Below are 72,089 nucleotides of genomic sequence, written 5' to 3'. Positions count from 1 at the left end.
ATCCAGGCGGCATCTTCTCTGTTCATCCATCCGGAGCGGAGCGGCAGCATCCTGAAGACATCCCACGCAGAGCATCCTCTTCTTTCTTGATCCGACGACTAGGTGACTGTACTTTAAGTGACGTCATCCAAGATGGCGTCCCTTGAATTCCGATTGGCTGATAGGATTCTATCAGCCAATCGGAATTAAGGTAGGAAAAATCTGATTGGCTGATTCAATCAGCCAATCAGATTCAAGTTCAATCCGATTGGCTGATGGAATCAGCCAATCAGATTGACCTCGCATTCTATTGGCTGTTCCGATCAGCCAATAGAATGCGAGCTCAATCTGATTGGCTGATTGGATCAGCCAATCGGATTGAACTTGAATCTGATTGGCTGATTGAATCAGCCAATCAGATTTTTCCTACCTTAATTCCGATTGGCTGATAGAATCCTATCAGCCAATCGGAATTCAAGGGACGCCATCTTGGATGACGTCACTTAAAGGTACAGTCACCTAGTCGTCGGATTGTGTTTTTTTTTTACAGGCAAAAGAGCTGTTTTCTTTGGGGCATGCCCCGCAAAAGGCCCTGTTCAGGGCTGGTAAGGTAATAGAGCTGATTACTTTTGTAATTTAGTATAGGGTAGGGCATTTTTTTTATTTTGGGGGGCTTTGTTATTTTATTAGGGGGCTTAGATTAGGTGTAATTAGTTTAAAATTCTTGTAATTTTTTTATTTTTTGTAATTTAGTGTTTGTTTTTTTTGTACTTTAGTTTAGTTTATTTCATTGTATTTAATTGTAGGTACTTGTAGTTAATTTATTTAATCATAGTGTAGTGTTAGGTTTAATAGTAACTTAGGTTAGGATTTATTTTACAGGTAATTTTGTAATTATTTTAACTAGGTAGCTATTAAACAGTAAATATCTATTTAATAGCTATTGTACCTAGTTAAAATAAATACAAAGTTGCCTGTAAAATAAATATAAATGCTAAAATAGCTACAATGTAACTATTAGTTATATTGTAGCTATATTAGGGTTTATTTTACAGGTAAGTATTTAGTTTTATATAGGATTAATTTATTTAGTTAATTTAATGACAGTGTAGTGTTAGGTGTAATTGTAACTTAGGTTAGGGTTTATTTTACAGGTATATTTGTATTTATTTTAGCTAGGTAGTTATTAAATAGTTATTAACTATTTAATAGCTATTGTACCTAGTTAAAATAAATACAAAGTTGCCTGTAAAATAAATATAAATCCTAAAATAGCTACAATGTAACTATTAGTTATATTGTAGCTATATTAATAGCTAGTAGGGGGCTTAGATTAGGTGTAATTAGTTTAAAATTATTGTAATATTTTATTATTCTTGCTAATTTAGTGTTTGTTTGTTTTTTTGTACTTTTCTGATGGATGGAAGACCTCTTCTTGCCCCGCTTGGATGAAGACTTCTGCCGGTCTGGATGTCCTCTTCTGCCCCATCGGATGAAGACTTCGGCCCGGCTGGGTGAACACGACTCAAGGTAGGGAGATCTTCAGGGGGGTAGTGTTAGGTTTATTTAAGGGGGGTTTGGGTTAGAGTAGGGGTATGTGGGTGGTGGGTTGTAATGTGGGGGGGGGTATTGTGTTTTTTTTTTACAGGCAAAAGAGCTGTTTTCTTTGGGGCATGCCCCGCAAAAGGCCCTGTTCAGGGCTGGTAAGGTAATAGAGCTGTTAACTTTTGTAATTTAGTATAGGGTAGGGCATTTTTTTTTATTTTGGGGGGCTTTGTTATTTTATTAGGGGGCTTAGATTAGGTGTAATTAGTTTAAAATTCTTGTAATATTTTTTTATTTTTTGTAATTTAGTGGGGGGGGTTTGTACTTTAGTTTAGTTTTTTAATTGTATTTAATTGTAGGTACTTGTAGTTAATTTATTTAATGATAGTGTAGTGTTAGGTTTAATTGTAACTTAGGTTAGGATTTATTTTACAGGTAATTTTGTAATTATTTTAACTAGGTAGCTATTAAATAGTCAATATCTATTTAATAGCTATTGAACCTAGTTAAAATAAATACAAAGTTGCCTGTACAATAAATATAAATGCTAAAATAGCTACAATGTAACTATTAGTTATATTGCAGCTATATTAGGGTTTATTTTACAGGTAAGTCTTTAGTTTTATATAGGATTCATTTATTTAGTTAATTTAATGATAGTGTAGTGTTAGGTGTAATTGTAACTTAGGTTATGATTTATTTTACAGGTAAATTTGTATTTATTTTAGCTAGGTAGTTATTAAATAGTTATTAACTATTTAATAGCTATTGTACCTAGTTAAAATAAATACAAAGTTGCCTGTAAAATAAATATAAATCCTAAAATAGCTACAATGTAACTATTAGTTATATTGAAGCTATATTAATAGCTAGTCGGGGGCTTAGATTAGGTGTAATTAGTTTAAAATTATTGTAATATTTTATTATTTTTGGTAATTTAGTGTTTGTTTGTATTTTGGTACTTGTATGATGGATGGAAGACCTCTTCTTGCCCCGCTTGGATGAAGACTTCTGCCGGTCTGGATGTCCTCTTCTGCCCCATCGGATGAAGACTTCGGCCCGGCTGGGTGAACACGACTCAAGGTAGAGAGATCTTCAGGGGGGTAGTGTTAGGTTTATTTAAGGGGGTTTGGGTTAGAATAGGGGTATGTGGGTGGTGGGTTGTAATGTGGGGGGGGGGATTGTGTTTTTTTTTTACAGGCAAAAGAGCGGTTTTCTTTGGGGCATGCCCCGCAAAGGGCCCTGTTCAGGGCTGGTAAGGTAATAGAGCTGTTAACTTTTGTAATTTAGTATAGGGTAGGGCATTTTTTTTATTTTGGGGGGCTTTGTTATTTTATTAGGGGGCTTAGATTAGGTGTAATTAGTTTAAAATTCTTGTAATATTTTTTTATTTTTTGTGATTTAGTGTTTGTTTTTTTTTGTAATTTAGTGGGGGGGTTTTGTACTTTAGTTTATTTAATTGTAGATAATTGTAGGTACTTGTAGTTAATTTATTTAATGACAGTGTAGTGTTAGGTTTAATTGTAACTTAGGTTAGGATTTATTTTACAGGTAATTTTGTAATTATTTTAACTAGGTAGCTATTAATTAGTCAATAACTATTTAATAGCTTTTGTACCTAGTTAAAATAAATACAAAGTTGCCTGTAAAATAAATATAAATGCTAAAATAGCTACAATGTAACTATTAGTTATATTGCAGCTATCTTAGGGTTTATTTTACAGGTAAGTATTTTGTTTTAAATATGATTCATTTATTTAGTTAATTTAATGATAGTGTAGTGTTAGGTGTAATTGTAACTTAGGTTAGGATTTATTTTACAGGTAAATTTGTATTTATTTTAGCTAGGTAGTTATTAAATAGTTATTAACTATTTAATAACTATTGTACCTAGTTAAAATAAATACAAAGTTGCCTGTAAAATAAATATAAATGCTAAAATAGCTACAATGTAACTATTAGTTATATTGTAGCTATATTAGGGTTTATTTTACAGGTAAGTCTTTAGTTTTAAATAGGATTCCTTTATTTAACTATAGTAAACTTATTTCGTTTTATTTAAATTATATTTAAGTTACGGGGTGTTAGTGTTAGGGTTAGACTTAGGTTTAGGGGTTAATAACCTTATTATAGTAGCGGCGACGTTGGGGGCGGGAGATTAGGGGTTAATAATTGTAGGTAGGTGGCGGCGATGTTAGGGAGGGCAGATTAGGGGTTAATATAATTTATTATAGTGTTTGCGAGGCGGGAGTGCGGCGGTTTAGGGGTTAATACATTTATTATAATGGCGGCGATTTGCGGTCGGCAGATTAGGGGTTAATACTTGTAGTTAGATTGTGGCGACGTTGGGGGGAGGCAGATTAGGGGTTAATAACTATAATGTAGGGGTTGGCGGTGTTAGGGACAGCAGATTAGGGGTTAATAGCTATAATGTAGGCGGCGGCGATATCGGGTCGGCAGAGTAGGGGTTAATACTTGTAGTTAGATTGCGGCGACGTTGGGGGGGGCAGATTAGGGGTTAATAACTATAATGTAGGGGTCGGCGGTGTTAGGGACAGCAGATTAGGGGTTAATAGCTATAATGTAGGCGGCGGCGATATCGGGTCGGCAGATTAGGGGTTAATACTTGTAGTTAGATTGCGGCGACGTTGGGGGGGGCAGATTAGGAGTTAATAACTATAATGTAGGGGTCGGCGGTGTTAGGGACAGCAGATTAGGGGTTAATAGCTATAATGTAGGCGGCGGCGATATCGGGTCGGCAGATTAGGGGTTAATACTTGTAGTTAGATTGCGGCGACGTTGGGGGGGCAGATTAGGGGTTAATAACTATAATGTAGGCGTCGGCAGTGTTATGGACAGCAGATTAGGGGTTAATAGCTATAATGTAGGCGGCGGCGATATCGGGTCGGCAGATTAGGGGTTAATACTTGTATTTAGATTGCGGCGATGTTGGGGGAGGCAGATTAGGGGTTAATAACTATAATGTAGGGGTCGGCGGTGTTAGGGACAGCAGATTAGGGGTTAATAGTTATAATGTAGGTGGCGGCGATATCGGGTCGGCAGATTAGGGGTTAATACTTGTAGTTAGATTGCGGCGACGTTGGGGGGGGCAGATTAGGGGTTAATAACTATAATGTAGGGGTCGGCGGTGTTAGGGACAGCAGATTAGGGGTTAATAGCTATAATGTAGGTTGCGGCGATATCCGATCGGCAGATTAGGGGTTAAATAATGTTATTATAGTTTTTGCGATGTGGGGGGGCCTCGGTTTAGTGGTTCATAGGTAGTTTATGGGTGTTAGTGACTTAGTGTACTAAATGGGTGTTAGTGTACTAAAAAAATACCGAATTTCGGAACGGAATAGAACCGAATTCAGCCGAATCCGAATAAATCCGAAACAAATTTATTCGGATCCGAATAAATCCAAAACAAATTTATTCAAATTTTGCCGAATTCGATTCGATCCGAAACGAAATTCGAAAAGTCCGAATCGATCCGAACCGAAAACGAACCGAATTTTTTAGCCGTGCACATGTCTAGATTTTATTCAGCACACAATAACAATGTAGCACAATACAACAACACAATGAGGATTTCAGAACTACATAGGCAGGTTAATAATATGATGACGTCATTAGAAGATTCAACCATACACATTACAGATTCACGACTGTACCGCCCCTTTCTGAACTTTAACACTCAATACTACAATACAACATATACGTAAATAACAGTTTGGAACAGCATTATTAGGGAGATTTCAATGGGACAATTAATAAATATTGTCAGATCGCAAATCACTTATATATACAATACTACAGATGACAGCCGGAAGTTATTCAGTATTAGTGCCATTTTAATGGGACGCATACAATATTGACAGCTCGGCAATCACTTATATATACAATACTACAGATGACAGCCGGAAGTTATTCAGTATTAGTGCCATTTGAAAGGGACGCATACAATATTGACATCTCGGCAATCACTTATATATACAATACTACAGATGGCAGACGGGAAGTTTGGAATTATTATTGCGATTTTAAAGGGAAGCATACAATATTGACAGCTCGGCAATCACTTATATATACAATACTACAGATGGCAGACGGGAAGTTCGGAATTATTATTGCGATTTGAAAGGGACGCATACAATATTGACAGCTCGGCAATCACTTATATATACAATACTACAGATGGCAGACGGGAAGTTCAGAATTATTATTGCGATTTTAAAGGGACGCGTACAATATTGACAGCTCGGCAATCACTTATATATACAATACTACAGATGGCAGATGTTACTTTATCGTTTTCAAACAATGTTGCAGCAACATTGATCGATCACATTCGATGCACATTATACACAACTATGCACTTTCATTCATGTTAGCCTGGACGTGTGCTTGTTACTATAAGATCGCGTTTAAGAAATATTGATTACGCATATGATCAAACATTACAAACATGCACTGTATGTGTGATATTTGACACTTTCACATTGAGATTCATTGAGGGAAAACAACATTTCAGCCCAAAAAAAAAAAACGCCCACTGTGAAAGCATTCGCGCCGCTCACATACAAACAAGTGAATACAATCAGCAATCATTACAAACTCACTACCATTGGACAAATTGTACTATAAATCCCCCAAACAACATGGCCAAAGCATCACTTGTGATCCACATCAGATCAAGTGCATACCTTGTTACGCTGTTTTGAAAGATGGATGACGATGACATGGTAGACGCTGCTGGTGCTGCTATTGGCGAACTAGCTGTTGATCGAATCAGGCAGCCTCGGCGGCTCAGACTGAGACGAAGGGGTCGTCTGGTTCGAGGTCCTCGTGTCTACAGGGTGAGACCCACCTTGGAAAACATGAGCGACTTTAAGTATCAGCTCAATCGCGAACAGCTCATTGGCCTTTACGATCTTCTTAAACCTCATTTGGAGCCACGTGTACGAATAAGGACTGCTGTTCCCGCCATGAGTAAGATGCTAAGTTGTCTATACGTCCTGGCCTCCGGGAGTTTTCAATCCGGAGAAATGTACATGCATGGCCTGGCTCAAGGTACATTCTCTGTGGTGTTTGATAACTTTCTGGACGCCATGGTACGTATCAGTAAGCATTACATAGGATTCCCACAGAATGATGGTGATTGGAGGCGCCTGAAGCGGGAATTCTTTGATATTGCTCAATTGCCCAATGTCTTGGAAGCCATAGATTGTACCCACATTGCGCTGCGTGCTCCAATTGATGACTTGCCCTTCAGAAATCGCAAACATTTTCATAGCCTCAACGTGCAGTATGTTTGTGACGCACAGATGAGGATTATGCATGTGTGTGCGAATTTTGGAGGGGCTTGTCATGATGCCGCATCCTCGCTCAGTCGTCCCTGTGGAGACTATTTGAGGAAAGACAAATGCCCCCTGGTTATCTCGTTGGTGAGTATTTGTGCACAACATGGTTAATTAGTTTGACAATTGCCACTGTAGTTTTAAAATGTTAGCGTAATGTTCAGCTATAGGATGCAATTTAACCATTTATTTATTTTTCCGCAAATGTCTAGTTTTAGTTCAAGGCAGATATGTAGCATGTCTTACCTTAAATGCTCAGATAGAGAATGCAATGTAACCATTTAGTTTGCATTTTACACAAGGTTTGGTTTAGGAGAAATACGCATATGTAGCATGTCTTAGCTGAAATGGGAAGATATTAGCTCATGCAATTTAACCATGTCATTGTCTCTTTCCACAAATGTTTAGTTTTAGTTCAATGCAGATATGTAGCATGTCTTACCTTAAATGCTCAGATAGAGAATGCAATGTAACCATTTAGTTTGCATTTTACACAAGGTTTGGTTTAGGAGAAATACGCATATGTAGCATGTCTTAGCTGAAATGGGACGATATTAGCTCATGCAATTTAACCATGTCATTGTCTCTTTCCGCAAAGGTTTAGTTTTAGTTCAATGCAGATATGTAGCATGTCTTACCTTAAATGCTCAGATAGAGAATGCAATGTAACCATTTAGTTTGCATTTTACACAAGGTTTGGTTTAGGAGAAATACGCATATGTAGCATGTCTTAGCTGAAATGGGAAGATATTAGCTCATGCAATTTAACCATGTCATTGTCTCTTTCCGCAAATGTCTAGTTTTAGTTCAATGCAGATATGTAGCATGTCTTACCTTAAATGCTCAGATAGAGAATGCAAGGTAACCATTTAGTTTGCATTTTACACAAGGTTTGGTTTAGGAGAAATACGCATATGTAGCATGTCTTAGCTAAAATGGGAAGATATTAGCTCATGCAATTTAACCATGTCATTGTCTCTTTCCGCAAATGTCTAGTTTTAGTTAAATGCAGATATGTAGCATGTCTTACCTTAAATTCTCAGATAGAGAATGCAATGTAACCATTTAGTTTGCATTTTACACAAGGTTTAGTTTAGGAGAAATACGCATATGTAGCATGTCTTAGCTGAAATGGGAAGATATTAGCTCATGCAATTTAACCATGTCATTGTCTCTTTCCGCAAATGTCTAGTTTTAGTTCAATGCAGATATGTAGCATGTCTTACCTTAAATGCTCAGATAGAGAATGCAATGTAACCATTTAGTTTGCATTTTACTCAAGGTTTGGTTTAGGAGAAATACGCATATGTAGCATGTCTTAGCTGAAATGGGAAGATATTAGCTCATGCAATTTAACCATGTCATTGTCTCTTTCCACAAATGTTTAGTTTTAGTTCAATGCAGATATGTAGCATGTCTTACCTTAAATGCTCAGATAGAGAATGCAATGTAACCATTTAGTTTGCATTTTACACAAGGTTTGGTTTAGGAGAAATACGCATATGTAGCATGTCTTAGCTGAAATGGGAAGATATTAGCTCATGCAATTTAACCATATCATTGTCTCTTTCCGCAAATGTCTAGTTTTAGTTCAATGCAGATATGTAGCATGTCTTACCTTAAATGCTCAGATAGAGAATGCAATGTAACCATTTAGTGTGCATTTTACACAAGGTTTGGTTTAGGAGAAATACGCATATGTAGCATGTCTTAGCTGAAATGGGAAGATATTAGCTCATGCAATTTAACCATGTCATTGTCTCTTTCCACAAATATTTAGTTTTAGTTCAATGCAGATATGTAGCATGTCTTACCTTAAATGCTCAGATAGAGAATGCAATGTAACCATTTAGTTTGCATTTTACACAAGGTTTGGTTTAGGAGAAATACGCATATGTAGCATGTCTTAGCTGAAATGGGAAGATATTAGCTCATGCAATTTAACCATGTCATTGTCTCTTTCCGCAAATGTTTAGTTTTAGTTCAATGCAGATATGTAGCATGTCTTACCTTAAATGCTCAGATAGAGAATGCAATGTAACCATTTAGTTTGCATTTTACTCAAGGTTTGGTTTAGGAGAAATACGCATATGTAGCATGTCTTAGCTGAAATGGGAAGATATTAGCTCATGCAATTTAACCATGTCATTGTCTCTTTCCGCAAATGTCTAGTTTTAGTTCAATGCAGATATGTAGCATGTCTTACCTTAAATGCTCAGATAGAGAATGCAATGTAACCATTTAGTGTGCATTTTACACAAGGTTTGGTTTAGGAGAAATACGCATATGTAGCATGTCTTAGCTGAAATGGGAAGATATTAGCTCATGCAATTTAACCATGTCATTGTCTCTTTCCACAAATGTTTAGTTTTAGTTCAATGCAGATATGTAGCATGTCTTACCTTAAATGCTCAGATAGAGAATGCAATGTAACCATTTAGTTTGCATTTTACACAAGGTTTGGTTTAGGAGAAATACGCATATGTAGCATGTCTTAGCTGAAATGGGACGATATTAGCTCATGCAATTTAACCATGTCATTGTCTCTTTCCGCAAAGGTTTAGTTTTAGTTCAATGCAGATATGTAGCATGTCTTACCTTAAATGCTCAGATAGAGAATGCAATGTAACCATTTAGTTTGCATTTTACACAAGGTTTGGTTTAGGAGAAATACGCATATGTAGCATGTCTTAGCTGAAATGGGACGATATTAGCTCATGCAATTTAACCATGTCATTGTCTCTTTCCGCAAATGTCTAGTTTTAGTTAAATGCAGATATGTAGCATGTCTTACCTTAAATTCTCAGATAGAGAATGCAATGTAACCATTTAGTTTGCATTTTACACAAGGTTTGGTTTAGGAGAAATACGCATATGTAGCATGTCTTAGCTGAAATGGGAAGATATTAGCTTGTGCAATTTAACCATGTCATTGTCTCTTTCCGCAAATGTCTAGTTTTAGTTCAATGCAGATATGTAGCATGTCTTACCTTAAATGCTCAGATAGAGAATGCAATGTAACCATTTAGTTTGCATTTTACACAAGGTTTGGTTTAGGAGAAATACGCATATGTAGCATGTCTTAGCTGAAATGGGACGATATTAGCTCATGCAATTTAACCATGTCATTGTCTCTTTCCGCAAATGTCTAGTTTTAGTTCAATGCAGATATGTAGCATGTCTTACCTTAAATTCTCAGATAGAGAATGCAATGTAACCATTTAGTTTGCATTTTACACAAGGTTTGGTTTAGGAGAAATACGCATATGTAGCATGTCTTAGATGAAATGGGAAGATATTAGCTCATGCAATTTAACCATGTCATTGTCTCTTTCCGCAAATGTCTAGTTTTAGTTCAATGCAGATATGTAGCATGTCTTACCTTAAATGCTCAGATAGAGAATGCAATGTAACCATTTAGTTTGCATTTTACACAAGGTTTGGTTTAGGAGAAATATGCATATGTAGCATGTCTTAGCTGAAATGGGACGATATTAGCTCATGCAATTTAACCATGTCATTGTCTCTTTCCGCAAATGTCTAGTTTTAGTTCAATGCAGATATGTAGCATGTCTTACCTTAAATGCTCAGATAGAGAATGCAATGTAACCATTTAGTTTGCATTTTACACAAGGTTTGGTTTAGGAGAAATACGCATATGTAGCATGTCTTAGCTGAAATGGGAAGATATTAGCTCATGCAATTTAACCATGTCATTGTCTTTTTCCGCAAATGTCTAGTTTTAGTTAAATGCAGATATGTAGCATGTCTTACCTTAAATGCTCAGATAGAGAATGCAATGTAACCATTTAGTTTGCATTTTACACAAGGTTTGGTTTAGGAGAAATACGCATATGTAGAATGTCTTAGCTGAAATGGGAAGATAGAGAATAAGATTGAACTAGATTATTCTTTTAAAATACAAAAATTTGATAGTGGATTATCGTGTACAAAAACTTTTATTGGAATCAAAATACTATTTTGAGGATTCATTTTGAATTATGTTCTGTTCATAATTTATAAGTGATTCTGGGTACATGAGCCGGCCTTGGCTTATTACCCCCTTGCGTAGCCCGACTGATGTGTCTGAGGAGCGCTACAATAGGGCTCATAAGAAAACCAGGGCAGTGGTTGAACGGATGTTCGGGCTCCTGAAGATGAGGTTCAGGTGCCTGGACCGGTCGGGAGGAGCCCTCCAGTACAACCCAAAGAAGGTGGCTAAGATCGTTGTAGCCTGTAGTTTCCTGCATAATATTGCACAGCGGGCTGGGATGCTGCAGGGCGTCCAGGCGCACAGAAACCTCCTCAGAGATGAGGAGGATAATCCTGTTTTAGAGGGGCCATTCCAGGACGAGGGGCTCAATGTCAGAGCAGACATCATCAACCGCCACTTTAGACGGTAAATAATAGAAGTTAGACTGGAGTATTGTCAATAGATGTGAACTCTGGGGAAATGACAAGTAGAGAATTGTGCAAACATGTTAGGATTGTTCATCAAATGCTAAAAATGTGTTTGATTTCTTAATATAGGTGATGCTCTGGTCATTGGGTCCTGTAGCGAGTCTTTGCCACCTGGTTTTTAAAGAGGACATCAGATGGTAAGTATAAATGTATGGACTGTTGCTGGCATGAATTGTACACAAATACATCATATGGCATACATTTTCAAAACTAGTATTTAGTTTACACATTACTTAAAATGTACATACTCAGAAAGGAATCCTCTAGCATAACTATCCTCTAGCATGACTATTGTTCAATATCACACATTAGAGGTTCGTTCTGCTCAATATGACTCATCTTCACACTTGATAGAACATAACACAAGATGCTACACACGCTTAGTAAGCTAGTGACAGAAATGTATTCTGAAATGTGGGGTGGTAGAGGGGTACAGAACTGATTCACACACTTGTAGTAATTTTTATTAAACTTTTTCTGCCATTAGGGAGCTGACTTAATCTAAAGACTGAAAGGGAAGAATTAGAAGCCTGACAGTGAAGATTGCCCAGACTGACAGTGGAAAAAGCCAAGACTGAAATTGAAGTATACCAATGGGATCATGTCTGGCATTATCTTTCCAATCTGCTGACCTTGAAAACCATACAAAGACATGTTCACATGGTAAGTGCCAACTATTTGATAGAATAAGGCTGTGGAGGCATCCTATTGGAGACACTTAGATTATTTTCTAATTTTTAGATGGTATTTCGCAGTCCTCTATTTTTGAAATGATGATGAATAAGGCACCTATTGAAGATCAACTGTTTACCCCTGAATTGACTTTCAAAGACCATGCATTATCCAGGTTGGTGTACCAATGCATGCTAGTGAAGAATGTTGAATATTAGTAGCTTACATACATTAGTCATATTTAGTTCATAATTAGATATTTAGGGATCACAATCAGACACTTAGATGATTTTACTTTTTTAGATGGTATTTCAGTCCTCTATTTTATGAACTGATGAATAAGACACCTATTGAAGATCAACTGTTTACCCCTGAATTGAATTTCAAAGACCATGCATTATCCAGGTTGGTGTACCAATGCATGCTAGTGAAGAATGTTGAATATTAGTAGCTTACATACATTAGTCATATTTAGTTCATAATTAGATATTTAGGGATCACAATCAGACACTTAGATGATTTTACTTTTTTAGATGGTATTGCAGTCCTCTATTTTATGAACTGATGAATAAGACACCTATTGAAGATCAACTGTTTACCCCTGAATTGACTTTCAAAGACCATGCATTATCCAGGTTGGTGTACCAATGCATGCTAGTGAAGAATGTTGAATATTAGTAGCTTACATACATTAGTCATATTTAGTTCATAATTAGATATTTAGGGATCACAATCAGACACTTAGATGATTTTACTTTTTTAGATGGTATTTCAGTCCTCTATTTTATGAACTGATGAATAAGACACCTATTGAAGATCAACTGTTTACCCCTGAATTGACTTTCAAAGACCATGCATTATCCAGGTTGGTGTACCAATGCATGCTAGTGAAGAATGTTGAATATTAGTAGCTTACATACATTAGTCATATTTAGTTCATAATTAGATATACTTCGAAAAATAAACATCAATGCACATATCTTAGTCAATTACATAAGGCATCTATGTGCAACCAACAATCAGCATCAAAATAGCCTATCTAGATATGTATTTAATCCAAGAATATATATAATTACAATCTAATGATTGAATACCAAAACATATTAAGTTGTTCAAATATTATAATCTTATCCAAAATGCATACATAACATATAGCTTAATGTCCCTCTAAGCTGAAGACTGCGAAATACATCCATTACAATATATATTTCAGTCAGTGTGTAAAACAATCCAGAAGTTAATCTAAATATGCTTTACTCATATGTTATACTAATTTAGCAAAAGGAAGGTGGCTAGGTTTATGATTTTTCAACCATTATTGTGAAATGTCTCTTTAAAGGGACATGAACTCAAAATATACTTAAAGGGAGACAGTTAAAAAATTAATGATTTATACATTATGAATGAGTATTCTATTTTAAGCAACTTTAAAAATTGTCTCATATTATCAATGTTCCTCATGATGTTGCTATCATTACTTTAAAAATAAGGCATTAAATAGATAATTTATTTGCTTCAGTACTCTGGACAGACCTTTTTTTTTTTTTTGGTTGGATTAATTGATCCAACAATCATCAAGGACAACCCAGGTTTTTTTGCAAAAATTGTCCGTAATCTAAAATATCATTATTGATTTGCAAAGAAAGATAACAAGATAATTCTTAACATTTGAGAATTGGATTAAATTATAAAGTTGCTTAACATTTCATGCTCAATCTGAATCACAAACGCTAAATGTGTTTGGACAGTGTCCCTTTAAGAGATTTAAAGAGTGTATTTACTTCTCTTCTTATCTTGACATACTTTGCTTGAAAAGCATATCGAGATAGGCTCAGTAGATGAAGATTGGTGGATGCACAGAGATGCCTTATGTGATTGGCTCAACCATGTGCATTTAAATTTCTTCTGTTGAGGATATCTAAATACTAAGATAAATTGAGTTACATTTTAAAGTCTAAACAATTTTCTATCTCTACAGATCTTTTGATACAATTGTTTGTTTTATGTCTATTTAAAAATAAAGACGCCATTGCACAATAACATATATGAGCACTTCAGACAAATACAAGCTCGAGGTTTATTTACTAATAACAAACAAACCTGTAGTTTAACATTTATAAACAGATTATACAAGTTACGGACATTATAACCTGAATTTGAACATTCAGAAAGATTGCGTGAGAAACGGATCTTGAAACACCAGATTTGCATCTTTAAACATTAGAGTCTAATGTCACGCAATAGCACATAATCAATGTGCATTATGAAATACATTTAATAGAGCAATGTCAATACTTCACAATAAGTCAACAAATTGATTTAATGAACAATAAAGACATACAATATTAAATGTGTATTTGTATTAAAGAAACAGACCGTTATTAAACCAAAAAATGTATACAACATTTAATAATGTGATAGTATTGGATTTTAAAGAGAATTTAAACATTAATATTTAACGGATCACGGATATTAAATCTGCGTCACACATATCCGCATGACAGGCCCATGAGTTACAAATAAGTCTACATGAAAAATGAAGTAACAGCACCACCAGGAGGTATGTGTAAGGAAGTTACTAAGATATGAAACATTAAGGAACGGCCAATCAGAGTTCATCACACAAACACAACTTGAGTCAGGATGGTCTCACAGACATTCTAACAATATTTCAAACTTTTATCCAATCAGATGTACAGATAACTTGTCCCATGGTGCATCTCATGTTTACTTCACCATATAAAAGTCCATTACACGTTGCCATCTTTGTCAGTTCTCTAATGCCTGCAGGCGTACTGTATATATAATTTATATATATCATATCAGAAAACCCAGCAGGCATGACGTCTCCCAGGTTCACCAAGCCAGAGAGTGCTGCACTGGTCCACGCCGTCAAGGACTTTTATCCCCAGCTGTTTGGGAACAAGAGGAGGTCGACAGATGCGCATGTTAAGAAGGCCCTCTGGGAGTCTATCACCAATGCGGTTTAATTGGTGTGTGATGTCCAGAGGAGCCAGGATCAAATCATGAGGAGATTCGGAGATATGAGGTTGTGCTTGACAAAAAAAGTCAACCTCATAAGGGACTGGGTACAAGCCCGTAAAAGAGGGGGCGGAAACTATACCTACTCCCTTATGAGGTGACTTTATGCAAGCTCCTCAATCTCCTGGTCCCCAAAAGATTTAGATCCTCGCCATCCTCGGCCTCCTCTTCTTCCCTCCCAGCTGCGGGATCTGAAAGTCCTGAAGCGGGGGCCAGGGCAGCTGCTTCTCCGTCCGGTGGCCTGGGAGGAGCTGATAGAGAATCTGAACCAGGTAACTATCCAACTTCATATAATATCTTAATATTTGATTATTTTTTTAAAAATGTGTATATAGTCAGATACTAAACCTATACAGATCTCACAACATACACTACATATGATGTTTAGATATCTGATTTTAGATTAGTGACACATGAAATAGGAATGATGTTTCTTGCGCTCTATAGAATATGCGTCACAGAGCGAAAATTGAATTGCGCATACACGTTAACATGGGTTTGCTGTAAGTGGCATTGCTTTATACATGTTGGTCAAATGACGGATGCGTAATTCAGCTTGGAATCATTGCGCAATGATCACGAAAATTAAAATTGCGCATACACGTTAACATGGGTTTGCTGAAAGTGGCATTGCTTTATACATGTTGGTCAAATGACGGATGCGTTATTCAGCTTGGAATCATTGCGCAATGATCGCAAAAATTAGAATTGCGCATACACGTTAACATGGGTTTGCTGTAAGTGGCATTGCTTTACACATGTTGGTCAAATGACGGATGCGTAATTCCGCTTGGAATCATTGCACAATGATCGCGAAAATGGAATTGCGCATACACGTTAACATGGGTTTGCTGTAAGTGGCATTGCTTTATACATGTCAAAATGAAATGTGAATTATTATATATGTGAAGAATACAGTATTCTTATTTTCAATATTATACATAATAAAAAAAAAGCAGAATCAAAAACAAAAATAACATATGCCCATCAATTGATGAGAATGAAATAACACCAAAAAATAATTAAAGCTACAGTAAACAACACAACTGATTGAAAATAAGAGTACAGGATATATTTATCATGAATTTAATTGAGGAAACAATTAACTCATGGGACTACCACAAGATTAATAGTTTTTAATTGATTTGCTAATAATGTAAAGATTTTAAACATGGCATGATTTGTATTAATGATATCCAATCCTCATTTAATATATTACAGATCTGGATGTTGGTGCTGGATCCTCAAGCCAGGGCTTGTCACAGTATTGTATGTCTCATTTGAATTGACATTTGTCTTAGAATTATGGACAGAACATTACATACTAAATCCACATTGTTCAATATTTATATGTATCTGCAAAATGGATTAGTAAAATATTTACAAATAAGAATTTAAAAAAAATAAACAGAGGATTACATTGTAAGACTACTCTGAATTTTTATCAAATTTAAAATATCCCATCTATTCTGGATATCTTAATTTTAATGTAAGATTCTTTGAATGTCCAATTTATATTCTTCCCTTGTGTATTGCTTAATCTTATTTGTATAAATTTTTAAAAAACTCCCACACTTTTGCATATGATTTTTAAAAAATAAAATATATATTCCATTTTTGAAATTGATCACGTCATTTAAGGGACATGCCAACGAAATTTTACATTGAATGATTTGTAAACGTGATTTTATTGTTTTGTTTAAACATTTTATGAGCTACATTGGTTCAGTCTATTGTTTTAGTTCTTCTAAAAACATATTGATTTTGGTTTAGGTTAAACAATGCATTACTGGTATTATCCGGCTGTTTTTTTATGCATAAATTGGCATTGGTTAAAAAGTTAAAATCATGTGTTGAGATAACAGTAGTACATAGTTTCAAAAAGTATACAATTACACATTTAGAGCTTCATGTCCCTTTAATAGATGAAAATTAAATAATTCTTAGGATATCCTTAAATAACATATTAGATTCGAATTGCATGCTCAATCCCATTCATTACATCAACATATGGAGTAGAGAATTCATTAACACCAACCTTGTCAAATCAATATATTTTTATATTAAAGGGACACTGAGCTAAAATTATTAATGTTGTCATTCAGATAGAGCATGCAATATTAAGCAACATTTAAATATAATACTATAGTCATATGTGAAATATTCTATTGCTAAATGTATTTTAAAATCAAGAATGTACGTTTATCTGCAGCTCAATTTTGGTTGACCAACCTGGGTTTTTATTGATGATTGGTGGATACCTTCAACAAACAATATTTATTGAATCCAATATTGCTTATCTGCCTTTAAGATTAAAATGTATTAATATTACAATTATAATAGGAGTCAATGTTAAATCATTTGGAACAGTTTGAACAGTGAAATCAATGATTGAAATAAATCATGTCAGTATCCCTTTAATAAACAATTGATTCATTAATCCTTACATTCTTTGGATTAGACAATATTGATATATAATTCACATATTCACTGTTGGAGTTACATTCTAGATATAAGCATACTCTAACAGCACCATGATTACATATTTGTACTAATCAATTTGGTTTGGTATTGTGATCAATATGTGTTGTGTCCTAAACAAGATTACTGTACATTGCACAAATGGATCGATGTGCCACATGCCTTTGTTTATATTTGTCAACAGCTGATATTCAAAATGTGGTTTGTGTGTATTCTTTAAAGAACATTGCTCAATGGGTATATTTAGATATGCAATAGCATCGTATGAGATGAGTTTGATGTCTAATATAGTCAGAAATTAAACATATATTCAATACATCATTTTTTACAGAATCCCCTTGATTCAATCAAGCATTTTATTTTATAATGACTGCTCTATTCTTCACATTTTAAAGTTGATTATTCTTATAAATCGATACAGATGTGGTTTAGTGCTATCCCAAATGTGTTCACTAATATATATCTATATCATTCATAGAGAGAGTTGGTGTGGGGAGCCCAGAGGAATCCAGCACTGACACAGAGCCGCCTTTGTGGTCTTCTGGTAAGTCCATTGACTCATTTATATGTCATTGAAGGTGTATTGGTAATCAATATTATGAGCATGATTCTGATGAAGCATAACATTTGAAACAAACATATAATTGGCTCCTCTGATTATATATTAATTTTATTTGAATATTGAAAGATTAAGAATTAAAACTTTCTTAGTCTACACCTTTGTTATTCAGAAGATGTATAGCATATGTTTGTTTCCATGTTCATTTTTGACAACAATCATCAAGTGATACACACATGACAAATCTTAAATGTTCAATGTACTATGCATTTATGATTTTAAAATTAATACAAACAATAAATAGAAAATCTGAATCATTGATAATAACAAATATAATGTCATTTGTATGCTCCATCAAAATGATGTAAATCATAACTTTGGGTGTGTATATCTTTAATGCAACATTGATGTGTGTCTTTGAGCAACAGTAACATATGTTATAATATCTGATCTTAACGTGTACACAACATGTTATGTTTTACAGAGATTGATTTAACATGTGGGACGGAGGAGGAAGAGGTTCACTTGGAGTCTGATGGTATGTGAAATATATCTAACATGTATCCAACATGTTTTTTTATTGGAAATCATTTAATTGAAGACATTCAAAGTCTACAGCTTTTGCACTTTAAAAAGGAATATTATTTGTCTGTTCAAATACACTACTGCCCCCTTTATATATCAGGCAGCATGAAGATATGCTTGGATTTGTTTAAATATTTGGATTGGAAATTCATGCCATCATGATATCACATGCATATTCTAGGGCAAACCACAATAATAATTTTAGAATTGTACAGACAGTCATTGATATTCATCTGAGTGCCTATATGCATACCATATCCTCATGTCATCATTGTTTAGAAATTCAAACACACTTCTAAGTATATTGCAAACATAATCAAGTTGAAATGCGTTGATTTGATTTCATGATGTATGAGATGTTAATATATTTATTATATTTATTTCAGATGGATCCTCTGCTTCTGGTCATCATTGTTCCTCCCCTGCCCAGTCCCCTGCCTAGTCCCCTGCCCAGCCCCCTGCCCAGTCCCCTGCCCAGCCCCCTGCCCAGTCCCCTGCCCAGCCCCCTGCCCAGTCCCCTGCCCAGCCCCCTGCCCAGCCCCCTGCCCAGTCCCCTGCCCAGCCCCCTGCCCAGTCCCCTTCCCCTCCCGGCCCTTCCCATTTGTCCTGTCGTATCCCTCCCAAAAAATGCCCCTTCATCCCCCTTCACTGCTCTCCCCGTCTTTTGCCCCGTACAGCTACCCCAGCTGCCCAGCCCCCAACTCACCACTGCCCAGCTGTACGGGCTACCCCAGAGCAGCAGCCCATCCCTCCCCAACCCAATCCCATCCCTCCCCCCTGTCTCAACCTTCATTGTCCTGGGTGTCGTATTGTCCTTCCCAGGCACAGCTGTAAGTATCATTCAAAATCAACATTATAAGATACTTAACCCCTTAATGACCGCAGCACTTTTCCATTTTCTGTCCGTTTGGGACCAAGGCTATTTTTACATTGTTGCGGTGTTTGTGTTTAGCTGTAATTTTCCTCTTACTCATTTACTGTAACCACATATATTATATACCGTTTTTTCTCGCCATTAAATTGACTTTCAAAAGATACCATAATTTTCATCATATCTTATAATTTACTATAAAAAACATTATAAAATATGAGGAAAAAATGGAAAAAAACACATTTTTTCTAACTTTGACCCCCAAAATCTGTTACACATCTACAACCACCAAAAAACACCCATGCTAAATAGTTTCTAAATTTTGTCCTGAGTTTAGAAATACCCAATGTTTACATGTTCTTTGCTTTTTTTGCAAGTTATAAGGCCATAAGTACAAGTAGCACTTTGCTATTTCAAAACCACTTTTTTTCAAAATTAGCGCTAGTTACATTGGAACACTAATATCTTTCAGGAATCCGTGAATATCCATTGACATGTATATATATTTTTTTAGAAGACATCCCAAAGTATTGATCTAGGCCCATTTTGGTATATTTCATGCCACCATTTCACCACCAAATGCGATCAAATAAAAAAAATTGTTCACTTTTTCACCACTATTTTCACAAACTTTAGGTTTCTCACTGAAATTATTTACAAACAACTTATGCAATTATAGCATAAATGGTTGTAAATGCTTCTCTGGGATCCCCTTTGTTCAGAAATAGCAGACATATATGGCTTTGGCTTTGCTTTTTGGTAATTAGAAGGCTGCTAAATGCCCCTGCGCAAAATACGTGTATTATGCCCAGCAGTGAAGGGGTTAATTAGGGAGCATGTAGGGAGCTTCTAGGGTTAATTTTAGCTTTAGTGTAGTGTAGTAGACAACCCCAAGTATTGATCTAGGCCCATTTTGGTATATTTCATGCCACCATTTCACCGCCAAATGCGATCAAATTAAAAAAAACTTTATTTTTTTCACAATTTTAGGTTTCTCACTGAAATTATTTACAAACAGCTTGTGCAATTATGGCACAAATGGTTGTAAATGCTTCTCTGGGATGCCCTTTGTTCATAAATAGCAGACATATATGACTTTGGCGTTGCTTTTTGGTAATTAGAAAGTTGCTAAATGCAGCTGCGCATCACACGTGTATTATGGCTAGCAGTGAAGGGGTTAATTAGGTAGTGTGTAGGTAGCTTGCAGGGTTAATTTTAGCTTTAGTGTAGAGTTCAGCCTCCCACCTGACACATCCCACCCCCTGATCCCTCCCAAACAGCTCCCTTCCCTCCCCCACCCCACTATTGTCCCCGCCATCTTAAGTACTGGCAGAAAGTCTGCCAGTACTAAAATAAAAGTTTTTTTGTTTTTTTTAAAGAAAAAAAAAGAAGCATATTTACATATGCTGTGTTTAGGATCCCCCCTTAGCCCCCAACCTCCCTGATCCCCCCCCCAAAACAGCTCTCTAAGCCTCCCCCTCTGCCTTATTGGGGGCCATCTTGGGTACTGGCAGCTGTCTGCCAGTACCCAGTTTGCACAATTAAATGTTTATTTTTTTAATTTATTTTTTATTTTTTCTGTAGTGTAGCTTTCCCCCCCCCCCACGGACCAACCCCCACCACCTAAATAACGCCTAAGGGTTTTTTTTTTAAATTATTGGTCCCACTTTTATTTTGGTACACATTTTCTTCTGTAGTGCAGCGGTCCCCACCCGGACTTCCACGCCCACGATCCCGCCCCCCTCCACATGACCAGGGCCATCGATGGCCGCCACCCACCTCCCACACCGGCTCCCACCCACCAACAATACCGGCCATCGATGTCCGGTGCAGAGAGGGCCACAGAGTGGCTCTCTCTGCATCGAATGGCCATCTAAGGTTATTGCAGGATGCCTCCATATCGAGGCATCACTGCAATAACCGGAAAGCAGCTGGAAGCGAGCAGGATCGCTTCCAGCTGCTTTCCACACCGAGGACGTGCAGGGTACGTCCTCAGGCGTTAACTGCCTTTTTTCTGAGGACGTACCCTGCACGTCCTCGGTCATTAAGGGGTTAAAGGTACACTGACTGAAAATTTGTACATTGTGATTCAAATAGAGCATGCAATGTTAATCAAATTTATAATTTACTACTCTTATCAATTATTCTTCATTCTCTTGCTATCTTTATTGAAACAAAGAAATGCCTATATTTTGTTTTTATTTTAAAAAATATGGACATCATTTCTTTATTGTTGGATGGATGTATCCATCAATCAGCAGGGACAACCAAAGTTGATAAACAAAAATGGCCTGCCCTATAAACTTACATTCTTGCATTTAAAATATAGCTAGAGAATTCAAACATTTAAAGAATACGAGTAAATTAATAATTCTTTTTAATGTCATGCTCTATCTGAATCAGTAACTAAAATATTTAGGTTTACTGTCCCTTTAATTTGATATCACTACATATACCAATCACCACTATTTGTATCCAAATATTTATGTCCAAATGATCATACATTATCTCTTGTATAACCCAGTGGGAATGTAATTTCTTCTGGTTGCTATGTTTACACAGCTTGTCCTCAACGCCAAAATGTTTAAGGATAGGTGTGCCTACCACAGTATAACTAAAATCTTAAATTTGCTAATGTAAGTACAATGTAAATCCTTTAACAAGATTTAAGACACTCAAGCTGTAAAAGTGGATCATCAAAAACCAATTAAAGGGGACAACATGTTGGATTAAAATGTCCATTTAATGGTTTAGGTCTGTCTGAATAACATATTTCATGTGTAAATAATCAATGTCAACAAATTAATTTAAAAAAATATTTGTCTTTATGATGACAATGTATATTTGCTTTTTATTTTGTCTGTTGTGTAATTATCATTAATATTTATTTATTCTTTATTTTAGGCTGTGACTCAACATGGCTCATGCTAGAAGGTATAGCACGTGTAGAGCAGGCCGTGTTGAGGAACGCAGCTGTCCTGAGAGGGATGAACGACACCATGCAGGCCCAGCTCCAGGTTCAGCATTTGACTTTGCGGCAGATCATGCGATTAAATTCAATGCCTGAATCTGGAGCTGGACATGCACAGGACGATGAAGGGGATGACCAGTAAGTGGAGGATCTGGAGATGCTCCAAGGGCGCAGATAAGAATCCTCCGTCCACATGTTGATGTTTTTGTTATGGTTGCCATTTGGCCTTTTTTTCTTATTATTGTTGTGCCTGTTGCACTCTTTTACCTTGTCATATGGCTCAAATGGGGCTATGCTGGCCCTTGGCAACTCTCTTCATGGACTGTGATGCACTCTCTTACCTTGTCATATGGCTCAAATGGGGCTATGCTGGCCCTTGGCAACTCTCTTCATGGACTGTGATGCACTCTGTTACCTTGTCATATGGCTCCAATGGGGCTATGCTGGCCCTTGGCAACTCTCTTCATGGACTGTGATGCACTCTGTTACCTTGTCATATGGCTCAAATGGGGCTATGCTGGCCCTTGGCAACTCTCTTCATGGACTGGGATGCACTCTGTTACCTTGTCATATGGCTCCAAAGGGGCTATGCTGGCCTTTGGCAACTCTCTTCATGGACTGTGATGCACTCTGTTACCTTGTCATATGTCTCAAATGGGGCTATGCTGGCCCTTGGCAACTCTCTTCATGGACTGTGATGCACTCTCTTACCTTGTCATATGGCTCAATGGGGCTATGCTGGCCCTTGGCAACTCTCTTCATGGACTGTGATGCACTCTGTTACCTTGTCATATGGCTCCAATGGGGCTATGTTGGCCCTTGGCAACTCTCTTCATGGACTGTGATGCACTCTGTTACCTTGTCATATGGCTCCAATGGGGCTATGCTGGCCCTTGGCAACTCTCTTCATGGACTGTGATGCACTCTCTTACCTTGTCATATGGCTCCAATTTTCCTGATATTTACATGATTATTTCTAAACGTTGTTGATGTTTTCTGACATACTAATAAAAGACATGTCATTGCACGATTCTTTGTCCTCCTTATTCATGTCATTGATTGAAATCTCTAGTTTATCTGGTTGATCCTTAAAGGGACCTTACCAAAAATAATGGTGTTTCCTGAATCATATATGTAATACAATTGTAAATTACTTTAAGATTAACATCTCCAATGTAATTTTATTATTTGTCTTTATATATTTTTCAAAAAGCTTTATCATTGCATGATTATGATTAGCATAGTAATTGTTTATATATGTATATATAGATAGTTATTTGTGTATATATATATGTATATTTCAAATTTCACATCCATGTGTGTATTTATAAACTCTGCATGAATTGATGCACCTTTAACAAATGATCTGAGGATTGATACAATGATATAATCCCTGTAAAGTGTTCATGTTATTGAATTAGTATTGTCTCTGTTTATCCTCTTTTTATAAATAAAAATCATGTCCCTTTAAGTGATGGTGAGCACAATTGTTAATGAATGTATTTCCATTTCTAAAGCGTTTTTGTCCTTTTTACATGAACAAGGACATATAATCTTATTAATAAACAATCTTATTGTAATGTTGACAGCACATGTATTTCATTTTCAATTCTATCTTATTGTAAAAGTGTAACCAAATCAATCTCTGTGTGTAATGCGCATATTTTAGATGAGGAATATTTTTCAACAAATATTTTTAAAAAATATTTCTCCTCCCATATATGGCTATAGGTAGGCTGACCATATTTCAACTTGAATAAATGACACGTTTGATGAATACATGTGTCATTATTGTTATTCCAAAACAATCTAAACATATCTTAAAACATCAATGGCATATGTATTTCTCATGTGTATCATTTAAATGTTAAAGATATACACCATAGCTATAGTTAAAGGGACAGTCAAGTCCGAAAAGATGATTCATGATTTTGTGACATTCCTAGATAGCAATCTAGACACATACTAGTTACTAAAATATAAATGCGTTTCTTATTGATATGCCAAGCTGTCAACTGAGTCCTTGTATTGTCTGCGGTTTTTCAGCGATCTCGGATGCGCCATGTTGCTTAAGACGTCACCTGCCAGGCTGTCCAATGATTCCTTGTATTGAGTGACGTTTTTACGCGATCAAGGATGCGCCTTTTTTTGGTTTGCGTTCTTACGCGATCAAGGATGCGCCTTTTTTTGGTTTGCGTTCTTACGCGATCAAGGATGTGCCTTTTTTTGGATTGCGTTCTTACGCGATCAAGGATGCGCCTTTTTTTGGTTTGCGTTCTTACGCGATCAAGGATGCACCTTTTTTTGGTTTGCGTTCTTACGCGATCAAGGATGCGCCTTTTTTGGTTTGCGTTCTTACGTGATCAAGGAAGTGCCATGTTAATTAAGACGTCACATGCAAAGGTAAAAAAACGTCTGATTGTATTACGTATTCCCGCAATATTTGTTTGTGCACGTTAAACATGTTTGTGAATGAGAAGACAGGTTTAAAAACATGGCGAATATGGATTGTTTGCATCATGTTACATTGTTGACCCATAGCTGATAAAGACCACCACATTCTCTTTTGCTGGATGTCTGGTTGAATAAACGAAAGAAAGCAAAATGTTTTCATGCATAAGATATTTCGAGGCAAGTGCAAATCTCTATAGTCCATGTTGTTTAATATGTTGGTCAACAATCTGTTCCTTTTTATGAAAAATGACTGTTGTGTTTAATGTTAAAGATATCTAATTCATAAATATGCGCTATTGTGTTAGAATCAAGTAATCAATATGCATTTATCTTTATCATATGCTAAATATATGATGCCGACTTCTTCTAAATGTAATTTCGTCGTATATTTTATTAAAGGTTCATTAGACACTCACATTATAAATCAAAATATTTTATTTGGTCTCTAGTTAGATAGTCCATTTTTTTCAAAATACACGTCTCATTTTCCTTCTGTTCAAATAAAATGTAAGTAATTTTCAGACTACTCGCCAAGCCTCAAAGTTTCATGTGAGTACCATCTCCAGCTTTCTCCTGTTTGTGTAAAGGGTCTTTTCATATGTTAATTATGGGGTATCGTCTTGTTTTACGGTTGTAATGGGGGTTCATCTATATTTTCAAGAGAGCTAACCCGATTTTCTTTGAAAGTGTTTAAAGCTTTGTAATATTGATATCAGTATATTTTAATCTTGTTGTTTCTAGTAGTGTCTATTATATACAGTTCGGTTAAAAATATAGTATACTGTCCCTTTAATGCAAATGTTTATTTTTGTATCATGTATGAGTTCCACATTGGTTAATCTCCAAATATATTATTGTTAGCATATTTTCACCCCCACTCCTAAAAGGACTTTAAACCATATTCATTGTTAAAACAAATGTCTTTATAAAAAAAATTAACACAATAATGTCTCTTTAAGAAAATAGACTTTATTTAACACGTCAATATAAATCTGTTTTCAATATTTATTGTTTGAACAAGTACATGTAGATATACCAACAATCTGCAAATATATGTTAGCATATGTAATTTTGTTAAAGGGACAGTTTAGAAAACAAATCATGTTTTGCATTATTATAAAAGTCAATTTTGTAACTTCAATGATATCAAAGGTTTCTCACCAATTAATCATTTGTCTGTGTTTATTTTAATTTGCTAGCTAAACCTATGAGGTTTGTGTGCTCATTTCTTAGAGCTTGAAGAGTGCATGTAATCATTATGCAATTTGACCACTAGAGGGCATTTGGATAGCATTTGTATATCTAAAAACTTGTGCTCATACAGCATATTATTTACCATGTATTGATCATTGATGTCTAAAATGTTGTTATGTCAGAACAACAAATAAGTGGTCATTTTTCATAGTCATAGATACAAGGGTAAGCACATAAGTCACACGTATTTCTCCATGTTTTGTTGTTTCCAACTTGATAATGCGTAATACAGTGTTTTCTTTGTAATCAATAATTTATTGCCTGTCCCTTTAAGCTGTGTTATTGGCATTCAAATAGTAATATGCCATCATGGATAATTGTAATGGTAATTTTGTTTGCGATTCGGGAAACAGTTTGGACATCACATCACATCACAGAAACCAATCAATATCATGAACAAGGATAGGTATGTGATGTGGTTTTCACACACTTATAACCCACACTCTGCAAACAATCTGCCTCCATGGACCCGGTCCCATAGAAGTAGATTATATACAGAGTGTGGTCCACAAGTGTATGAAAACCACATCATTACATACCTATCCATTACACATTAAATAAAAATAACATTAAACATGAAAACAAATACTTACTTCCTCTTCCTTCCCCTCTTCCCACGGGGCTGAGGCTCTGGGAGGGTCAACTGCCGACTCCGACGAGTTCTCATTGGATATGTTGTGGGAAGAGTGGAAGGAAGAGTACTGGGATGACCAAGGTGAGGAGGAGGAGATGGCCCGGCAGGAGGAGATGGCCCGGCAGGAGAAGATGGGCCGGCAGGAGAAGATGGGCCGGCAGGAGAAGATGGGCCGGCAGGAGAAGATGGGCCAGCAGGAGAAGATGGGCTGGAAGGAGAAGATGGCCCGGCAGGAGAAGATGGCCCTGCAGGAGAAGATGGCCCAGCATCAGGAGGCCCAGCAGCAGTAGGCCCAGCAGCAGGAGGCGGACCAGGAGGCAGACCAGCATGCGCCTCCCGGAAAAAAATTAAACATCTCTTGGTGTAGATTAAAGGTTCTGTTTTGCCCTTCTTCTATTCGAGTGAGTATTTTTATTATTTGGTTTTGGCCTTCAATTATTTTGTTTTGTCCTTCAAGAATTCTTGTTCGGCCTTCTATATTTTGTATCTGGGAGTTATGCATCTGGTCTATGTAGTCTAGTAGAACCCGCACCTCCGCTATTTCCTCTTGTTGTGCTTGGCGGGGTGCCTGTGCACGGCGGGGTGCGGGTCCTTGAGGGGCCTCTGGTTCCGCGGCCTCCTCCTCTGCTTCCGGGGCCTCTTCATCTGCTTCCGTGCCCTCTTCGTCACGGGGGTCCTCTTCCCTCTGAGGTGGAAATTCCTCCCCACCACTCTCATCCCGGGAAGAAGGAGGAGGCTGTATTTGCTGTGCTGCCTCCTCCCCAGACTCTGTATATTAGAAAAATAAAGAAATTTATATATTAGCATATTTCCAAATCAAGCTTTAAATGACTTAGCTTACGATACAATTACAAATGCAGCCTCATTAATCCACTTTGAAATCTAACAATCAATAAGATTTCTGCATTTTCTAAACCGTGTTTGTGATATCTCTGGTCAATCTGAATGTTTTAGCGTTTGTTTTCAGTCTGTTTAAATGCACACCTAACCTATAGCCTAGATACTGATGTAACCACAAAGTAATTGTGAATGCGTGTAAACAACGTTATAGCATTAATCTGATCCTTAAAAGGACATGAAACCCAATGTTTTATCTTTCATGATTTAGAAGCATACAATTATAATCAACTTTCTAATGTACTTTTCTTATCTAATTAGCTTCATTCTCTGGATATTCTTTGCTGAAAAAGCATATCTAAATATGCTTAGAAGATGCTGATTGGTAGCTGAATATAGCTGCCTCCTGTGATTGGTTCACCGTGTGCATGGCTATTTCTTCATTAAAGTATATCTAAAGAATTAATCAAATTAGATAATATAAGTAAATTGGAATTTTTTGGAAAATTGTATTCTCTACCTCAATCATGAAAGTAAAGGTTTGCGTATAGTGTCCCTTGAAATACATTCGTATGTGAATTTATTCTTAAATGAGCTTACCGTCAGATGAGAATGGCAGGTTCCCGGTATCAATTCCTCCGATACCGACTACATCCACCTCAGAGATGCTGGGACGCAACATTTCCTCCCATTGGCAGTACTTGATTTCCAGTGCAGGGCCGCCACCGGTTCCTGCGGCATGTCGGGCCTCCAGGCTTAACTTTTTCTTGAGATCCATCTTGCAGTCCCGGTATCAATGTTTTATAGAGTCCATATCTCTATTCCGTCCACCCACGGCATTGACTGCATTCCTTATCTCATGCCAGAGCTTCCTCTTCTCAGTCGGGGTGGTCTTCTGATGCTGCAGCCTCCTATACCTGGCCATATAGGCTTCTACGAGGGCCTCCTTCTCCTCCATCAAAAACCTCGCCTCCCTAGTCGCCTTGGCCTTCCCCTGTGACGATGCCCTCTGTTTCCCGGACTGTGAAGCCCTACTCTGTCCGCCACTGGGCCCAGCCACTTGTTCATCTTGAACCAAGTGGCTGGGTCCACCCACCGCTTCCACCCCCTGCTTCCTGCCCCCCTTCCTGCTCCCCTTCCTGCCCTGTTCCTCTCCCCCTCCCTCTCCTCCCCCCTCTACCTTTCCCCTGCCTGCCCTCCATCTCTTCCCTAAACTAAACCCCAACTAAGCAAAACAAAAGTGAGTGTGATCAAATGAAAGGGGGTCAAAATAAAGAACTAAAAAGACCAAAAAAAGTGCTGAAAGTGTGAAAGGGATATAAATAAAAGAGGGTAAGGAGTATTTAAATGAACAAAATGAAGAAGAAGACAAAAAGGAGGATATGTAAACTAAATGTAACTAGGGGATGGGTATGGGATGGGGTATGGGATAAGAGTAAATGGGATTACAGGGAATGGGAGTACAGGGAATGGGGTATGGAGTGTAGTATGAGAGGGTATGGGGTATGGAGTGTATGTAGTGTTATTGAAAAGTGTATGTATGTATTGAATGTGTTTGCGTGTAAATGTGTTAAGTGTACACAAAAAGCACTCGCTCGCTAACTCACACTACTACTAATTCTCACTAACTCACACTACTACTAATTCTCACTAACTCACACTACCACTAACTCTCACTAACTCCCACTAACTGACTCTATCACACTACCACTAACTCTCACTAACTCCCACTACCACTAACTCACTCACGCTCCCACTAACTGACTCTCTCCCACTACCACTAACTCCCACTCACTCACTCACGATAACACTAACAACTGACTCTCTCACACTAACACTAACTCACTCAGAATAATGCACAAACTCTCTAATCTTAAACCTCCAATCTCCAAAGACCCACCAACAACACAGTCAAAGAAGCCATGCTTGTGTGGTGCTTATATACCCTGTGTAAATGTTTAATGATGTACCTATTTGCGTTGTAAATTGTGTTCATGTGTGCTTTATTAGCAATTAGTATTTGTGCAATGTATATTAGGTGTGTGAATTTGCACATGCTCATTTTGAGTTAGTATTTGTGGAATGTGTAGAATGCGATGATGTCATAGTGTTCGTTTTCTATAACATTGTCCAATAGTATTATGTTTAAATGTTAATTTGCGATGGTGTGGTATTAGTGAAGTGTTGTATATGTATGTTTGTCCTAATATATATTGATATTGAATGCGATTATTTTGCTAGTGTATGTATTATTTTTATTTTTCTTGTTGTTATTTTGCGTATTTCCGCATCTTAAAGTATATGCGTATTCCGTGTATTTTATTTCAATAAAATTCCCCCCGCTTGTGAATGTTTAATGCCTCTGTGCTTTGTTTAGTGATTGTTGTTGTGACATTTGCGGCGTGTTATTGTTGTGCATGATGTGGTATGCGTCATATGACCGAGCTGTGCGTATTTCTCACGAGATCGAGTGTTAGATGAAAAAAGCGTGTTTGTTTGCTTTTCCATTGATCTCTATGGGAGACTGTCTAACGCGGGCAGGATTCCGCGTGTGAAATACACGCGTTAGGAGTATCGTTAGAAGGTTTTTTTTTACTCTAAATACCGGAGTCAAACAATGCCGTGCATTAGACATATACCACGCGTAGCGTTAACAAACCATCTACCGCCAAACTCCAAATCTAGCCGACTGTCTCTCATCACACTGTAGCTGCCAAACGAACTGCAACTCCTGGGGTGAGATTACTTTAAACTTGTTTTCTAAAACTTTGCACATTTGCCTTGCAAGACTTGATTTATATATTGCCTGCATTCTCTAGACATTCCTGTAATTATTCCTGAACTTGCTGCATCTGTATACAAAGAGACTGCACCATTGTTCCTGATATCCATATTAACTGGAATACAAATAATCTGCAATATTGAGTGTGATTGATTTATTTTATCCTGTCTGTTGATAACTTTGCTACACTGGGAGTGTTTGTTATACCTTGCTATTTGGAGTGGTTACAGCTCAAAGCACCAATATTTAAAGAGACAGTTTGCAATCTCTGCAACACATTGCTGCTATTCCCTTTTGGGCCCTCAGTCTATGAGCAGAACAGGGATTATTTTATTAATTCCGCTATTTTGTGAGACTGAGTGGAACTTGATCCTAATTCCCAATTCTTAATAGAGTCCAGGTATTACAAAATACTAAGCCATAAAAGGTATTATAATGGAAATAGCAGACCTTACAAATAAGGTGAATGCTCTCACTCAGAATATGGATCTCTTAATACAGGGGATAAGAGAGATCCAATCTGAGAATCAATATTTACATACTGTAATCAGAGATCATATTGATAAAAGACCTTCAGTATCTGAGACTCAGCCTGAACCTCAGGTTTGTCCCCCTGAAAGGTTCACAGGTGATAGGAACTCTTTCAGGGAGTTTAAAAACTCCTGTTTGTTATATTTTTCACTCAAACCTAAAACATATTGTCAGATTACATGGTCTTCCGGATACCATCTCTTCAGATAGGGGTTCGCAATTTACCTCCAAGTTCTGGATCCAGCTTTGCCACATTCTAAAAATTCAACCTCGGCTCAGCACTTCCTATCATCTCCAGACAAACGGCCAGACCGAGAGAACAAATCAGACTCTTGAACAGTATTTAAGGTGCTATTGCACTCAACTACAAGATAATTGGTTTTCTCTTTTACCCACGGCTGAATTCGCTTTCAACAATACATTAAATTCATCAACTAAGAATGTCCCCATTCTACGCTAATTATGGTTTTCATCCCCCGATTTCATCTATATCCCAGAGAAGAGAGTACTTCCCCATTGGTTAATGACATGTTGAATGAACTAGCTCAACATTTTACTGTGATTCAAGACAATCTCAAGACCGCTCAAGCCCACCAAAAGGTTTATTATGATCTACGAAGGCGTGTCTCTCCATCTTATCAGGTGGGTGATTTTGTTTGGCTTTCCACTAAACTTTTAAGACTCAAGTATCCTTCAAGAAAACTCGGAGCCCTCTATATTGGTCCTTTTTCCATTGTTAAAATTATTAATCCTAATGCTGTAACTTTGGATTTGCCTGAAACTCTACCGATACATCCTTCATTCCATGTATCCCTTCTCAAACCTTATACTTCTGACAAGCCTCCAGTTACTGGTTCAGCTTTCACACCTACTTATACCATTGAACCTGAGTATGAAATTCATTCCATTTTGGATTCCAGATATCATGGTGACACTCTGCAGTATCTTATTCATTGGAAGGGTTATTCTCATGAGGAGGATTCCTGGGAGCCTTCTTCCAACCTCTCTGCTCCTCGAATGGTTTCTTTATTTCACCGCAGGAACCCCGATCGTCCCAGACCCTGAGCCCTAGAGTGGCTCCTTGCAGGGGGGGTTCTGTCATGTATATCCCTTTAAATTCTGTATCTGAACCCTATAAAAGTCTCCTCCCCCAACCTCTCTTTGCTTAGTATTGTCTTCTGATACCTGGATCACATTAACTACTGTCTAAGTAGTTCAGCTAAGCCGCCACTTAATTTACCATCTCTCCTTTGTCAGCTGTAACCTGGAAAACAACTACTGCTGCAGCATTAAGCTATCTCTGCCCTGGCAGTCTGAAGTAAGAGCTTCTGTTAAGGTAATCTTTACCTCTCCTTTCACAGGCATATTCCTGGATACCCTGCTGGAATTGTAAGTCTTACCTTCCTTACTGGCACATCCTCCTGCTCTCCAGCACTTCCTGACTCAGTCTGCAAGCTGTTACACAGAAACAGATTTCACAGCACCTCTCTCTGTCTCTCATCACACTGTAGCTGCCAAACGAACTGCAACTCCTGGGGTGAGATTACTTTAAACTTGTTTTCTAAAACTTTGCACATTTGCCTTGCAAGACTTGATTTATATATTGCCTGCATTCTCTAGACATTCCTGTAATTATTCCTGAACTTGCTGCATCTGTATATAAAGAGACTGCACCATTGTTCCTGATATCCATATTAACTGGAATACAAATAATCTGCAATATTGAGTGTGATTGATTTATTTTATCCTGTCTGTTGATAACTTTGCTACACTGGGAGTGTTTGTTATACCTTGCTATTTGGAGTGGTTACAGCTCAAAGCACCAATATTTAAAGAGACAGTTTGCAATCTCTGCAACACATTGCTGCTATTCCCTTTTGGGCCCTCAGTCTATGAGCAGAACAGGGATTATTTTATTAATTCTGCTATTTTGTGAGACTGAGTGGAACTTGATCCTAATTCCCAATTCTTAATAGAGTCCAGATATTACAACAGGTAAGTTTGTATTTATTTTAACTAGATAGTTAGTAAATAGTTATATTTTAGCTAGCTTAGGTTTTACTTTTATTTCACAGGTAAGTTTGTATTTGTTTTTTAAAAGATAGTTGGTTAATAATTGTAACTTTAATTTAGGTCTATTTTTATTATGTTAAAGTTAGGGGGTGTTAGGTTTAGGGGTTAATAGTTTAATTTAGGTTGTTATGATGTGGGGCTGGCGGTCTAGGGGTTAATAGGTTTAGTTTGTGTTGGTGATGTTTGGGAACAACGGTTTAGGGGTTAATAGGTTTAGTTAGTGTTTTAGTTAGTGGTTTAAGGGTGAATAGGTTTAGTTAGTGTCAGCGATGTCAGAAAATGGCACTTTAGGGGTTAATAGGTTTATTTAGTGTTGGCGATGTGGGGGGCAGCAGTTTAGGGGTTAATAGGTTTAGGTAGTGTTGGTGATGTGGGGGGACGGCAGTTTAGGGGTTAATAGCTTTATTTAGTGTTGGCAATGTGGGTTGTGACGGCGGTTTTAGATCATTTTGTTTCGGCAATTGCCGCCGTATTAGTTATGTTAAGTTAAATCATTTTTTCGGATCCTTTTGTTTTTTTTGATCCATTCTTTATTTATATGCATTATTCTATTCTAAACCTCAGAATAGAATAATGAATATGAATAAAGAATGGATTTGAAAAAAAGAATGGATCCGAAAAAACGATTTAACTTAACAAAACTAATTTGCCAAAACAATTTTTTTTTAAACTTAACTAGACTAATTTGCCGAAATGAAATTATTTATTTAACTAATGAAAACAAAACAAAATGACATTTTTAGCGTTACACATGTATAGCAAATGCATTATTCAAATCATGCGTTTGGTTTTGCACAGGTGCAAAACTTTTACTTTCAGCTTGTAATATGCACTCTAACATGAGTATGCAAAAAGATTAATTCTAACAAAGTTTACACTTGAACGGGAGCACTAAATAACGCTCCACTTATCTAGCCCTAAGGTGTTATAAAAGATTCACATATTTAAAGGGAAATTAAGTCAATTTATTAACTGTATTGCAGAAAATCTGCATGCCAAAATATGACTTAAATTACAAGTGGAGCAAAAATATATTAGTTCTAACATCGCTCAAGATAAATCAACAGCGCTAGTATTTTTGCCCTAATATTATAAGTTGGAAAGTAAAATTGTAGAGCTCAGGTGAAAGCCTCTGGCACGCTAATATCTGGAGGTTAAATAGTGCACTAAACCCCCAACCTCATAGATTCTATGGGGTATGCTACAAAACAAAGGTTTGGCTTTTACTCAAGCATTAACCCATAAGAGGGCTAAGCCAAAGGTGTTTAAAAAAAGAAAAATAATTATTCACAAAGGCTTAAATTATCTTTTAAATTAAAGGGTCATTAAACTGCTAAATGCAATTGCAAAAGAATAGAAACTACTTACTATGTTATTGAATTTTGTCCTGTTCCTGCAGCTCTTTTCAAATCAGTCCTCCTGTTTTAATAGCTTAAATGTGCCAGATACTGAAGCTCCGCCTCTGTATACCAGATGCTGCCATGTTGGAGATCAAGTATTCTCACACACTGTGACAGACGTAATGTGCATTTACATATCCATGAGGTTGTCAACTTTTTGACAGCTGTATAATGTGGTTGAGGTTAGGGTGCATGATACCAAGCACCCTTTTGCAGTGGTTGCATTGCTCTATATTAGTGTTCAGTGCTTTGTAAAATATATTTTGTGTAACCGTGCTATGTAAAAAATGCAAAAATGTAAAGCACATACAATGCACACTAACTCCAAGCAAATGATAGTTGTCCAAAAAGTGGGCAATACCTTTGATCTGTTAGTTTGCACTGCTTCTATCACAGGTTGTGAGAATACCTGAGCTCCAAGATTGTGGCACCCAGTATGAAGAGGCAGAGCTTCAGTATCTAGCACCTCTAAGCTATTAAAACAGGAGGGCTGATTTGAAAAGAGATGCAGGAACGGTATGAAATACAATAACATGGTGAGTAGTTATTATTCTTTTGTAGTTGTTCTCAACAGTTTAATGTTGTTTCAATATATAGTACAGTATATGTATACGTATTGGACTGGGAAAGGCTCCGAGGTGTGTGTGTCTGTGTGTATTTTAGAGATCTGCATTCAGTTAATCACAAATGCAAATTCCTAAGAAATATTTTATATTCATTTTGTTTTAACAAATACCCGAATAAGGGCAAGATTACAAGTGGTGCGCTAACAGTTTTGCACAAGCAAAAAGGGGTTTATCACGGATGTTTGCATGCTTTGGGTTTACTGCTTGTATTACAAGTTAAAAGTAAATGTGAATGCATGAGCTCAATCGTAATTTAAGCTAGAATGATTACCGCGTCCTCAAAGCACTGGTTAACTGTTTCTCAAAACAAAAAAGTATCACAAAATACCTCAAAAATACATTGAAATGTACAGTTACACTCATAATAACAGTATCTCATAAAAATTATTCAAAACAATATTTCACAAAAATGTTATAAGGGCTCAAAGATATGAAAGCTCAGGTGTTAGAAAAAAAAAAAAGGCTGCAAAAGGCTTTAACATATAGATACATACAAAAACATGTCTAAATATTGCTCCGGTCCCCTGCATTGCTTAATTGAATCCTTTTGCTTTAGCATATTACAACTGCTGCTTTCCTTTGGACTTTACAACATGAACTGAACTGTGCACTTTTGCGATCAGTCTTCATGCTTAAAGGGACATAATACTCATATGCTATATCAATTGAAACTGATGCAGTATAACTGTAAAAAGCTGACTAGAAAATATCACCTGAGCATCTCTATGTAAAAAAGGAAGATATTTTACCTCACAATTTCCTCAGTTCAGCAGAGTAAGTTCTGTGTAAAAAGTTATATTTCAGCTGCTGCCCAGCTGCAGGTAAAAAAAATAAAAAAATGAAGAAATGAACAGCAGCCAATCAGCATCAACAGTGCTGAGGTCATGAACTCATTAACTGTGATCTCATGAGATTTTACTTAACTCTCATGAGATTTCATTGTAAACTTTCTTAAGCTGAATAGGGAAATAAGATGAGTGTACACAAAGCTCGCGCCTTTGCCTGTCCCGGGACAGACATACTGATTTGTTGCTTAGAAGTCCTTTACAATGGGATGTGGCTACTGAGAAACTTTTGAGGTCAGATATCTTTCTTTTTTACATAGAGATGTTCAAGTGATATTTTCTAGTCAGCTTTTTACAGCTATACTGCATCACTTTCAAATAAACATTTGGGTATTATGGCCCTTTAAGTCCCAACAGCACTTTGGATATTGTGGGCTAGCAGGAGCACTTTTATTAGCTTTAGGGAGGCATATGTATTTTCTTGTTTTGGTGTCTGTATGCATTAATGATTGTCCCTGAGTTTTCAGTGATGAATAAACTTTGTGTGATACACTTGAGTGTCTTCAGTTGCTTAATTGATGAGTCAATCCTCTGGCCTTTCCTGATTGCTGGTGGTATAAGTATATATATATATATATATATATATATATATATATATATATATATATATATATATGTGTGTGTAAAATATGTATTTAATCTATATCTAAGTATTAAACCTAAAATATCAAAATAGTCTGTTTTAATATTTTAGGTTTAATACTTATCTATAGTGTTCTTGGGGGGGGCACCCTAATCCAACCTACTTCCCAGAGTCCAGGGCCACAATAAAATGGTGGATCTCAGAGCCTATGTTAGTGTGGTAGATCCCAGGCCAAATGATATGTCTGAAACAAATTATATATAACCATTACCATTAAATACTGTAACTGACTATTTTTCTGGGGTTAACTGCCCGAGTCCCTGAACGCTAAGTGTTGGTGAGCACCCAGGGCTTTGAATTCCCTGTACATATTATATATATATATATATATATATATATATATATATATATATATATATAAAGCAAACATAAGCCTCGCGCTCTGCCTTACCCATCTGTTACTTCCTGCTTCCTTACTAGGGTGCAATGGAGCGTGGGATGACGTCACTGCAGTAGGTATCCAGGCTACAGCGCTTACTTCATCCAAAAGCACTGAAAGTGAACATAGAATACAAAAGGAAGTCCGGATCCTCAATGCAGTTAAAACTCACACCTTTATTCGAAAAACCAAGTAAAAGCACAGTGTATCAGCAGATACAGTTCATCAAGCCAAGACTGACATAGTAGCATAGACAGCTGGGCAATCCGCAGCAGACATGTTTCGTGCCTACAGGCACTTGTTCACTGCTCACAGGTGTCCCAGCTCATCATCCTTAAATGGGTCATTCTTAAAAGTATACAGTAACACACATATTAGAAATAAAGGTGGGAGTTTAAACTGCATTGAGGATCCGGACTTCCTTTTGTATTATATATATATATATATATATATATATATATTATAGGAAATTCACAGACCTGCGCGCTTACAGTACAGCGTTCAGTGACTCAGGCAGTTAACCCCAAAACCCCAAAAAAGCCTGTATATGTGTGTGTATATGTATATATATGTATATATATGTATATATATATATATATATATATATATATATATATATATATATATATATATATATATACAGGGATGGACTATCTATGAGAAAAACATCAGTCCAATGAACAATTATATTAATTAAAAAAGCATATCCAATTTAAAAACTGCCCTCTCGTGGACACTAAAGTAAAACACATTAAATAATGCATCTGTACACCTAATCGTAAGATCAAACAGTTTCACCATAAGTCCAAACAAAAAACAGATAAATAAAGTTCACTCACTGATGAAAATCATAATGAATATATCATAAGGTGTCAGGGACAAAGTTATGACTGTGCCCCAAAGTTAAGAAGTAAATAAATAAATGCCCTATGAGTTCCCATTAATTATGCAGGCAGTTGCCATAGGTTATAATGGATGTAAACCTGAATAATCTTAAAATGAAACAAATATTCAGTGATAAGGAATCCCTCACCCAGGAGAATATCTGCTGAGAGGTTAATTCTCTCACCCAGGACTGTGGCCTTCTGAGGGATAATAAAATAATATGGAATGATCTCACCACCACTAGATGGCATCATCATTTTCAAGCATCCACAACCGTGTCTGAAGCTTGGCTGAAGCTGAGAGGAACAACATTTATGAAAATTAATACAACCAAGGAGGAATGGAGCAGCAGAATGACCAATACAAGTACCAAGGTATGGCAGCTAATGGCATCCAGGCTACGTACACAAGTGAAATTGGGATATATTTTTTTAACGTCCAAAAGATGAATTCAAACAGTAAAATATCATGAACTTGCAATATTGTTTGCATGACTCATAATGATGATAGTGTCCCAATTTTAATCTAGTTTAAGGCCCCTTTAATTATGTGATGTGAATTTTAACCTTTAAAGAGGTATTACAATTTTGGAGTTAAATTGCAGGAAATGTGGACAAAAATAATAATAATAATAATTGTACTTTACATTGCTTTCTTACTATGCTTAAAGAAACAATTTTGTACAATGTAACTTTAATGGGTATAAAGGGGCATTCTAGCAATTATTTATTTTATTTGTGTGAAAGTAGCCAAAGGGGTGCGTTAGCTACGCGTGTTTTTTTTCCCCTGCACCTTTTAAATACCACTGGTATTTAGAGTTCACAGAATAGCTGCGTTAGGCTCCAAAAAAGGAGCGTAGAGCATATTTACCGCCACTGCAACTCTAAATACCAGCGTTGCTTACGGACGCGGCCAGCTTCAAAAACGTGCTCGTGCACGATTCCCCCATAGAAAACAATGGGGCAGTTTGAGCTGAAAAAAAACCTAACACCTGCAAAAAAGCAGCGTTCAGCTCCTAATGCAGCTACATTGTTTTCTATGGGGAAACACTTCCTACGTCTGCACCTAACACTCTAACATGTACCCCGAGTCTAAACACCCCTAACCTTACACTTATTAACCCCTAATATGCAGCCCCCGCTATCGCTGACCCCTGCATATTATTATTAACCCCTAATCTGCCGCTCCGTATACCGCCGCAACATAAATTATAGTTATGTACCCCTAATCTGCTACCCCTAACACCGCCGACCCCTATATTATATTTATTAACCCCTAATCTGCCCCCCACAACGTCGCCGCCAGCTACCTACAATAATTAACCCCTAATCTGCCGATCGGATCTCGCCGCTAGTCTAATAAATGGATTAACCCCTAAAGCTAAGTCTAACCCTAACACTAACACCCCCCTAAGTTAAATATAATTTAAATCTAACTAAATAAATTAATATAATTATTCCTATTTAAAGCTAAATACTTACCTGTAAAATAAACCCTAATATAGATACAATATAAATTATAATTATATTGTAGCTATTTTAGGTTTAATATTTATTTTACAGGCAACTTTGTAATTATTTTAAACAGGTACAATAGCTATTAAATCGTTAATAACTATTTAATAGCTAAAATAGTTAAAATAATTACAAAATTACCTGTAAAATAAATCCTAACCTAAGTTACAATTAAACCTAACACTACACTATCAATAAATTAATTAAATAAACTACCTACAATTACCTACAATTAAACCTAACACTACACTATCAATAAATTAATTAAATACAATACCTACAAATAACTACAATAAAATAAACTAACTAAAGTACAAAAAATAAAAAAGAACTAAGTTACAAAAAATAAAAAAATATTTACAAACATTAGAAAAATATTACAACAATTTTAAACTAATTACACCTACTCTAAGCCCCCTAATAAAATAACAAAGCCCCCCAAAATAAAAAAATGTCCTACCCTATTCTAAATTAAAAAAGTTCAAAGCTCTTTTACCTTACCAGCCCTGAAAAGGGCCCTTTGCAGGGCATGCCCCAAAGAATTCAGCTCTTTTGCCTGTAAAAAAAAAACATACAATACCCCCCCAACATTACAACCCGCCACTCACATACCCCTAATCTAACCCAAACCCCCCTTAAATAAACCTAACACTAAGCCCCTGAAGATCTCTCTACCTTGTCTTCACCTCACCGGGTTCAGGGATCGGTCCAGAAGAGGGTCCGAAGTCTTGATCCAAGCGGCGGCTGAAGAACTCCATCATCGGGCTGAAGTCGGAAGTCCATCATCGGGATTAAGTCTTCTATCAAGCCGCATCTTCAATCTTCTTTCTTCCGGAGCGGAGCCATCTTCTTCCCAGCCGACGCGGATCCAACCTCTTCAAGCGACGCCTACTCGCCGAATGACGGTTCCTTTAAATGACGTCATCCAAGATGGCTTCCCTCGAATTCCGATTGGCTGATAGGTTTCTATCAGCCAATCGGAATTAAGGTAGGAATATTCTGATTGGCTGATGGAATTAGCCAATCAGATTCAAGTTCAATCCGATTGGCTGATCCAATCAGATTGAGCTCGCATTCTATTGGCTGATCGGAACAGCCAATAGAAAGCAAGCTCAATCTGATTGGCTGATCCAATCAGCCAATCGGATTGAACTTGAATCTGATTGGCTGATTCCATCAGCCAATCAGAATTTTCCTACCTTAATTCCGATTGGCTGATAGAATCCTATAAGCCAATCGGATTTGAGGGACGCCATCTTGGATGACGTCCCTTAAAGGAACCTTCATTCTTCAGTTGGACGTCAGAAGAAAAGGATAGATCTGCGCTGGAGGTCTTCAGGATGGAGCCGTTCATCGGATGAAGATAGAAGATGCCGCTTGGATCAAGATGGTTGCCGGTCCGGATCTCCTCTTCTTCCCGGATAGGATGAAGACTTTGGAGCCTCTTCTGGACCTCTTCAGCCGACGCATGATAGAAGACTTCAGCCGGATTATGGATCGCCAGCCCCTGCTTGGGCTTGGATGAAGACTTCGGAGCCAGGACGGATCGGTGTGATGAAGACAAGGTAGGATGATCTTCAGGGGGGTAGTGTTAGGTTTATTTAAGGGGGGTTTGGGTTAGATTAGGGGTATGTGGGTGGTGGGTTTTAATGTTGGGGGGGTTGTATTTTTCTTTTACAGGCAAAAGAGCTGAATTCTTTGGGGCATGCCCCACAAAGGGCCCTTTTAAGGGCTGGTAAGGTAAAAGAGCTTTGAACTTTTTTAATTTAGAATAGGGTAGGGCATTTTTTTATTTTGGGGGGCTTTGTTATTTTATTAGGGGGCTTAGAGTAGGTGTAATTAGTTTAAAATTGTTGTAATATTTTTCTAATGTTTGTAAATATTTTTTTATTTTTGTAACTTAGTTCTTTTTTATTTTTTGTACTTTAGTTAGTTTATTTAAATGTATTTATTTGTAGGTAGTTTATTTAATTAATTTATTGATAGTGTAGTGTTAGGTTTAATTGTAGGTAATTGTAGGTATTTTATTTAATTTATTTATTGATAGTGTAGTGTTAGGTTTAATTGTAACTTAGGTTAGGATTTATTTTACAGGTAATTTTGTAATTATTTTAACTAGGTAACTATTAAATAGTTATTAACTATTTAATAGCTATAGTACCTGGTTAAAATAATTACAAAGTTGCCTGTAAAATAAATATTAATCCTAAAATAGCTACAATATAATTATAATTTATATTGTAGCTATATTAGGGTTTATTTTACAGGTAAGTATTTAGCTTTAAATAGGAATAATTTATTTAATAAGAGTTAATTTATTTTGTTAGATTTATATTTAAGTTAGGGGGGTGTTAGTGTTAAGGTTAGACTTAGCTTTAGGGGTTAATACATTTATTATAGTAGCGATTAGACATGTGCACCGCTAAAAAATTCGGTTCGTTTTCGGTTCGGATCGATTCGGACTTTTAGAATTTCGTTTCGGATCGAATCTGATTCGGCAAAATTTGAATAAATTCGTTTCGGATTTATTCGGATCCGAATAAATTCGTTTCGGATTTATTCGGATTCGGCTGAATTCGGTTCTATTCCGTTCCGAAATTCGGTATGTTTTTACTACACTAACACCCATTTAGTACACTAAGTCACTAACACCCATAAACTACCTATGAATCACTAAACCGAGGCCCCCCCACATCGCAAACCCTATAATAACATTATTTAACCCCTAATCTGCCGATCGGATATCGCCGCCGCCTACATTATAGCTATTAACCCCTAATCTGCTGTCCCTAACACCGCCGACCCCTACATTATAGTTATTAACCCCTAATCTGCCTCCCCCAACGTCGCCGCAATCTAACTACAAGTATTAACCCCTAATCTGCCGACCCGATATCGCCGCCGCCTACATTATAGCTATTAACCCCTAATCTGCTGTCCCTAACACCGCCGACCCCTACATTATAGTTATTAACCCCTAATCTGCCTCCCCCAACGTCGCCGCAATCTAACTACAAGTATTAACCCCTAATCTGCCGACCCGATATCGCCGCCGCCTACATTATAGCTATTAACCCCTAATCTGCTGTCCCTAACACCGCCGACCCCTACATTATAGTTATTAACCCCTAATCTGCCTCCCCCAACGTCGCCGCAATCTAACTACAAGTATTAACCCCTAATCTGCCGACCCGATATCGCCGCCGCCTACATTATAACTATTAACCCCTAATCTGCTGTCCCTAACACCGCCGACCCCTACATTATAGTTATTAACCCCTAATCTGCCTCCCCCAACGTCGCCGCAATCTAACTACAAGTATTAACCCCTAATCTGCCGACCCGATATCGCCGCCGCCTACATTATAGCTATTAACCCCTAATCTGCTGTCCCTAACACCGCCGACCCCTACATTATAGTTATTAACCCCTAATCTGCCTCCCCCAACGTCGCCGCAATCTAACTACAAGTATTAACCCCTAATCTGCCGACCCGATATCGCTGCCGCCTACATTATAGCTATTAACCCCTAATCTGCTGTCCCTAACACCGCCGACCCCTACATTATAGTTATTAAACCCTAATCTGCCTCCCCCCAACGTCGCCGCAATCTAACTACAAGTATTAACCCCTAATCTGCCGACCGCAAATCGCCGCCACTATAATAAATGTATTAACCCCTAAACCGCCGCACACCCGCCTCGCAAACACTATAATACATTTTATTAACCCCTAATCTGCCCTCCCTAACATCGCCGCCACCTACCTACAATTATTAACCCCTAATCTCCCGCCCCCATCGTCGCCGCTACTATAATAAGGTTATTAACCCCTAAACCTAAATCTAACCCTAACCCTAACACCCCCTAACTTAAATATAATTTAAATAAAACGAAATAAGTTTACTATAGTTAAATAAATGAATCCTATTTAAAACTAAAGACTTACCTGTAAAATAAACCCTAAGATAGCTGCAATATAACTAATTGTTACATTGTAGCTATTTTAGGATTTATATTTATTTTACAGGCAGCTTTGTATTTATTTTAACTAGGTACAATAGTTATTAAATAGTTAATAACTATTTAATAACTACCTAGCTAAAATAAATACAAATTTACCTGTAAAATAAATCCTAACCTAAGTTACACTAACACCTAACACTACACTGTCATTAAATTAACTAAATAAATGAATCATATTTAAAACAAAATACTTACCTGTAAAATAAACTCTAATATAGCTGCAATATAACTAATAATTACATTGTAGCTATTTTAGCATTTATATTTATTTTACAGGCAACTTTGTATTTATTTTAACTAGGTACAAAAGCTATTAAATATTTATTGACTAATTAATAGCTACCTAGTTAAAATAATTACAAAATTACCTGTAAAATAAATCCTAACCTAAGTTACTATTAAACCTAACACTACACTATCATTAAATAAATTAACTACAAGTACCTACAATTATCTACAATTAAATAAACTAAAGTACAAAACCCCCCCACTAAATTACAAAAAAAAAACAAACACTAAATTACAAAAAATAAAAAAATATTACAAGAATTTTAAACTAATTACACCTAATCTAAGCCCCCTAATAAAATAACAAAGCCCCCCAAAATAAAAAAAATGCCCTACCCTATACTAAATTACAAAAGTTAACAGCTCTATTACCTTACCAGCCCTGAACAGGGCCCTTTGCGGGGCATGCCCCAAAGAAAACAGCTCTTTTGCCTGTAAAAAAAAAAACACAATCCCCCCCCCACATTACAACCCACCACCCACATACCCCTACTCTAACCCAAACCCCCCTTAAATAAACCTAACACTACCCCCCTGAAGATCTCCCTACCTTGAGTCGTGTTCACCCAGCCGGGCCGAAGTCTTCATCCGATGGGGCAGAAGAGGACATCCAGACCGGCAGAAGTCTTCATCCAAGCGGGGCAAGAAGAGGTCTTCCATCCATCATACAAGTACCAAAATACAAACAAACACTAAATTACAAAAAATAATAAAATATTACAATAATTTTAAACTAATTACACCTAATCTAAGCCCCCTACTAGCTATTAATATAGCTACAATATAACTAATAGTTACATTGTAGCTATTTTAGGATTTATATTTATTTTACAGGCAACTTTGTATTTATTTTAACTAGGTACAATAGCTATTAAATAGTTAATAACTATTTAATAACTACCTAGCTAAAATAAATACAAATTTACCTGTAAAATAAATCATAACCTAAGTTACAATTACACCTAACACTACACTATCATTAAATTAACTAAATAAATGAATCCTATATAAAACTAAAGACTTACCTGTAAAATAAACCCTAATATAGCTGCAATATAACTAATAGTTACATTGTAGCTATTTTAGCATTTATATTTATTGTACAGGCAACTTTGTATTTATTTTAACTAGGTACAATAGCTATTAAATAGATATTGACTATTTAATAGCTACCTAGTTAAAATAATTACAAAATTACCTGTAAAATAAATCCTAACCTAAGTTACTATTAAACCTAACACTACACTATCATTAAATAAATTAACTACAAGTACCTACAATTAAATACAATTAAAAAACTAAACTAAAGTACAACCCCCCCCCCACTAAATTACAAAAAATAAAAAAATATTACAAGAATTTTAAACTAATTACACCTAATCTAAGCCCCCTAATAAAATAACAAAGCCCCCCAAAATAAAAAAAATGCCCTACCCTATACTAAATTACAAAAGTTAACAGCTCTATTACCTTACCAGCCCTGAACAGGGCCTTTTGCGGGGCATGCCCCAAAGAAAACAGCTCTTTTGCCTGTAAAAAAAAACACAACCCCCCCCCCACATTACAACCCACCACCCACATACCCCTACTCTAACCCAAACCCCCCTTAAATAAACCTAACACTACCCCCCTGAAGATCTCCCTACCTTGAGTCGTGTTCACCCAGCCGGGCCGAAGTCTTCATCCGATGGGGCAGAAGAGGACATCCAGACTGGCAGAAGTCTTCATCCAAGCGGGGCAAGAAGAGGTCTTCCATCCATCAGAAAAGTACAAAAAAACAAACAAACACTAAATTAGCAAAAATAATAAAATATTGCAATAATTTTAAACTAATTACACCTAATCTAAGCCCCCTACTAGCTATTAATATAGCTACAATATAACTAATAGTTACATTGTAGCTATTTTAGGATTTATATTTATTTTACAGGCAACTTTGTATTTATTTTAACTAGGTACAATAGCTATTAAATAGTTAATAACTACCTAGCTAAAATAAATACAAATTTACCTGTAAAATAAACCCTAACCTAAGTTACAATTACACCTAACACTACACTGTCATTAAATTAACTAAATAAATTAATCCTATATAAAACTAAATACTTACCTGTAAAATAAACCCTAATATAGCTGCAATATAACTAATAGTTACATTGTAGCTATTTTAGCATTTATATTTATTTTACAGGCAACTTTGTATTTATTTTAACTAGGTACAATAGCTATTAAATAGTTATTTACTATTTAATAGCTACCTAGTTAAAATAATTACAAAATTACCTGTAAAATAAATCCTAACCTAAGTTACTATTAAACCTAACACTACACTATCATTAAATAAATTAACTACAAGTACCTACAATTAAATACAATGAAATAAACTAAACTAAAGTACAAAAAAAACAAACACTAAATTACAAAAAATAAAAAAAATTACAAGAATTTTAAACTAATTACACCTAATCTAAGCCCCCTAATAAAATAACAAAGCCCCCCAAAATAAAAAAATGCCCTACCCTATACTAAATTACAAAAGTAATCAGCTCTATTACCTTACCAGCCCTTAAAAGGGCCTTTTGCGGGGCATGCCCCAAAGAAAACAGCTCTTTTGCCTGTAAAAAAAAACACAATACCCCCCCCCCCCCACATTACAACCCACCACCCACATACCCCTACTCTAACCCAAACCCCCCTTAAATAAACCTAACACTACCCCCCTGAAGATCTCTCTACCGTATCTTCACCCAGCGGGCCGAAGTCTTCATCCGATCGGGCAGAAGAGGACATCCAGACCGGCAGAAGTCTTCATCCAAGCGGGGCAAGAAGAGGTCTTCCATCCATCAGAAGTCTTGATCCAGGCGGCATCTTCTCTGTTCATCCATCCGGAGCGGAGCGGCAGCATCCTGAAGACATCCCACGCAGAGCATCCTCTTCTTTCTTGATCCGACGACTAAGTGACTGTACCTTTAAGTGACGTCATCCAAGATGGCGTCCCTTGAATTCCGATTGGCTGATAGGATTCTATCAGCCAATCGGAATTAAGGTAGGAAAAATCTGATTGGCTGATTCAATCAGCCAATCAGATTCAAGTTCAATCCGATTGGCTGATCCAATCAGCCAATCAGATTGACCTCGCATTCTATTGGCTGATCGGAACAGCCAATAGAATGCGAGGTCAATCTGATTGGCTGATTCCATCAGCCAATCGGATTGAACTTGAATCTGATTGGCTGATTGAATCAGCCAATCAGATTTTTCCTACCTTAATTCCGATTGGCTGATAGAATCCTATCAGCCAATCGGAATTCAAGGGACGCCATCTTGGATGACGTCACTTAAAGGTACAGTCACTTAGTCGTCGGATCAAGAAAGAAGAGGATGCTCTGCGTGGGATGTCTTCAAGATGCTGCCGCTCCGCTCCGGATGGATGAACAGAGAAGATGCCGCCTGGATCAAGACTTCTGATGGATGGAAGACCTCTTCTTGCCCCGCTTGGATGAAGACTTCTGCCGGTCTGGATGAATCTTCTGCCCGATCGGATGAAGACTTCGGCCCGCTGGGTGAAGATACGGTAGAGAGATCTTCAGGGGGGTAGTGTTAGGTTTATTTAAGGGGGGTTTGGGTTAGAGTAGGGGTATGTGGGTGGTGGGTTGTAATGTGGGGGGGGGTATTGTGTTTTTTTTTACAGGCAAAAGAGCTGTTTTCTTTGGGGCATGCCCCGCAAAAGGCCCTTTTAAGGGCTGGTAAGGTAATAGAGCTGATTACTTTTGTAATTTAGTATAGGGTAGGGCATTTTTTTATTTTGGGGGGCTTTGTTATTTTATTAGGGGGCTTAGATTAGGTGTAATTAGTTTAAAATTCTTGTAATTTTTTTTATTTTTTGTAATTTAGTGTTTGTTTTTTTTGTACTTTAGTTTAGTTTATTTCATTGTATTTAATTGTAGGTACTTGTAGTTAATTTATTTAATGATAGTGTAGTGTTAGGTTTAATAGTAACTTAGGTTAGGATTTATTTTACAGGTAATTTTGTAATTATTTTAACTAGGTAGCTATTAAATAGTAAATAACTATTTAATAGCTATTGTACCTAGTTAAAATAAATACAAAGTTGCCTGCAAAATAAATATAAATCCTAAAATAGCTACAATGTAACTATTAGTTATATTGTAGCTATATTAGGGTTTATTTTACAGGTAAGTATTTAGTTTTATATAGGATTAATTTATTTAGTTAATTTAATGACAGTGTAGTGTTAGGTGTAATTGTAACTTAGGTTAGGGTTTATTTTACAGGTAAATTTGTATTTATTTTAGCTAGGTAGTTATTAACTATTTAATAGCTATTGTACCTAGTTAAAATAAATACAAAGTTGCCTGTAAAATAAATATAAATCCTAAAATAGCTACAATGTAACTATTAGTTATATTGTAGCTATATTAATAGCTAGTAGGGGGCTTAGATTAGGTGTAATTAGTTTAAAATTATTGTAATATTTTATTATTTTTGCTAATTTAGTGTTTGTTTGTTTTTTTGTACTTTTCTGATGGATGGAAGACCTCTTCTTGCCCCGCTTGGATGAAGACTTCTGCCGGTCTGGATGTCCTCTTCTGCCCCATCGGATGAAGACTTCGGCCCGGCTGGGTGAACACGACTCAAGGTAGGGAGATCTTCAGGGGGGTAGTGCTAGGTTTATTTAAGGGGGGTTTGGGTTAGAGTAGGGGTCTGTGGGTGGTGGGTTGTAATGTGGGGGGAGGGATTGTGTTTTTTTTTTACAGGCAAAAGAGCTGTTTTCTTTGGGGCATGCCCCGCAAAGGGCCCTGTTCAGGGCTGGTAAGGTAATAGAGCTGTTAACTTTTGTAATTTAGTATAGGTTAGGGCATTTTTTTTATTTTGGGGGGCTTTGTTATTTTATTAGGGGGCTTAGATTAGGTGTAATTAGTTTAAAATTCTTGTAATATTTTTTTATTTTTTGTAATTTAGTGGGGGGGGGGGGGTTTGTACTTTAGTTTAGTTTTTTTAATTGCATTTAATTGTAGGTACTTGTAGTTAATTTATTTAATGATAGTGTAGTGTTAGGTTTAATTGTAACTTAGGTTAGGATTTATTTTACAGGTAATTTTGTAATTATTTTAACTAGGTAGCTATTAAATAGTCAATATCTATTTAATAGCTATTGAACCTAGTTAAAATGAATACAAAGTTGCCTGTACAATAAATATAAATGCTAAAATAGCTACAATGTAACTATTAGTTATATTGCAGCTATATTAGGGTTTATTTTACAGGTAAGTCTTTAGTTTTATATAGGATTCATTTATTTAGTTAATTTAATGATAGTGTAGTGTTAGGTGTAATTGTAACTTAGGTTATGATTTATTTTACAGGTAAATTTGTATTTATTTTAGCTAGGTAGTTATTAAATAGTTATTAACTATTTAATAACTATTGTACCTAGTTAAAATAAATACAAAGTTACCTGTAAAATACATATAAATCCTAAAATAGCTACAATGTAACTATTAGTTATATTGAAGCTATATTAATAGCTAGTAGGGGGCTTAGATTAGGTGTAATTAGTTTAAAATTATTGTAATATTTTATTATTTTTGGTAATTTAGTGTTTGTTTGTATTTTGGTACTTGTATGATGGATGGAAGACCTCTTCTTGCCCCGCTTGGATGAAGACTTCTGCCGGTCTGGATGTCCTCTTCTGCCCCATCGGATGAAGACTTCGGCCCGGCTGGGTGAACACGACTCAAGGTAGGGAGATCTTCAGGGGGGTAGTGTTAGGTTTATTTAAGGGGGGTTTGGGTTAGAGTAGGGGTATGTGGGTGGTGGGTTGTAATGTGGGGGGGGGATTGTGTTTTTTTTTTACAGGCAAAAGAGCTGTTTTCTTTGGGGCATGCCCCGCAAAGGGCCCTGTTCAGGGCTGGTAAGGTAATAGAGCTGTTAACTTTTGTAATTTAGTATAGGGTAGGGCATTTTTTTTTATTTTGGGGGGCTTTGTTATTTTATTAGGGGGCTTAGATTAGGTGTAATTAGTTTAAAATTCTTGTAATATTTTTTTATTTTTTGTAATTTAGTGTTTGTTTTTTTTTTGTAATTTAGTGGGGGGGTTTTGTACTTTAGTTTATTTAATTGTAGATAATTGTAGGTACTTGTAGTTAATTTATTTAATGATAGTGTAGTGTTAGGTTTAATAGTAACTTAGGTTAGGATTTATTTTACAGGTAATTTTGTAATTATTTTAACTAGGTAGCTATTAATTAGTCAATAACTATTTAATAGCTTTTGTACCTAGTTAAAATAAATACAAAGTTGTCTGTAAAATAAATATAAATGCTAAAATAGCTACAATGTAACTATTAGTTATATTGCAGCTATATTAGGGTTTATTTTACAGGTAAGTATTTAGTTTTATATAGGATTCATTTATTTAGTTAATTTAATGATAGTGTAGTGTTAGGTGTTAGTGTAACTTAGGTTAGGATTTATTTTACAGGTAAATTTGTATTCATTTTAGCTAGGTAGTTATTAAATAGTTATTAACTATTTAATAACTATTGTACCTAGTTAAAATAAATACAAAGTTGCCTGTAAAATAAATATAAATCCTAAAATAGCTACAAAGTAACTATTAGTTATATTGCAGCTATCTTAGGGTTTATTTTACAGGTAAATCTTTAGTTTTAAATAGGATTCATTTATTTAACTATAGTAAATTTATTTCGTTTTATTTAAATTATATTTAAGTTAGGGGATGTTAGGGTTAGACTTAGGTTTAGGGGTTAATAACCTTATTATAGTAGCGGCGACGTTGCGGGCGGGAGATTAGGGGTTAATAATTGTAGGTAGGTGGCGGCGATGTTAGGGAGGGCAGATTAGGGGTTAATAAAATGTATTATAGTGTTTGCGAGGCGGGAGTGCGGCGGTTTAGGGGTTAATACATTTATTATAGTGGCGGCGATTTGCGGTCGGCAGATTAGGGGTTAATACTTGTAGTTAGATTGTGGCGACGTTGGGGGGGGCAGATTAGGGGTTAATAACTATAATGTAGGGGTCGGCGGTGTTAGGGACAGCAGATTAGGGGTTAATAGCTATAATGTAGGCGGCGGCGATATCGGGTCGGCAGATTAGGGGTTAATACTTATAGTTAGATTGCGGCAACGTTGGGGGGGGCAGATTAGGGGTTAATAACTATAATGTAGGGGTCGGCGATGTTAGGGACAGCAGATTAGGGGTTAATAGTTATAATGTAGGCGGCGGCGATATCGGGTCGGCAGATTAGGTGTTAATACTTGTAGTTAGATTGCGGCGACGTTGGGGGGAGGCAGATTAGGGGTTAATAACTATAATGTAGGGGTCGGCGGTGTTAGGGACAGCAGATTAGGGGTTAATAGTTATAATGTAGGCGGCGGCGATATCGGGTCGGCAGATTAGGGGTTAATACTTATAGTTAGATTGCGGCGACGTTGGGGGGAGGCAGATTAGGGGTTAATAACTATAATGTAGGGGTCGGCGGTGTTAGGGACAGCAGATTAGGGGTTAATAGCTATAATGTAGGTGGCGGCGATATTCGGTCGGCAGATTAGGGGTTAATAAAATAATGCAGGTGTCAGCGATAGCGGAGGCAGCAGATTAGGGGTTAATAAGTGTCAGATTAGGGGTGTTTAGAGACTCGGGGTACATGTTAGGGTGTTAGGTGCAGACTTAGTGTTTCCCCATAGGAAACAATGGGGCTGCGGTGTTAGTTTTTTTTCAGCCGAAACTCCCATTGTTTCCTATGGGGAAATGCCGAATCTTAACGAGCTAATTCGGATTTATTCGGAGATACGGCAGCTATTTCGGATTCATTCGGTAGATTCGGAAGTATTTTAATTCGGAAATCCGAATCGATCCGAATCTCCGAATTTACCGAATTTACCGAATTTCCGAATTAATCCGAAACGAACCGCACATGTCTAGTAGCGATGAGCTCCAGTCGGCAGATTAGGGGTTAATGCTTGAAGTTAGGTGTCGGCGATGTTAGGGAGGGCAGATAAGGGGTTAATACTATTTATTATAGGGTTATTGAGGCGGGAGTGAGGCGGATTAGGGGTTAATAACTTTATTATAATAGCGGCGCCGTCCGGTCGGCAGATTAGGGGTTAATAAGTGTAGGTGATGTTGAGGGGGGCAAATTAGGGGTTAATAAATATAATATAGGGGTCGGCGGTGTTAGGGGTTCATAGGGATAACGTAGGTGGCAGCGGCGTGCGGTCGGCAGATTAGGGGTTAAACATTTTTAATAGAGTGGCGGCGATGTGACCTCGGTTTAGGGGTACATAGGTAGTTAATGGGTGTTAGTGTGCTTTAGAGCACAGTAGTTAAGAGCTTTATAAACTGGCGTTAGCCCAGAAAGCTCTTAACTACTGACTTTTTTCTGCGGCTGGAGTTTTGTCGTTAGATTTCTAACGCTCACTTCAGCCAAGACTCTAAATACCGGCGTTAGAAAGATCCCATTGAAAAGATAGGATACGCAAATGGCGTAGGGGGATCTGCGGTATGGAAAAGTCACGGCTGCAAAGTGAGCATTAGACCCTTTAATGACTGACTCCAAATACCAGAGGGCGGTAAAAACCAGCGTTAGGAGCCTCTAACGCTGGTTTTCACGGCTACCGCCCAACTCTAAATCTAGCCGTAAGTTTTTTTTTTTAATAGCCAAAAGAAAATTTGAAAAAATAATTTTGTGTACTACTGATATTTATGTATCTCTATATTAATTAACTGAGATAAACACCTTCAATGGTTGTATTGACTGATATGGACAAGCCTCCAAAGAATAATAAAAAAAAAAACTTAATCAGTACAAGAATATCCATTATTTGAAATACATAAAAAAGATCCTCTTTTTTTCATGGTTGCACTCTATACAATATAATACTTGCTGTTGAACATGAAGTTTGGCTAGTGTATCTAAACCAGTGACAAAATCTGTTGTAATTTCAAAAAGGAAGAAAAAAATCGACCAGAAAAAATAAATGTGCTGTATAACACATTGACCCCATATAGGCATACATTCAGCAATATATAAATAAAACTTCGGACACATGGATGGGTGTACAGGCCGCAGCCCGCATTTATTAAAATATTTAATAAATCAAATCTTATAAACTAAACAATTTTATTAACCAGAAAACGTATTAACCAGAGAACATAAGGTGCTAGTCCACAGAGATGTACCTTCCCCCGGCTTACCACCAGGTACACCCCCCCAAACTCTCCCGCCTCTTTAGGGAGGTACCAAATTACTTAACATCCAGATCTAAAACAAGCACCCCCGCCCTGCTGTAACATATCCTAATAAATAGGGAGGGAGAGAGAGAACTTTCTCCTTGCGATTGTAGAGGCTAAAGAGGCTGAACGACTTCCGCTGCCCCCCTAAGCACCGCCTCACCTCCTCTAGCCTGCTCCATTGCCTGGAATAGGGGTCAAATTCCCCTACGTCCATGCTCTCCTCCAGGGAGCATTTATACTTATATACATGTTGGGCTTCTTTTTCCACAAATAAAAAAAAAACATGTGCAGAGTGTTGCCTCTGCAACAGGGAATTCTGGGTAAATTAAACAACAAATTTTTGTGCTATATCCTCCATATACACTGTATTATTTACAAAACTGCAACTATGGTCTTGAACATTTGGATGGCATAAAAGGGTTTGCATAGCTAACAAAAAGACATTGTAGATCTCATTTGCATGTTCTTATCTAGAATATCTTGCAGCAGTAGAAAAAAAAGTGTTTGTATGGAATTTCTGGGGAAAACAATTTGCATGGCTTGTTTATATGTGCTACATGATAAATTAATTAACCGCTTTATAGTTTGTATAAATAATCCCTTTACAGTTTATTAATTTGGATGCAGGTGAATGTTGCACCAGATTTAGTAAAACAAAAATCATCATTAGATAGTGTTCTTTTAGAGAGTCTTATATTGTGTGTATCATAGAGTCCATAAGAAAATATAAATGCAAAGTGACAATGAAACATTTATGAAAAAAACATTTATTTAATCTATTTTTAAAAATGGCCTATACACATATAAACGTGCTTCCTTTTAATTGCTACTTAGTTTTTATCATAACACGATTTACTCAAATTAACTATAATTATAATTTGCTAATAGGACTGTAAGCCACTGTGATAAAATAATGTTTGATAAAAACGGTCCTGAACATATTGTATAGAGTTGAAAGATAACGCATTATAAAATCAAATATCTTAATCAAAAATAAACTTTTTGCTAATAAAACTTTAAATGTTTTGCTAAAAGCTTCATTATGTACAACAAAATGATAAATCTTAACAACACATTTAAAAGACTTGATTGTTTTCTTTCATGTCATGAAAAATACTACAATAAAATAATTTCAGATAACAATACTAATTAAAAATGTAATTGTATTTGTATAAATTAAGAATGAACAAAATTAAATAATCTTAAAGACCAAACTGCTTATAGACTATTCAAAGCTACATATCTAAACAGGAGTGCAATAGCACCCCCAGAAGCACATTACATTTAGTGTTTTAACGGCTTTGTCCTGTAAATCATTGGTATTCAGTTGGCATGGTGTGTATGCAGTAATTGTGTCTAGTTTTAGAAAGGGTTGACTAGAGCACTGGTAATGGAATTACTATCTATGTTTCAAGCTGGTAAAAGAATGCTGAGTTTTTGTAAAAGGATTAAAGGAAAATCAAATGCTGAAATATATATTATACACTGCATTACACAAATAAATGTTTCTAATTTAAATGCTACAACAAAAGATTAATTATTGTCTTGGAGTTTTACAAAATCCTGTTTTAAGATATATGACAATTCTTTTTAAGTTAACTGTGAGATTGCAACTAATATTATGATCTTAAGGTTTTCTGTATTGATTGGCATGTGGGTCATTCTAAAACAATTTTTTTAGTAATTCATCTACTTAACTTTTTAAAATTAAATTAATTTATTGTTTTATTAAACAATACATGTAAGCTCTTTTTTATGCAAAAGTAGTTGTTTATATGAGGATAAGTTATAAACAATGATATGTTATACCATAATGTGTAAACATTAGGAAACAGCAGACTGTACAGATTTTCAGTGAGAGTAAAACATCAGTCATATCCATATGCCATTAAATTAAAAATGTTTAAGACATAAAATTTTCGCAAAATAGATTTTCCTTTAAATTTTCTAGGGAATTAAATAGTGAAAGATTCCAGATTCACTTTATTCTGAGTAATTTACTTCAGTTGTATCTTCAATTTGAAGTCCAAAAATAAATAAAGCAATACTTGTCCAATAGCTTGTTTGCATCACAATTGATTTAACACTATACAAATGTACTAAAAGTAATAGCATTTTAACTATGCAGAACTTGAAGTATAATAATGTTACTGTTTGTCTGAACTGATGTATTCCCCATTTATAAATACAATAGTATCTATATTATAGGTTTGAAAAGGATACCTACATAATGAAAGATCATCTGATTGCTTTAGATGGGGGACAATTAGATTAATACAGCAAGTTTTAGAAGTAACTGCTGAACTGATATTGTAATTTGATCTTAAATATATTTCATTTTAAAGTTAAGGAGGACTTCTGATGAGTGCCATCTTGTCAGACGTCTTCTCTGTGCTCAGAGTGCCAGAATCTCACAAATATCCTAAGACTAAATTAATATCCAAAGTATAGGATAAAAGTACCAATCTTATTTTTGTCTCCTGAACCGGAAAAGCTACCTTTAGATGTGAGAAGAAACAAATATCTAATTATTGGGTATAGTCCCAGGTAGGGCCCTGTTTTCCAGCAGAAATGTCATGAGACCTTCGGCAGTGAACAGACTTACCCAAACCCAACCCCATCTCTATTCAAGAGGTTAAATAGCTTATAAGCTATAATTTACAAAAATATCTTGAGCATCAAAGAAAATTGAAAGCATTTATCAGAAAAGCTCTGCTGTGGAACCCATATATAATGGAGATTCAAGCAGATACCATATTACCTTACTTTGGGCTCTCCTTGATTGACCTTTTGAGATACTCAAGATTGAGCTGCAGAAATCTGTGTGCTGAAGATAATCCAATTGTGGTCCAGAGGAATTAAATGATCCCACTTTCCGATAACATGAGGGACACTTACTTACCTACAAGCATAGTTCATAATGGTCCCACACATCTGGGGACTGTGCTAGGGTCTCTGATATGATAATGGAAAAATAGATTTGTGTCTACAGGAGTCATAATTGCAATAGCTTGATGAGGTTTGTCCATTTACTTCAAAGCTGCTTAGGATACACTTACTCACTGGAGTTGAAGAATCCCAGAAAGTCATAAAATATAGATGTCTGGTAGGATCTAGTGAGAGGTTTCAACCTGTCTGGGCAAAGACTAGGGCCCCGATATTCAAAACATTGACAGACCAATGAAACTGCCTATTTAGGTTCACCAGGCTCACAGTTTGAAAGTCTGTCGATATATTAAAAAAGGGGGCTGAACCGTGAAGTCCTGATGAGTGGGGATGTGTCTCACAAAGGAAATAATAAGGATTCTGGATTCTGCAAAAGTCTGCCTACATTACCACTTGTTGGCACTATCAGTGGAGGGAGGGCTGTATTTAAAGTGTTTCTACACAACACATACAGTGCATTCACTGAAACAAAAATAAGTTTCTATGTAGGAACACTTCAAATAATGCCCTATACTACCTGCCTCAAACTGGAAAATCTGACCCCAAAAAAAGGTAGTGAGACAAATATGGCTGAAGCCCTGTACCTAACCTACTGGACAGCCCTTGGAATATATTGCACTACTGGCAAAGTTAGCCCATTAAAATGCAGGTTACTCCCTTGGAATGCCCAGCTAACACCCACAGAAAGCATACATCTATGTCATGTCTGTGATCTACCTTATTAATAAAGACAACAAAAAAACTTTATATTATAACTATAGGAGCTATGTCTACACATGTATATGCAATGTATCATGTCAATCAAATATGAATGAGTTGATTGACACCCCCTGCTAGCGAATCTGCAGGGGGCGGTATTGCACAAGCATTTATCGATGTGCAGCGGACATTATATGCTACATCATATAATGTCCACTATGTATTTTAAATATTGTAGTGACATTTATTTGTGTGCAATATATTTAAAAGGGATCCTTTACAATACATCATCAATGTAGCAGGCGATGCTGCTTGTAATATTTTGTTAGCATCGCCACATTAATACCCTGCTGCATTGTGGCACTTTTCATCGTGGTCTAGATTTTGACCTAGGTGGACATATTGTGGTAAGAAGCTCTGGTTTGTTGTGGATTGACTTTCCTTTGATCATTTTCTATCTTTGCCCACATTTCAAAGAATGGAGATGTTTTCAAGCCAAAAGACCTTTTTATTTCTTCCCCCGAGAGAACTTGGCCTAAGTGGGTTAAGGGATTGTATATCTGATTTATATCCCCAGTGGTCTTGACAACATGCACTTAGTATCCCAGTTGTTGAAAACCTGAAGGGCTAATATATAGTGTGTATTTAAGCGAGCATATGATTTATTTGGGAGCTTTGTTATTACAGCGTTCCCTAATAAGTAACTGCTTATATCTGTACCTTTTTTATTATCTTGCAATGCCAGTAAATTATTATAGATGGGTGTAAAGTTCTGTTTTAATTTATGGAATAATGTACAGCGTAGAACTATATATAAGTAGTAGTTTATTAGACTTCCTATTTTATACTTTTGATTTTTACTTGATATGTTTCTTTGAAGGGTATGACTTCATATTAAAGAGCAACCCATTACAATCTGCTGCTCCATTAGGTTATACAGTATCTGGCAAACTCTCCTCTCATGTGAGGAATCAGGTGTGAGCTCTCTCTCCCTTTAAACAATTAAAAGAGGACACCCATAGCGTAGTATGTTCTTAAAACACAAGAAATACTGAGTATATTAATTACACTCACATTTGGTGAAGCACTATCAAGTGCTGTACTCGCAAGCCTGATATTCAAGAGTAATCTGGCTAACTCTCGCCCGTGTAAGGAACAAGGTTCACAATCTTCTTTCTTTCTCTCAAGTGGCAGATAAAAATGGATCCAATAATGAGGGGTTATGCTGGTTATAAAAACAGTATCAATACCCAAATGAAAAAAGTGTATAAAATGGGTTTCATAAAAATAATAATTATTATATCAAAACACATACACAGCGATGCGTTTCTCAGGCTGAAGAAAGCTATTATTTCTCCTAACAAGACTCAATTTCAGGGATACAATGGACATTTGAACATTCACTTATAAGTGATCTCCAAGTGACTTTATATTATACTTATAATATTTTATATATTCGATTGTACTTTATTTTATTATTTTTATTGTTACATTATATTTACCATAAGCAACACTGTACATTTATATATTGCATAGGCGCACCTATTAGCTCTCCATTTACTGGTAGAGTACATTGTTTCAAGTTTATACAGTATAACTGTACATCTAGGGGCATATGTATCAAGCTCCGTGTTTCTGGCGAGCCTGCAGGTTCGCCAGAAACAGTAGTTATGAAGCAGCGGTCACAAAGACCGCTGCTCCATAACCTGTCTTCCTGCTCTGAGCAGGCGGACAGACATCGCCGGAAATCAACCCGATTGACACCCCCTGCTGGCAGCCTATTGGCTGCGAGTCTGCAGGGGGTGGCGTTGCACCAGCAGCTTTTGTGAGCTTCTGGTGCAATGCTGAATACGGCGAGCGTACTGCTCGCCGTATTCATCGAGGTCTTGCGGACCTGATCCCCACTGTCGGATCAGGTCCACCAGACCTTGATAAATAGGGGCCCTAGTGTCATCTTAACTTTTCATTGTTTAGTATTAACTTATTATTGTACTATTGCTGTCACAATTGGGTTCACTTTTGTGCATTGGCTGCTCATTTTAACCCAATTTTAATAAATCGTATATGAAGACAGTGTCAGAAAGCTTAGCCCTTCATCAATGTATCACTCTATCTTTGCAGCTATGGTGTGTTTAATATTGTGCTTTTAGAAGTTCAAAGTGACCTCTGTTTTTTTTATATATATATATATATATATATATATATATATATATATATACCTAATAGTTTAGAATGTTAAATTTAGATAACAAAGTTTTAATTATACAGCAGGTATGATTATGCACAGCGTGTGCTCTTGTAAAAGCTACTGATGTTCTTAAAGCGATAAGAAGGCACAACTAGATCAAAATGATGAAGTTTAGTACATCCCATGTTTTTCATGGATATTTTTAAACATATCCAAATTCACTATCTATCTTTAAAATTAGTATTATTATTGTATTATTGTGTACACTTGTGCATGTGATTGGATGTAATCACTGGTTTTGTTATGGTGAAGAAGAACCACTATATTGTCATATGAAGCCTATGATGCTGTTAATGATGTAAACATATACTATAAAATGAAATAATTATAAAGTTAAGCTGTAATAACATAAACACTGGCATGTTGGTCCCCATTATTTCCAGTAAGAGCTATATTGCTGTTACTATTATAAAATGATAAATACAAATGTTAATATTACACTGCACCCTTCCAAAATATTTATTACTTCTCAGTGGTATGTGGCCATTTTTAAAATGAACTCTTGGGTTCACTACACTTAAAATAGGTGCTGTATAAAAACTATTTTTTATAAGTTTTACAGAGCAATATAGCAAGAACTCAGCATTTTTTGTCTCTGAGACTTTTAATGGTACAGTCAAACCAAAACAAGGTAAAACAACAAACTAGTGAATTATAAGGAAACATAGGTATAGGGGAGGCTACATGTAAGAAAACTAGTATTTGGAAATGATAGTTATAAGTAATACTAATGTCCTATCAATAAACATTCAAGAATCCCAGAATTAATAAAATACTTTGAAGAGAGGTTGCATGCCACTGTGGAATACATGATTTGCTTCCTTGTTGTATGGTAACAAAGGTCAAATTGTGTTATAACACTTTATGTTAAAATATTTTTTATTAAGCAAAAGAACGTCACATCATATAACAATAAGCAATAGTAATGCAATACATCTTGAAATCATTAGATAACACATCCCTATGGTATGTGCATATCTGCCATCTTTTGTATCAACTTTTTACCATTGAGTGCATACTACAGTAGTATATAAGTCCATAATGTCCAGACTGTTTTGTCTTATTTCATATGATGTTTCACTGTAGGTGTCAGGACTCAGTCCCGTTCTGACATACCAGGCAATGCATTTTTAACATAGACGTTTTGTACATTTTTTCGAAAAAAAAAGAAAAAAACCCAAACAAGAAAAAACAAGAAATTAAAAATAAGGTCAAACCAAAACGAATAATAACAAACAATAATAACAGACTAACAAGTGGTCAAGCAAAAAGCAGCTATGTCCCTTATCGGGGGGGGGGTAGAATATCTATAGATGAACCTTCCCTAGCATATGTTATTTGTCTTTCAATGTTTTTAATCTAAAACCCCAAGAGAGTCAACTCGTCGTCATGATTGAATTAACCAGTAAAACCAAATATTTTGATATGTGTCGACATTTCCCAGGATAAAAGCTGCAGTTTCATGTAGTTTATGTGTCAATTTAATTTCGTCTAGAACCTCATGCCATGCTGGGGCTCTCTCCCTCCAATACTTAGCAATGCACAGTCTGGTGACTGTACAGAGTATTCTGATAAAGGTGTTGATATGGTGATGATAGTTTGGGAACGGTATGTTGAGGAGTCCCTGAGGCATGTCAAGTGTTATCTGTTCCCCCAATAGTGTACTAAGGTGGTTGGACAGACATGACCAGATGTGTTTAATTTCGCGGCACTCCCACCACATGTGTATATAAGTTCCAATTTCATTACATCCCTTATAGCATTTTCTGTTTTTTACCTCTGTAAAGTGGGAAGTTTTTATGGGGGTTAAGTACCATCTGAAGATGGTTTTATAGCTATTTTCTCGTAGGTCTGCGCTTATCAAACCTCTGCAGGAGGAGTAAAGTAACTCATGCCACTCCTTCACCTCAAAATTAATGCCTATATCAGTCTCCCATTTGCACATGAGAGAAGATTTTCCCTCGTTTGTTGCGGATTGTAAAGCTATGTATATTCTTGAGATGGTGTGTTTCTGCCTCAAGTCAGCGCAGCATATTTTCTCTAACGTGGTGCTGAGGTGATTTTGTGTGTTTGAGAGGAATCTATGTAATGCAGAAGTGACTTGCAAGTATAAGTACCACCTAAGGGGGTCTGGTGTTAGCTTCTCCTGGATTTGTGTAAAGGTTAACGGTTTATTGTGTAGTACTATGTCGCCTACTCTATAAAGACCCTTATTTACCCATTTGTCTAGTTGTTTCCTATATTCCTTTGGGATAAGATCTCTAAGTGGTGTCTTGAATGAGTATTCTGGGACCAATCTTTTCTTTTTATTTAAGGTTCTCCAGTGCCCTATCGAGTGACCGGTGATTGGAGAATAAGCATGAATCACTTGTAGAGGTACAGAAGTGTCCCATAATAGAGCATCTGGGGATTCAGATTCTCCCAAGTCCACCTCTAACCTTACCCAAACTATGTCAGTGTTAGACATTCCTATTAGTGCTGTCTGGGCCAGTCTTGAGGCATCATAGTAATCTTTCAGGTTAGGTACTCCAATCCCTCCTAGCTGCCTATGCTTTGTTAGCGTTTGAAAGGGGATTCTAGAATGTTTTTTGCTATTGATGAAATAAATAAGTTCAGATTGCGTTGTTTCCAGGTCTTTTGACCCAAGAAAATTCAAAATTAAATTCAATTAGATTTTTTGTCTGAGGCAGCAACGCTATTGCCATTGATTCACTTTTGTCCATATTTATTTTATACCCCGATATGGCAGAAAACCGGTCAAGTACGTCATAGAGGCTAGTGAGAGAAGTTAAGGGTTTGGTCAATGTCAGCAAAACGTCATCTGCAAAAAGGGCAATCTTATGATCCTTATTCTTGAGTTGAAAGCCTGTAATATCGGGATTTTGCCTAATACAGGCGGCTAAGGGTTCCATACAAAGCGAGAATAGTAATGGCGAAAGTGGGCATCCCTGTCTAGTCCCGTTTTTAATATTTATAAGTTTTGAATGGTGTCCAATAGCCCTAACCGTAGCTGTAGGAGCAGAATATATACCTTGTAAAGCTGTTACAAAGGGGCCTCTAAATTCCATTTTCTCCAAGACAGCAAACATATATGTCCAGTCAATTCTGTCAAACGCCTTCTCTGCGTCCAGTGATAGAACCAGAGAAGGCGTTTTCGTCTTTGTCAATTGGGTAATGGTCGTAAGTATGTGTTTAATGTTGTCAGGGGCTTCCCTGCCCATCACAAACCCAACCTGATCTGGATGGACAATTTCTGGCAGTATCGACTTAAGCCTATTGGCCAGTATCTTGGTAAAGATCTTAAGATCTTGGTTTATGAGAGAGATAGGTCTATAGCTAGCACACCATTTGACATTTTTCCCTGGTTTGGGTATTACAGCTATCCTGGCTCTGAGAAGGTCAGGAGGTATTGTATAACCTTGCATGATATGATTGGAGAATTTGACTAAGTGGGAGACTAATGAGGATTTGAACAATTTATAGTATTCCCCTGGTAGTCCATCCAGGCCTGGGGCCTTTCCTGGCTTTAAGTCTTTTACTGCCTGTTGGACTTCCATCACCGTAATCTCTTGATTTAATTTATCTCTATCTTTTTCCGTCAAGGGGGGCAGTTGTGTTTTGTCAAGGAATTCATGTAGCAGAGTTTTAGTTTGTTCAGACTGAGCCACTTTATTTCCGTCATATAGATCACTGTAATAGTTAGCAAAACAGTCAACTATTTCCTGTAGATGAGTTGTCGTGGTACCGTCATGCTTCTGAATCTGTGCTATAGCTGCTACTCTTAATTTTTCACGAATTTTATTAGCCATATACCTGTCTGGTTTATTAGCATATATATAGTAATTGGTCTTAAGTCGGAATGCTGCCCTGACTGACTGGTCGTTAAGGATGCTAGCTAATGTTGAACATTTTTTTTGTAGTTGCTGATAAACTATCTTAGATTGTGTCATTTTGTGTTGCTGTTCTAGTGTGTTTATTTTGTTTTGAAGTTCTTTCCTTTGAGTGTTATATTTTTTTAACCAGGACAGCTTTTTCTTTTATTAGTAGTCCTCTTAAAAAAGTTTTGTGGGCTGCCCAGGTCGATATGGGGTTTTCCATCGTCCCCGTATTTATCTCCCAATACTCCCTCATTTGTCATGTTACGGATTTCATTGTTACTGGATCTTTGAGGCAAAAAGAGTCAAAAGTCCAAGTTTTAGTTCTGTCAGTGGGTTGTAGAGTACCTATTCTCAGCTGTGTCATTGAATGATCCGACCACACACAGGAGTGAATGTTGGCTGATTCTAAAGAGGGTTGTAGTATTTGGCTTACGAATATATAATCTAACTTTGTGTACGTTTTGTGAGCAGCAGAGTAATATGTGGTAACTACCGTGTCTCCATATAGGGTCTTCCAGGAGTCAATTAAAGTATGTGTGCTCAGGTGATCAAGTATCGTTTTGGCCTTGCTATACTGTCTATGCTGTTTATTGGACATTAATTGGAGACGTGTTCTAGATTGCAAAGCAAGATCAACATTAAAATCTCCTGCCAATATCGTTCTGGATTGTGACCAATTTATCAGCTGCTGTGACAGCAGCTTAAAGAAGGTGTCTTGCTTATCATTAGGGGCATATACATTACAAAATGTGATTTCAGTGCCTTGTATCTGGCCCCTAACTATTAGGTACCTGCCCTCCTTATCTTTAATTGTTTCTGTATGTACAAAGGGTATAGAGGAATGTATCAGGATGGAGACTCCTCTTTTTTTCGAATCAGTCGTAGCATGATAGTGTAGTGGAAATTCTCTAGTCCAGTATCTAGGTATCTGTGAGTCTAAGAAGTGTGTCTGCTGTAGGAAAATCACATTGGCTCGCAAAGATCTATATTGTGTGAGTGCTGTTCTACGTTTAATATCTGAGTTCAACCCCCTGACATTATGTGAAATCAGGTTAATCGCCCATGGCTCCATGGATGGTACAGGTTTTATAGCTCTTGTTGCAGATAGCTCCTGCCATTCTAATTCTATTTTGGTCTGGGTTTTCCCTGACTAGGGTCTGTCCCCCTGCCACATAAGCTACACATAGAGAGAGGTTTCTTCTACCAACTTCAATTTTTCCCCAAATACTTGGCATTTTATGGAAATCAAAAGGTACATAGCAATTTAATGACCACATGACTATAAACATCCTAAACGTATAAACTAAAAATATCCATTTTGGATATATAACAATGATTAAGCTAATAATATGAAATAGAATTTGCATTAAGAAAAATACTTCAAAACTATTAACTCGTGCAATTAGAAAAATACACTTCAAAATTTCGTATGCATAATGAAATAAACTTTAGTTATCTCTAGATTAGAAATGCGTGGGGACTTGCCCCAAGTCTGCTACGGGCTCATCCTCGAGCCTTAAATGTTCATCCTGATATACAATTTATACCGTATCAAAAGTTATAACAAAACATAGAGGTTAACTAGTATCTATCACTGGAGTCCAATGTAGTTCTTTTCAAGAGCTCAACATGTTTTTAGAAACAGTACAGTCAGAGAAATATACTTATCTCCAGTTCGGCCTCGCCTCGCCTCAATTATGTCCTTGAAACAAGTCAATGGAGTTGGTTCATTCAAATTTGTAGATTCGTAAACTAATCATGTTTTCTGCCTTTTCTTGGGGACTTTAGACCATTTACCCCTAGATGTTGGTCCTAGTTGTGCAGGGTTGCGGGATGTATTTTGCTCTTGTGATAAGGCTGGCAGCTCCGCGCATTCCAGATTGAGATGTTTACAAATCTCCGGTATTTCTGACAGCCTATCGATTGAGGTTGACCTACCCTCATGCTGAATATGTAATGCAAATGGGAATCCCCACCTATAGGAAATTTGATTTTTACGCAGCAGCTGTGTGAGAGGTCGAAGTGTACTTCGTCTCTGCAAGGTTCTCAGGCAGAGGTCTTGATAGAACTGGATAACTGTTCCTTTAAATTTAAAGGTGGGGTTTTTTCTGGCCGCCGCCATTATTTCTTCCTTCTCTTGAAAGCAAAACATTTTTACAATTATGTCCCTTGGAGGATCTCCTTTTTTTGGTGGTGCTCTATGTGCTCTCTCCATTTGGAATTTGCTGTCATCTTTATCTTCTGTAATGGCTTGGAATATTTGTAATAGGAAGTTTGCTATCTCCGGTGCTGTCACCATTTCAGGTATGCCCTTTAACCTTATGTTACATCTTCTTCCCCTATTCTCCAGGTCTTCAAGGTTATTATTGATGTCAACTATTTCTAGCTGTTGGGATGAGATTTGTTGTTGTAGATATCCTCAGTTACAGAGTCCTCTCTATCTTCAATGTCTCAACTCTTGTACCTAATTCCTGTAGATCTTGTTTTATGTCCGCCAAGCTATTAGTGACAGTATTTTGTAGCGTATCCATTTTCTCTAGCATCTTGTCAAAAATGTTGTTAATATCTTGTTTTGAGACTAGGTTTTGGAGATCAGCTTTTGTGACAGAGATCATATCTGCATTGTCAGATTGGGGTTCCGGGTCTGAATCCATTTCTTCCTCTGGAGGTGATGTCTCTCTCTCTGGGGTTTTCCCTCCCTTAGTGGGTTTAAAGAAGGGGTGCTGTGTAGTGGTTTTAGAACCAGTATGTTTTGTTTTCTAACCGACATAGTTCAGGTAAATATGTATGTGATCTCCTGTTGCTTTAGTTTATGTTTTGTCTCCACTCACAGTACGTAGACTAAGTTGGTAATCAGAGAGATTTATCTGTTTCTATTTTTCTGCAGTTCCCTGCAGCGTGTTGCAGCTCTCCAGTAGATATTACAGCCTCCTTAGGGGTTTTTGTCAATGGCAAAGATTATGCATAACTGAGTATAAGTGTTTCTTGTGTTGACGCCAGTCTAGATAGTTTCCAACATACATCAAATGTTAGTTACACGGTAAATACCAATCCAGATTAATCGCAAATAGAATAAAGTGCCTAGATAAAATGATGTGTGCGGCTGAGGGCATAACCTTTATATCTTCTTTCATATTGCTGGATCACAGTCCACATTATTTATATCACATACGGTAAATACCAATCCCAGTGAAAATTAAACACAGCAGAGCACCGCATCTTTAATGGTGATAGATAAGATAGTGTGAACAACTGTGCATATGTTTGTTTCTTTTTAATGTCTCTCTTATAGATGCCGCATGGCCCTTAGTAGTATATCATCTCAACTGTCTTCAATCCTCCGTTTAGTGTCATTTGCACGGTAAATACCATCCCCATGAAAAATAAGCACAGTAGAGCACCGCAATTTTAGCGATGATAGATAAGGCCGTGTAAGCAGTTGTGCGAATGTTTGCTTCTGTTTAATGTCTCTCTTTTACATGCCGCGGGGCCATGGACAATATATCCTCTCAACTATCTTCAACCCTCCTTTTTTAGTACAGTTTGCTGTTACAGGTCGTGTTTACAACTGGTGTAAAAAGTTTTTCTAGCTGCCCCTTCTAGTTGTTTCCCACGTGTGCGTGGAGGCGTATGGCCTTGCAGCGCTATATTCTTCTGTACCTTTTTATGTTTTAGCCCATCAACATAAATAACATTAAACCATCTTACCGGGTGCCTTGATACCTCTCACATTGTGTCCACTCTGCTTCAGTAACCCCCACACAGCCGCTGCGAGTGCCAAATTGCTCTCCGTGTTTAATCGTTAATCTCCAATATGGCGGGTCCGGTTCTCTCTCTGTTGCGTATCTTGCCCACAATATATTTCTTTCTCCTTGTGACTCTTTAAAATCGAGCCCAGCAAAATTATTATCATTGGTCTCAGAGGTGCTTCTGCAGCATTTTGCTAGTAATCAAGTTGCCATAATTAAAGTTTAACACACTTTCACTGTTTGTTATGCACAGAGCTCAGTGATTATGCTGCCATCACTGAGCTCTTCCAGGCTCCACCCCGTGTTATAACACTTTAAATGGACATAATAATGAAAAAATGACATGCACTAAATCATAAGTGCATTTAATTTTAGCAACAGATATGCCCCAACTCTATTCGTTTAACCGGAAATTACTTATCTGGAGTTATAGAGCATAAAAATACCCAGAGGCTTGATGGACTACAGATACTAAAAGGTTTGAGAGTTCTAGATTGTAAAGCCTTCAGAGAAGGATCATTCTGCAGTTTCAGTTTGTATTGAAAAATGTCTTATTTGTACCATATTCATGCTGTATTGCTATGCATACATGTCACATACTTTATACTACCTTATGGAGAAGGAAGAAGAAAAAGAAGAAGAGGAGATAACAATCCAAGTATGATTCCATATTCCCATACAGATAGCATGAAATAATTTATCATAACTATAAATTGCAATGAGGACAGTTTGACTTAAGATTACTAATCATTTAATTAAAGGGATATTAAACCCCAAAAAATGATTTCTTGATTCATATAGACCATGCAATTTTAAGCAACTTTCTAATTTACTCCTATTATCAAATGTTAATTGTTCTCTTGTAAGCTGAGGAGCCGGCTCATTATTGCTTCAGCACCTGGGTTGGGTTTGCTGATTGATGGCTAAATGTAGCCACCAATCAGCAAGTGATATTCAGGGTTCTGAACCAAAAAAGGCCAGCTCCTTAGCTTAGATTTCTGCTTTTTCAAATAAAGATAGCAAGAGAACAAAGAAAAATTCATAATATGAGTAAACTTAAAAGTTACTTAAAATTGCATGCTCTATCTGAATCAAGAAAGGAAAAACATTTGGGTTTATTATCCCTTTAACATGGTGCATGTGTTAAAAAGTTATTCTGGTACTCCATATGAAGAAGATATTACAATTCTCAAATAGCCATTTACAAACATCTTTATATCCTGATGCAGGATAAATGGAGACAGACATTTGAATTTATGGCATCCTACTTTAAGTTTTCTATTGCATTTTTAAAGCATTAATTCAATTCCTCCATATATTAGGGAAGGTAAGAGAACAACTTATTGTAACTTTAAGAGATATTAGACCAAAAATGTTCTATTGTGATTTAGACAAAGCATAACATTTCATTTTTATTTTCCAATTTTTTTTATTATTATCAGATTAGCTTTGTTCCCATGCTATTCTTTGTTCAGGAAATATCTAGGTTAGTGTCTGTAGAACAACAGGGCATGAATAAGTGCTGCTATCTTGTGCCCTTGCATATAGATAATATTCTTCTAAAACTGCTGCCATTTAGTGCTCCTGACACATGCACGCTCCTGAGCTTACATTCCTGGTTTTCAACAAAAAATACCAAGAGTACAAAGCAAAATTGATAACAGAAGTAAATCACAACATTGTTTAAAACTGCACACTCTGGGGGCTAGTTATCAAGCCGTCTACTTTTCTGGCTTCGCCGGCCCAATACGTCCGCCTAAGCTCGCCTACCTTCGCCGCCGCGGACCTTGAATACGTTCGCCTAAGTTATCAAATAAAGCTGTCAAAAAGCCGCGGGGCGATGAGCAGCGGACTGTGACAGTTATCACTCATCCGATCTCGCTGCCCTTCGGCTTTTTCCCAGCTTTATTGCTAGCCTGTCACTAAGCACTCACACTAAACTGCACTGTTCTACCCCCTATACCGGCGCCCCCGGAGCCCCCCGCAACTAAATAAAGTTACTAACCCCTAAACCGCCGCTCCTAGACCCTGCCGCAACTCTTATAAATGTATTAACCCCTAAACGCTGCTCCTAGACCCTGCCGCAACTCTTATAAATGTATTAACCCCTAAACCGCCGCTCCTAGACCCTGCCGCAACTCTTATAAATGTATTAACCCCTAAACCGCCGCTCCCGGACACCGCTGCCACCTACATTATACCTAGTAACCCCTATCCTGCCCCCCCTATACCGTCGCCCTCTATTATAAAATTATTAACCCCTATCCTGCTGATCCCGCACATCTCCGCAACTAAATAAATAGTTTAACCCCTAAACCGCCGCTCCCGGACACCGCTGCCACCTACATTATACCTAGTAACCCCTATCCTGCCCCCCCTATACCGTCGCCCTCTATTATAAAATTATTAACCCCTATCCTGCTGATCCCGCACCTCTCCGCAACTAAATAAATAGTTTAACCCCTAAACCGCCGCTCCATGAACCCGCCGCAACCTATAATAAATTTATTAACCCCTATCCTGCCCCCCACTACGCCGCCGCCACTGTAATAAAATGATTAACCCCTAAACCTAAGTCTAACCCTAACCATAACGCCCCCCTAACTTAAATATTAATTAAATAAATCTAAATAAATTAACTCTTATTAACTAAATGAATCCTATTTAAAACTAAATACTTACCTTTAAAATAAACCCTAATATAGCTACAATATAAATAATAATTATATTCTAGCTATCTTAGGATTTATTTTTATTTTACAGGTACCTTTCAATTTATTTTAACCATGTACAATAACTATTAAATAGTTATTAACTATTTTATAGCTTACCTAACTAAAATAAAGAGAAATGTACCTGTGAAATAAATCCTAACCTAAGTTACAATTACACCTAACACTACACTATACTTTAATAAATTATTCCTATTTAAAAATAAATACTTACCTGTAAAATAAACCCTAAGATAGCTACAATGTAATTAATAATTATATTATAGCTATCGTAGGATTTATATTTATTTTACAGGTAACTTTGTATTTATTTTAGCTAGTTAGAATAGTTATTAAATAGTTATTAACTATTTAATAACTACCTAGCTAAAAGAAATACAAAATTACCTGTAAAATAATTCCTAACTTAAGTTACAATTAAACCTAATACTACACTATCATTAAATTAACTAAATAAACTACCTACAAAGAACTACAATGAAATACAATTACATAAACTAACTAAAGTACAAAAAATAAAAAAAGCTAAGTTACAAAAAATAAAAAATTAAGTTACAAACATGTTAAAAATATTACAACAATTTTAAGCTACTTACACCTAATCTAAGCCCCCTAATAAAATAACAAACCCCCCCAAAATAAAAAAAATCCCTACCCTATTCTAAATTACATAAATTTCAATGCTCTTTTACCTTACCAGCCCTTAAAAGGGCCATTTGTGGGGGCATGCCCCAAAAAGTTCAGCTCTTTTGCCTGTAAAATAAAAATACAACCCCCCCCCCCAACATTAAAACCCACCACCCACATACCCCTAATCTAACCCAAACCCCCCTTACAAAAACCTAACACTAATCCCCTGAAGATCATCCTACCTTGAGTCGTCTTCACTCAGCCGAGCCACCGATGGAACTGAAGAGGGCATCCGGAACGGAAGAAGTTAATCCTCCAAGCGGCGCTGAAGAAATCTTCCATCCGATGAAGTCATCATCCAGGCGGCGCTGAAGAAGTCTTCGATCCGGCCAATGTCATCTTCAAAGAGGCGCTGAAGAGGTCTTCTATCCGGGCGAAGTCATCTTCCAAGCCGGGTCTTGAATCTTCCTTCCGCCGACGCGGAACCACCTTCTTCACCGACGGACTACGACGAATGACGGCTCCTTTAAGGGACGTCATCCAAGATGGCGTCCCCTCAATTCCGATTGGCTGATAGGATTCTATCAGCCAATCGGAATTAAGGTAGGAAAATCTGATTGGCTGATGGAATCAGCCAATCAGATTCAAGTTCAATCCGATTGGCTGATCCAATCAGCCAATCAGATTGAGCTCGCATTCTATTGGCTGTTCCGATCAGCCAATAGAATGCGAGCTCAATCTGATTGGCTGATTGGATCAGCCAATCGGATTGAACTTGAATCTGATTGGCTGATTCCATCAGCCAATCAGATTTTCCTACCTTAATTCCGATTGGCTGATAGAATCCTATCAGCCAATCGGAATTGAGGGGACGCCATCTTGGATGACGTCCCTTAAAGGAGCCGTCATTCGTCGTAGTCCGTCGGTGAAGAAGGTGGTTCCGCGTCGGCGGAAGGAAGATTCAAGACCCGGCTTGGAAGATGACTTCGCCCGGATAGAAGACCTCTTCAGCGCCTCTTTGAAGATGACATCGGCCGGATCGAAGACTTCTTCAGCGCCGCCTGGATGATGACTTCATCGGATGGAAGATTTCTTCAGCGCCGCTTGGAGGATTAACTTCTTCCGTTCCGGATGCCCTCTTCAGTTCCATCGGTGGCTCGGCTGAGTGAAGACGACTCAAGGTAGGATGATCTTCAGGGGATTAGTGTTAGGTTTTTGTAAGGGGGGTTTGGGTTAGATTAGGGGTATGTGGGTGGTGGGTTTTAATGTTGGGGGGGGGTTGTATTTTTATTTTACAGGCAAAAGAGCTGAACTTTTTGGGGCATGCCCCCACAAATGGCCCTTTTAAGGGCTGGTAAGGTAAAAGAGCATTGAAATTTATGTAATTTAGAATAGGGTAGGGATTTTTTTTATTTTGGGGGGGTTTGTTATTTTATTAGGGGGCTTAGATTAGGTGTAAGTAGCTTAAAATTGTTGTAATATTTTTAACATGTTTGTAACTTAATTTTTTATTTTTTGTAACTTAGCTTTTTTTATTTTTTGTACTTTAGTTAGTTTATGTAATTGTATTTCATTGTAGTTCTTTGTAGGTAGTTTATTTAGTTAATTTAATGATAGTGTAGTATTAGGTTTAATTGTAACTTAAGTTAGGAATTATTTTACAGGTAATTTTGTATTTCTTTTAGCTAGGTAGTTATTAAATAGTTAATAACTATTTAATAACTATTCTAACTAGCTAAAATAAATACAAAGTTACCTGTAAAATAAATATAAATCCAAAAATAGCTATAATATAAGTATTAATTACATTGTAGCTATCTTAGGGTTTATTTTACAGGTAAGTATTTATTTTTAAATAGGAATAATTTATTAAAGTATAGTGTAGTGTTAGGTGTAATTGTAACTTAGGTTAGGATTTATTTCACAGGTACATTTCTCTTTATTTTAGCTAGGTAAGCTATTAAATAGTTAATAACTATTTAATAGTTATTGTACATGGTTAAAATAAATTGAAAGGTACCTGTAAAATAAAAATAAATCCTAAGATAGCTAGAATATAATTATTATTTATATTGTAGCTATATTAGGGTTTATTTTAAAGGTAAGTATTTAGTTTTAAATAGGATTCATTTAGTTAATAAGAGTTAATTTATTTAGATTTATTTAATTAATATTTAAGTTAGGGGGGCGTTATGGTTAGGGTTAGACTTAGGTTTAGGGGTTAATCATTT

This window comes from Bombina bombina, chromosome 3 (genome assembly GCF_027579735.1).
Source record: "Bombina bombina isolate aBomBom1 chromosome 3, aBomBom1.pri, whole genome shotgun sequence".
In the NCBI taxonomy this organism is placed as follows: domain Eukaryota; kingdom Metazoa; phylum Chordata; class Amphibia; order Anura; family Bombinatoridae; genus Bombina; species Bombina bombina.
Note: the sequence above shows the minus strand (reverse complement) of the source record.